Source organism: Lonchura striata, chromosome 2 (assembly GCF_050655825.1).
Source record: "Lonchura striata isolate lonStrDom1 chromosome 2, ASM5065582v1, whole genome shotgun sequence".
In the NCBI taxonomy this organism is placed as follows: domain Eukaryota; kingdom Metazoa; phylum Chordata; class Aves; order Passeriformes; family Estrildidae; genus Lonchura; species Lonchura striata.
In genome coordinates this window covers 58,406,004-58,478,092 of record NC_140704.1, presented here as the reverse complement: position 1 = coordinate 58,478,092, position 72,089 = coordinate 58,406,004, and the positions used below count along the sequence as shown (strand labels likewise).

At 35.2% G+C, this 72,089-nt stretch overlaps 1 long non-coding RNA gene across 2 annotated transcripts; it reads left to right on the top strand.

Moving 5' to 3' along the window:
• Positions 1–30,411: 30,411 nt before the first annotated feature.
• Positions 30,412–70,995, top strand: LOC146768262 (uncharacterized). Of its 2 annotated transcripts, XR_014952518.1 has the most exons (3): positions 35,665–36,248; positions 40,048–40,165; positions 49,537–70,995. It is a non-coding gene; the product is annotated as an uncharacterized LOC146768262 (long non-coding RNA). The 2 variants fall into 2 exon arrangements; XR_014952517.1 differs by having other exon boundaries at positions 30,412–36,248; positions 40,048–70,995.
• Positions 70,996–72,089: the final 1,094 nt, after the last annotated feature.

Genomic DNA, 72,089 nt, shown 5'->3' with positions numbered 1-72,089 from the left:
GTAGGATAAACTTGCTTATGTCTGACAGTTACAGCAAAAAAATACTCAAAAGAAGAGATTTAAGAAGGTTTTAGGAAAAAAGAAATAGAAGAAGGACAAAAATATTTCAAGCAAACAATATTAAAAAAATACAAGAAAAAAAGTTTGTATGAAAACAAAATAGATCACTACACCTTAGCATTGTATTCAAAGCTCTGGTTAAGTTCAATGGAGAGACAAAGGTGGTTTTAGAGATACTGTATGTTACTGATTCATTTAAACAGAGGAATCTTATTCTTAAAATATTCAGTTCTACAGAATTTCAGGTAACAGATCATTGCGGGAAGAAAAGGGAGAGCTTTTCTTGTTAGATATATCTGCTTAATACAGAGACATGGTTTTCAAGAAAATCTAACTCAAAAAAAAAAGTTAAAGAAATTTATAATTTATTTATTTCTCAGTGTATTTAAGGAGTCAATGGTTATGACAAACTACATTTACTGGAATGACATAAAATAAAGGGTCTGATGTTCTCCTTGGGTGTCAAAAAGGTCATCTTTGTACTGCTGGTCCAGAATAGAACAGGTATCGCAGCCTAGCTTACTTTTTTATGTCAAGTGCTATCAAAGTTATTCACTGTCATTTTTTGCAATAAAGATTTTTGTAATTGTTTATGAAGCTTTGCCTGAGATACTCCAACAGTTTTTCCCCAAAATTCAGTAGAAAAAAAAAAAAATTTCAAAGAAAATATTTTTAATGGTGCACATATAAATCTTTTTTTTTTTTTAAGGGAGTAGTATCTTGAATTTTCTCAACTCTAGATGCATTTCTTCAACCATTATCCTCCTGTGTAAACTTTTATTCTTTTGATGTTCTTATGGTTAGATCCCCAAGGCTCTTCACTGACAAATTTGAGATGTGAAGATTATGTAAGAATTTCAAAACAGATTATTACTTTTGATGATAAGTGAGTTTACATGAATATCCATTTGAAGACTAGAAGCTTTAAGGGTCTTGTTTAACTGATCACACCGTCAAACCTTAGCCAGTTTCCAGATGTCCACCCAGCTGATCTCACTCTTTTTTCTCAACGGGACATGCAGAGAAAATAAAGAAAAAAGCTTGTCTGTTGAAATAGAGATGGGAGATCTCTTTGCAGTTACTGTCATGGCCAAAACAAGCTTGATTTGAAGAAACTTATTTTAATTAATTGCCAATTAAAATCAGATTTGAATTGTGTGTGCAGGGGAAGACAAATACGGAACAAGACACTCTCCCTACAAGTCTCTTCTTCCCAAGCTCCACTTCATGCCAACATTCCTGACTGCCCACTCCCAATGAGCAGTGCAAGGGCTGCGGTCAGTCCATAGCAGCTCCTCTCTGCTGTTCCTTCCTCACGTTCTTCCCGAGCTCCAGCCAGGCCCTTCCTCATCCTTTGGGATAAGCTTGCTCCAGCATAGGCTCTCCATGGGCTGTAGATCAAAAGCCATGGTTTTAGAAAGCCATAGCATTTAAAATACGACATCTTTAAATGTTTCATTAGCTTGAGCTCTTAAATTTTTATTTAATGTGGTCCATTTACCTGCTATTAAAACCCACTCAGTATGCTTACACCTTTTTAAATGCCCATCATTGGGAAAATGGTCAGCACATTCTGGAAGTCAACACAAAGCAATGAAGCCAACCAGCTTTCAATGCACTTTTAAAATAATCTGGTTTTCTTATGCAGGAGAACCTTAGTGTAAGCCTAAAATGCACTAACTCATTTTTCTCTCTTGGAAAATTCAGTGTGATTAGCATTACGGAATTTGGCACAAAAGACAGAAAGTTACTTTCATGGGCATTTTATTTTATAAGCACAGCGACCAGAATGTCCTTATCTTGAACTCAGTCTATACAAATTCATTGCCTAGAATAGAGCAATGCAGTGCATTTTTTATTTCTGATGTATGCCTTTGTAGTTTAACTTTTCCTTGAACTTAATTTGGCTGGATGCTTCAAATTGTTTTCTGTCTAGTGTTCTGAGCTAATCATTCTTTTTAACAATGGAAGGATGGAGAGGCAGAATGAACACATAAAATTTGCACTAGGTGTGTAAGGTTTAGGGGTTGTTATTGAAGTGTTAGGTGTGGGACATTTTAGTAGAACTTGAGTTTACCTAGTCAGAGAAGAGGTTTACCTGGCAGAATTCCTTGTCTTCACTCTTTTCCTTTCCCTTCCTATAATATTGCTAAAGTACAACTGGGTGATATGGTTATGGTTATAAACATGCTTACTGACATCCAGAGAAAGTATGGATTTTTTTTTTTATAGTGAAGCTCTAGGTCTGAGAGAAGAGCCCTGAGCTTGCAGCTATAGCCAGAAGCATTTTACTGGAAAATCTTGTATATATTGGGTATTCTTTTCTTCTGAGGAGAACTTCTTCCCCAGCAAGAGCTAGGCAATATTTCCTATTCCAAACAATCAAGACACTACGAAAATGTGATTATTTTTTCTTCCCCTAATATCTTCTACAAAACCAGAATTAGTTTAAATGTCATTTATGTAAGCACAGCATTTGCTTATAGCAAATTGCAACTGAATAACTCAAACAGATTGTCCTCAACTGTCTGACATAAGTTTAATATCCAGTTCTACTTGGCTGCTTCCTTTACCAAATGAGAGCTAAGTGTAGATTTATGTGAATGTAACAAGTCATTATTACTTTCTTCTTAGCCATCACTAATTTTTACTTTATCGATAGTCAGCTCATGTACTATCATCATCTCATTATCTTATGTTTATTTTACTGCCCATGACAGAAACTCTTATATTCATTTTTAAAATACATAAAGGCATTTTAAATTCACCAAGTAAGATTTCCCTCACATCTTAGTTACGGAAATTTATTAGCACTTTTCTTTCAGCCATGCATAGGTTGAAATCACAAGATATCTTCATCTAGTTTTTAACTCAATCCCCTCCTTGAAGCTACATTTACTTGTCTGTAACATATGCATTTATTTGCCTTTTATTTGTAGGCTGAAACACATATTTATACATCTGTGCTTCAGGCACTGATTTTGCCTTAGTGAGAGGTTGAATTTTTAAGTGATAGATGTCATAGGTGGGGACTAAAATTGTGCCAGGCAGTGGGGAGCACACTGACGCCTTAAGTTTTAACTTTCATATTTTTCAGATTCTGTGCTGCCTAGGGGTGTAGCTCCGAGCTTCATAATAGGTGTTAATAGGTTCTCTTCACAGGGTGTGTAGACAAACCAATTCTTTTCCAGCTTGAGACCAAGGACAACCATTACAAGGTTCAGGCCCAAAAAGCATAAACAACGTGGAACTGAAGAGAGCAATCTGGGAGGATGGGACATCATAACCTGAAGCTATAATTGGACAATTAACTTCAATAGACCAGAAACTTATAAAAGTGTGAGACCTTGTGACTGGTCATCCATTTTGTGACTGTTTTGGGTCCATCTTGGGTGTAGCCCTGGCCTGGCTCTTGTACTGCCCAAGGTGTATCTTTTAAGGCCTTTTAATAAATACTTAGTTTATTCTCTTAGCTCTGTCTAGTGTCTGTTCCAGGTCAGCCTCTCCAGGCATCAACATATGCACATGGAAACTTCCCTAATCCAGTGGAAACTGATTCCTGCAAACCCTGGGACCAGTGCTGGAGATACCCTGCTGGGTGCCACAGACTCTTATCCAGGCAGAGAAGGGGGCATACATTTTCAGGGAGGAGCTGCAGCTCCTCAGGGAGTTGCAGGCCAGAGCAGGCGTGTTGAGAGAAAAGGGACAGAAGGAACTGTAATGCTGGGGACAGCAGTAGCAGGTATGTGAGCCACCCTGCCCAACCACAATGACAGTGACCTCATGGGAACAATTTCAAAAGCATTCCCTGTTGTGAAAATAAGGAACATTCAGACTGGCGAGAGGAAAGGGTAAGATTTTTCCTCAATTTCTGTGCTTTACCTGACATCGACACATTAAGCATACTTCTCAGTGCTCAAATGGAAATGTTCCTTGTGGAACTGACAATACAGCAACTGTGGGTAATGAATGTGTAATGTTCAAAGGATATGTAAATATTAGTGGAGATGCAAAGGCGAGATTCTAAGATGCAATTCTAAAACTAAAAATGTTATTTTCCAATGGCTTTGGAGCATGCAGAGAGCTCTCAAGAAAACTCCTTTTTAACCTTCCTCTGAGAATTTCTGGGCAATATTGATATACAACTGTTATTGAGGGGATTATTTCCCTTAATTTTGCTCAGCTTCAAATGACATTTGCCTAGGTTTGCCTTACATTTCTTTGATCATGCCATCCTCCAAAAGTTGTAGCAATAGATACATGCAAGATTCTCTCTCTTAGAAGCTTAGAAAGACCTTTGAGTCCATTTATTAAATGCACAGTCTTACAATAGTTGTGTTCTATAGAGACTATTTTTGTACTTGATTTTTTTTTCCCTACAAGTACAGAACATGTGTTCTTTAATTTTTTTTTTTTTTGATTGACAAGGTCTGCTTTTCTTTTTTTTTTTTTTCTTACATAAGGTCAATGAGATTACTCAATAATTAGGAAAGTTTAGTAAAGTGTTAGTAATAGTAAATCTGTTATGAACTAAATAATGCATTCCAAAATGTTTGTTCTGGTACTGGCATAGCAAATGTGAGGCTCTCATAACACTATAACAAAAAAAAACCATGGCAAAGAAGTATATTGACTTTGCTTCCAAGGTTTTAGTAACAGGGGAGATACAAAGGTGGATTCTGTAGGAAGTTGCCAGAAGCTTCTCCTGTGTCCAATGGAGACAATACCAATGGGCTCCAAGACAGACCCATTGCTGGCCAAGGCCGAGCCTGTCAGGGATGATGATAGTATTTAAGAGTCAAAACAAAAAAATGTTACATCTCAGAAGCAATTGTAGCCAGAAAAAAAAAAGGAGTGAGAATATGTGAGGTAAGCAACATTGCAGATGCCAAGATTAGTGAATAAGGAAGGGGAGGCGTTCCAGGTGCTGGAGCTGAGATTCCCCTTCAGCCTGTGGTGCAGACCATAGTGAGGCAGCTGTGTCCCTCCAGCCCATGGAGGTCCCTGGTGGAGTAGAGATTCTCCTGCAGCCCATAAAGGACCATGCCAGAGCAGGAAGATGCCTGAAGGAGGCTGTGAATCTGTAGGAAGTCCATGCTGGATTAGGTTTCTGGCAGGACCAGTGGCCTTGTGGAGAAAGAAGCCCCTGCAAGAACAGGTTTTCTTGGCAGGACTTGAGACCCCATGAGGGAACCATACTGAAGCAGGCTGTTCCTGAAGGACTCCATGGGGTTCTCACAGAGGAGAAGGACCCTATGGAAGGGACCCATCATGAAGCAGTTAATGAAGAATTGCAGCCCATGGGAAGGACCCCACATTGAGGTGGGGGGAGACTTCTCTCCCTGGAGGAGCAAAAAGTGGCAGAAAAAATGTGATGAACTGACTGCTCCATTCCTCAGCCCCTTTGCCACTGGGAGAGAGGAAATACTGAATCAGGATTAAAGTTAAGCCCAAGAAGAAAGGAGTATTCTAACATTTAGTTTTATTTCTCATTTTCCTACTCTATTTTGATTGGTAATTAATTAGCATATTTTCCTCAAGTTGAGTCTGCTCGTCCTGGGGCAGTAATCAGTGAGTGATCTTTCCCTGTCCTTGTCTCGATCCATGGACCATTCATTATATTTTCTCTCCCCTCTCCAGATGAGGAGGGAAGTGAAAGAGTGGCATTGATGGGCACTGGTGTCCAGCCAGGGTCAAACTACATCAAGAATTCAGGGAGGGAGTTCTTCCAAATAAATTTCAGCTACTTATTAGTCATTCTGTGCTTCTTTTAAGCATCTTTGCCTTGTCAATTTTTTGCCTCTTAGTACTTCCCAAGTCCATTTGATACAAGGTTTTTAAAGTCAATATTTACTTTGTAGGAACAGAGCAATACTTTGGGAAAAAAAAACCCCAAAGAATAAAACTGATTGAATATAAATTGGGGGTAAAAAAAAAACTACTCAATGTTCTGTCATCTATTTACTGAGAGACTGAAAGTTCTGTGTACCAACCAGACTGTTGGAGTAAAAGCAAGGCTATGTAGTCCAATATACTTCCAGAGGACTTCCACTGATAGGGGAGGCTTTGACATAGTGAAGGAAATTCAAAAGTTTCAAGGATGCACAAGCTCTTAAATTCCTCAGAAATTTAAGAAAGCAATATGAATGATTCTGACCAACACATATATATTTTCTGTTTATCTATATTCTGCCACACTCTATCAAAAATGAATGCCCTCCTTTTTTGGAATTTCTGCTGAAACAAATAATATTCAGATAAAAACAATTCCTATCAAAATTATCTTCTCCTAAATTTTATTTATCAGTCATAGGAAGGAAATTTCTCTGTAGTGTATATTCTATAGTTCCTTTGTATCCAACAAGCATATATGACAAATAACACTAATATTGGGTAAAGTATATTTTAAATGGTGCTTTACTGATCTTCCCTAAGTCATGGATATGGGGTAAATAGCTCACAGGGAAGTCTTTGGTAGTTTGTTTTTTTTTTTTTTTTTCCCCTGTGAAAGCGAGAAATATGCCCACAGTACAAATACAATCTTATCAAGTGAAATGTTTTTTTCCTGCATCTGGTCACACAATACAAGTTTCTGTTATAAAATAGGTTATCAGAACATTGTCTGAGAACTTAGAACTCCCTTACAAATTATTTTGTTTAAAAATAGCCCAAATGAGTGTCTTACCATGAATATGCTTTCCATTAATAACTATGGAGAATTTAATAAAGTAGGGTTTTTCGTTCAGACTTAAAATCACATTTAGGCAGGAATGGACAGTGTGCAAGAAACCCAGAGATTTATCAGATGCTGTCTTTTTGAAATTAGAAGTAAGATACTGTGGAGCCCTGAACAGATAAACAAGATATAAGTATTCATGTTTTTAATAACCCAAATGAGAAAATAAGACTTTAACTATCCACCAGGAATCAGGGCTATAAGGGGGATATGATCATTGACAAAAATATTTGTGGAGAAATATCTTGTATTTAAATTTAATTATACAGTGATATCATTAGCAAATTAAAAAAAAAAAAAAACTTACAAAATGAAGAGAATTTATAGCTCTCCACAGGAGAAACAAAGGCAATAAATGTTGATTTGAAGAAAATTTACTACTTAAAAATGTACAGTTACTAGCATGTAACAGCATAATTCTTAGTCTAGGTGTTAGAGGTCAATGATATTTTCCTAAACATTAGTTACTTAAGACATTGACATGGCATTTAAATATTCTCATTTAGAAGGAGCTAATACATATGAAAATTGCTAATACAGAAACAAGCACAAACATTTAATTTAACAGAGATTTTTATGCAGTTATAGAACATCATTTGCCTGGAATTTCAGTATTATAGTAATGGGAAACATTTCAAAGCTAACTTGTCTTAATTTCTATGACTAGCAATCTTCTCCCTCTTTTCTGCTTCTCTTCTTCTCCTCAATATACTTTGTCTTCCTTTTAAAGAAGCCATCTGCTAAAATTAGTGATTATATTACTTAATTATGCAGCATTTGACTATATTTCTATCATTACACTGTCTTCCATTACGTGTTATATTTGTGGCTAATGACATCTTTTTCTTATGTGTTGACAGACCATTTTGTCAGATTTACTGTGCAGTACCTCGCTATCTTACTAATAATGCATCTATTACTAAGATTAATAATTCTTATACAAAGCTGTTCACAGAAACATATAAAAATGCTAGTGTCCATAATAGCAAACTTCTAGTTAGAGAATCATCCTAATTATACTTAGTTTCATTAAATTAGCTGTGAATAAATTACAAATTCAGGGTGTATCTGAGTTAAAATATGGCATGAAATTGATCCTATACTCTATCATGATATGCTCAGTTTTTACACTGAAATGTTGTCCTGAAAGCAGTAGTAGAAAAATGCAAATACTTTTGTGTGAGATCGCCTGCAAATTTGGTCACCTGCAACTCAAATATGTCCTTTAATGAAAGTCCCTTTCTTTCACTAAATATGTCTCATGTGCAGATATTCCCTTCCCTTCCCTTCCCTTCCCTTCCCTTCCCTTCCCTTCCCTTCCCTTCCCTTCCCTTCCCTTCCCTTCCCTTCCCTTCCCTTCCCTTCCCTTCCCTTCCCTTCCCTTCCCTTCCCTTCCCTTCCCTTCCCTTCCCTTCCCTTCCCTTCCCTTCCCTTCCCTTCCCTTCCCTTCCCTTCCCTTCCCTTCCCTTCCCTTCCCTTCCCTTCCCTTCCCTCTTATCTTGTCTTTTCTGGAAAGAAAGCTTGTAGAAGTGAAGGAATGATCCCTGGGCTATAGAACATCTGAGTCTTAGGTACCAATATCCAGGATGGAAACCTGAATTACTTTAACATAGAGATGGATATCTCAGCATGGATTTCCCAAGAAGCGAGAGCCAGGGTGTCAGCACATTCCCTAAGTAATCATTTCTCAGCTGTCTTTAGCTGGTTAATACAAAAGTTCTGAGGATTTATCACAATGTCATCTCTCAAGCCTCACTAGACAACTAGACACCATGGGAATGTGCCTCCTGTGTGGGATACATGGCCTAGAAGTTGTCTGCTATTTTAATTTTGTTCAAAGAACACACCTTGGCTTGTCTTTCTTCAGATATGACAAAGGAAATCTTCCTTTCCTTTTTCTTTTTTTTTTTTTTTTCTTTTAACAGTGTATTGGTCAGAGACCTGGCCAGGCAGTAGGAGATCTGGATTTAATTTCCTGCTTGCACAAGGAACTTCAAACACATTCTGTTTTTTCCCAGAAAGACACTTACCTACAGACAGTTCAGCTCTTCTGAGGCTCTGTAACTAGGCAGAAGAGAATGAAAAAAATTAATTAGGCCAGAGAGAGGAAAAAAATGTTCATGGTTCTTTAGAGGATTGACTTGGGCATACAAAATGAATCTATGGGATGAATATGAAGAAAGGATTGCATGCAACTTTCTACTGTGTGAAGGAACTATAATATATTAAATTTGAAATGAAAAACTGCTGGAGACTTGAGATGGTGAAAAATTTAAGAAATTTTGTCATGCTATTTTAACTCTCATAGCCATGTGCTCTCCCAGCTGTATTGCCATAAAGCACATAGTTTTGGGAGGCAATGATGTCCACAGGAAAGAAAAGTTGTCTCTGACTTCTGCATTATCAGTTGGAAATTTACCTTTCTGGATGTATGGAAAGATATCCACTTACCATTTTGATTCTGGAGAAAATTACCCACTCCAAAGTAGTAAAAAAAACTTTCAAATGGATAATAAATAGGACAGTAGAGGATTTGAAAGAAAAGGATGCTTAATATATGGTCATCAGTTTCAAGTTATTCCCCTTCCCTTTTCTATACAGATTGCCAGCTTGTTTTCCAACATGGTCAGTCTCAGTAATGTTCTCAGTCTGTGCAGGAGAGATTCCTGCATTAGATGTTAACTTTTATGTCCATCCTTTTTCTTGGATAAAATGCCTTTAAATTCCAGTTTTCTATGTTGATTATTGATTCCTGAGGTGGCATCAATGCTCTCACTCCCACATTACTACCCTCTACTCTTTAAATATTAGTATTATTTTGTCAGACCAAATGCTCTGTTTTGCTTGGCAGTTTTTGACAAACCTACTTCGTACCTGCTCCTTCCAAGTGAGATGGAATGTAAACATCTGAATGAAGCTCTTCTATGTAAATAGAGAGCTTTTTCTTTCTTTTTCTTTTTCTTTTTTTTCTTTTTTTTTCTTTTTCTTTTTCTTTTTCTTTTTCTTTTTCTTTTTCTTTTTCTTTTTCTTTTTCTTTTTCTTTTTCTTTTTCTTTTTCTTTTTCTTTTTCTTTTTCTTTTTCTTTTTCTTTTTCTTTTTCTTTTCTTTTTCTTTTTCTTTTTCTTTTTCTTTTTCTTTTTCTTTTTCTTTTTCTTTTTCTTTTTCTTTTTCTTTTTCTTTTTCTTTTTCTTTTTCTTTTTCTTTTTCTTTTTCTTTTTCTTTTTCTTTTTCTTTTTCTTTTTCTTTTTCTTTCTTTTTTCCCAGTCCTTGATATTTTTTTCACTCTTATTTATATAAATCACTTTATGGATGGAATACATGCAGATCATTATAAGCTGTAGTTTGTGATTGAAAAGTCTATTAAGCAGTTTTACTGGTACTTGGCTCACAGTACATCTTTTAGACATACAGCAGCAGTGAATTTTTCTTCTGGAACTGGAAGGAAAAAAAGCATAGGGACACTCTTTCCTCTGTTGCTAATGATGTGAAACTCAACTGTCATGGTCACTGTGACCAAGGCAGACCCCTTTGCCTATGAGTTTCTCTCTAACAAATCTAAGAAGGCATCTTAGTTTACTCCCTTAGCAGCTCCACCAAGAGGTTATCTTCAACATCCTTCAGAGATTTCCTGCACCTGTTTGTGTTCCCTGTATGATAGTCTCAGGGAATATTGTGTATTGTCCTGGAAATTAAAATTGCCCCTAAGTATAAGGGCAGTTGATGTAGATATATCTCTTAGTTCTTTGTAAAATAATCCATCAGTGTCATAATCCTGGCTGGGTGGGCGTTAGTTGACTCCTACAGAACATTTGCTTTATTTGCTTTTTCCTTCCTCCTTACTCAAATGCTCTCAACTGTGTCATCACCAGCTGCAAGCAGCATACAATCCCTCACATACAGCACTACCCTTCAGCATTTCTCACCCTTACTATCCCTCTTGAAGGAATATCCATCCCCCATAGTACCCTAATCACAGCACTCGGCCCAAAAGGCTGTGGTTATACCTATAATGTCACAGCTCTGTGACAGGGCCAAAGCTGCGAGCTCCTCTTGTTTACCCCTCATGCTGTATGTATTAATGTAGAGATAGTTCAAACGTGCTTCAGTGCTCTCAGCAGAACACTGCAGCAGGCTCACAGACCTTGCTAGCACATCTCCCCTCAAACATTGCCATGACGCCCCATGACTTAACTCCAGTGAGCCTGGTTTTATCCCTTTCCTCATTCAAAACTATATTAAAGCTCCTTTTTGATCCCTTCTAACTTGTGTGTAAAGATACTTTTTCTCCTCTGAGAAAGGTGTCTCTGATCCGTTGCACATGGAATTATTATTATGTACACTGACACATGATCAAAAACGCCTAAATTTTGCCAATGGCTCCAGTGATGGAGCCAGGTATAGATTAGAGATTAGCTGTGTCTGCCTGTTTCTTCCCTTATCATTTCCTGCAGCTGCAATGATAGAGGAGAATACTACTTGTATTCCTGACCCCTTAATGGATTATTCCAAGGCCCTGACATCTGTCTTGATTGTCCTTGGACTTCTTATTGCAACTCCGTGAAAAATCAATAATGGATCAGCTGAAGGTTAGGAACCAGGTTAGGAACTGTTTTCATCATGCATTTAGCCCATGCCCCAGAGAGGCAGCAGACTTCCCTTAGAAGTGAGTATAATTGGCACATTGGGCCTCCTGTTCCCCTCAGAAGAGTCTCCTATGACAATGACCCATTCTTTTTAATGTATGAAAGTAGTTTTGATGTGGGCTATAAGGCTGAGTGACACTTCCAAGCCAGATGAACCCCCATTCTTGTAATTGTTTGGTTCCACTTGCAGAGCCTTGTACCTGTTATGCAAGGACACGTAGAAGGGCAGGAAAGTCACGGGGGAGATGTAACTGCTGAGCCAAGCAGGAACATCTCCATTTCCCTCCTCCATTAAGGTACCATGTTCTGTCACATAGAGAGAAGACAGAGAATCCTCCACATCATGTCAACCTGATAGGTTTGGCCCAGGGATGGTAGGGTGTGATTCCAGTAGTCTGTCACTCTTTTGGACTCCCTAATGCTCCTGAACCTACTAACTTCCAGAGCCTGGAGCTCTGTCACTAACCAGAGGAGCTCCTGTACCTGGGCCCCCACAGTGTTGCTCATGTCTGCCGGCCAGTCCTGGTGTAAGAGCAGGGCTCACCCTTCAGCTGGCATTGAGATGTCCCCAAAACTGCATCAGCTGTGGTGGGTGCCAAGCTAAGAGAGGCCATAGCATCTGCCAGGTGGTTACCATTGCTCCCTGGTCAACCCGGCACCTTCAGCACCCTTCCTGCACACCCCTCTGCCCTGTCAGCCACATCCTGCCCTGGCCACCACTATCCCCTAGGGTCTCCTTTTGTATTTGTGGGGCATGGCCCCCCATCACTGCTCCTGCTCCTGCCCATGTATTGTCTGCTGCCACAATGTGAGCTGCAGGCTGCTGGCATCTGTCTGCTCCCCAGGAAAACCCCCAGTGCGCTGTGCTAGAATGTTCTGCTCTCGACTGTGCTGGCACCCAAGGATTTCGTCTCAACGACTGAGACATGCATACTACAAAATAAAGGTTTATTCACAGCCAGATAGCATTTTTTTCTGAGGTGGGAAAACTTAACAGAATTAAACCCTTTACTTCGGTAATGACTTTGGCAAATTTATACTTTGGATAATGGCTCCACTGAAAAATTTCTATCGCTGTCAACAGCTAGACCTATACATTGTAGATCATTAATCTTTATTTCTTCTTTTTAAATTTATTTCTGTAATCTCATGTATTACATCAGTAAAGACAATTCATGTAGTCATTTTACCATCTAAATAGAGGTGGGTGAAGTACAGACCCATACAGATCATACAGGACAAAGGACAAAAAAATTCCTAACAAACATGCTTTTGGTCAGCTTCTATGTGATTAAAGAAGGTGCAGTCAGATAGCACAAGATTGCAAATGTAGTTGCTGAAGTTAAGAAAAGGCAGCCTGCTTGCTGCTCATTCTTTAAGATGGCTGAAGTCTATGGGTTGTGGCTCAGAGGGTTTAACAGTTCTTCCCTGAGGAAGGTGAAAATGCCATTTCTGCCATCTTCTTCAGCCTTAGCTTGGAACCACATGAGCTGCCTTCCCTCTCTTGGCCTGACATCTGCCAGAATCTTAAATGAACTGTTCAGTTGACTTGTCTGATTGGACAACTGGTCTGTGTTGCCATGTGGCTTTTTTGTCATTTTAGAAGATGAAACGGGTCAATGCAAGAGAGGGAAGAGCAATGTGATCTGTGATCAGGCAGAAAGCAAAGGCAATGACTACAGCACTTCTAGAATGAAAAATCAGTTTAGCCCTATTTTTAATGGGGTTCTAAAATTCTAAAGAGAATTTTTAATTTCCTGTTAGAACAACAGGAATTAAAAAAAAAAAAAATCAAGTCTCTGCAAAAAAAAAAAAAAAAACCAAAAACTAACACAGAAAAATAGAAAACAAACAAACCCTAAAAAACTACCCCAAAGCAACAAAAATTAACCAAACCAGCCAATCAAGCAACCAAAAAACAACTCAAACACACAAAAAAAATCCTCAAATAAGCAATCAAAACCCCCCTGCTTTAGTATCCAGCTATGCCCAAGCATTTCAAATGAAACAGAGTGCAATAAATTGTGATATTTTAAAACTACTAATCTTCTGTGTTGTGAAGACTTATGATTTCACAGAGTACTGAAAAATCACAATACTGTGCACAGAGAGAAGGATATTATTAATGTCTAAACTTTTGTTGCCACCTGGATCCTTGTTCTTTCCCATCTTTTCATAATCTTTGTGTAACTGAAAAATCACAGTACAGATGATATTTTCTTTTATATAGTGAGAAGGGGAAACCTGAGTAACAAGACAGAGCTACTTTTCTCCCTTTGCATCTCTGTACAGAAATTCTATGACTTCCCCATAGATATCTCTAGTTTTGTCATGCCTGCTATTTGTTTGTGAAAGACAGCTCAACTTATTTTCGTTTTATGGCAGTGACTTCAGGAAGTTTTGGTTATATCAGGGCTGACAAAGATCATTAAAAATATTTCTCTACATAGTCTCTGGTGTGCTGCAATCCATGCAAAACAAACACATGAATCTTATGGGACAGTCAGTTTCAAATCTTATAGTTTATTTTTAAATATCATCAAGGAAATAAAAATAAAACATAAAATTTTCAAGAGAATTAATACTTTTATAAATTTTGAAAGTGCTTTGTTATGAAAATCATCTTCTGAATGCTAGAGGCAATTTTCATTTGTTTTATTTCTATAGCTCTGTAATAGTATTGCTGTGCAATGAATGCCAGGATTGGAAAGCAAAAACTGGCAAATCTTCCTACTGTGAGTACCCCAGAGGTTACACAAGGTATGAAACCTTGCTACAAAAAAAACCCATAAACACTCCATCCTATTTACACACAATAGGTTTTTTTTTTTTGATTGTCAGTGTCTCTAGTTGAAACATTTTGCTTATAAGCAATGAGTATTTTGTAGATTTTATTCTGATAACATTATTTGCCCCACAGCAGTCACTGGTGATCATTATGTGGCAGTTGAAGCAAATATGCAACTGAAATATCCAGTTAGAATTGTTTTTAAGACACCAAAAGAGTGTTAAACTTTTATTTCTGTGTCAGTCAGGCAATGCAATGTCATTAAGATTTGGTTTTTATCATCTTGTGTATTTCAGTAGATTTCCTTTGGAAGTTGAAGTCCATCTACAGTTGTTCAGTTTTCATCTAAATAGTCATCTTGAAATAATTTAATGTGAAATGGGAATATGAGAATCTTTATAGCAAGCTGAAAACCAACCAGAGCTCTCTTACATTTTGATCTCAAGTCTGAAATGAGGCATTCAGATCCCAGCCTGAGAAATGCTAACTTTTGAAATGAAGGTGATCAGCAGTATTTAGTGTTTTGTGGAAATAAGCCTCAGGTTTAAATCAAGGTGTTGAAAAGAACAGGTGCTGACCTACATTACAGAAGGGAGATTGAAAAGAAATATGTTTAAGTGAAATGTGACAATTTTCATAAAGCACAGCAAGCAAAATACTAATCATTACAATGTAACAAAGTAAGATGCAGACTTCTTGAGGACACTACAATGACAACAGTGATTTTTTGCTATTTGACATTTTCAGTAATGACCTGGAAGAGCAAATAAGCAACATTTTTGGCTAGTGCTTTGTCAAGTGATAGAGATACTGGTAAGAGTAGAGGAATATTGCGAAGGTATGTTGTGAATGAGCAGGAAAATAACGAGAGCCAACTGGGAAAATTTTCCACATCAGTAAGGGTTAGGAGTAGATCACTCTAGATGACTCCAGAAATAATGCAGTTCAAGGTCGCAGTAGACACTTTGAAGAGAAGGTTTTACCTATGTGAAAAGAAATTTGAAGTTTTTATTTTTGTCTTCATGTGCATGAAAATATGATAATAAGTCTATTTATGTGACTTTGATATGAATGTACATAGAATATACTATGTGTTTGTTGATATTTTTCTTTACAAGACAGGTGTTGGCAGATAAGAATTTAAATGGAATTGCAGCAGATTATATAATAAGGAAAGGGGTGCAATTATGTGTTGCTTCACTCAGCAATGCCTAAGGACAGGAAAGAGCATAACAATAGCTGTGTAGGAAAAATGAAAAAAAAATTTAGAATACCATTTTATAAAACATGATAACCATGTGACTATAGAAAGCAAAGCACTGGCTCAATGAGAGACACATTTTTCTGAGTCTGGAAGACATTTTACAGCAACATATCTTCTTAAGAGAATTGGTGGATTCTTTTGCCACCAAAAAACCCTAAATGTATCATTGAAAAAAACAAAAAAACATTTCTGTTTTAGAATTATGGAATATACTATTTTTCCTGGAATCCATTATTTGTATAATTTACATATGTTTCTATAAGTGACTGTACCATTTTTTTCACCTACAAATTTAGTTAGTGTAATGCATGAATGAGTATTGGTAAATGAAAAGCATAGAACATCTTGAAGAGAAAAAAAATCATAATTTATTTTAAAACTTCTGTTATTCAGATCCTGATCATCATAATTCAGTGGTGGAGATGATCATAATTGTCATTACAGTGGGCTTTTAGAAATTTCAGACATTTTCAAAGGGTCAATAACAATACCTTAGTTTAGCACTAAAGGGTCTGTTGGCTCAGTTGTTTGGGATATTTGTATAAAGTATTTTAATACTATTCACCTTGAAGGTTACTGGGGAAGAAAATGAGATCCCATGACTGAAATTAAAATGTAATGATAAAACATGTTGAGGGTGATCCTAGAACCCTTTTATCTTAGGTCCCTAATTATCTATTTGTACACCAGAATTGTACAAATTGCATTTCTTGATGCTATTAATACAGCTAAAGTGATACAACCACTTCTGGAATGGAGGCAATTTATTTGGTTCACAGTTTCTCCAAGACTAGTGATTAATTTCCTTTGGCAAACAATTATAGTTCTAGGGAAAAAAAAAACCAAAAACAAAAAGCATAGGTATGATTGATGGATCTGTAAAAACATTTTGGAGCCATAGGCCAGTACTACATTTCCTGGAAGAACAAGGAAAATTGTAATGAACATGGCCAGAAGGACAGAATACTTCACTGTGAGTATATTCACAAAAAAAGGCTGTGTGCTTGAATGTACCACCAATGAGAAAAAGTTTGTATGCATGGTCAGTAAAAACAGAAAGCTGCATATATTGAGGAAGAGAAATGTGCCATGACATGAGAAGAGGTGAAAAGTCCCAAAATACAACCTTGTTATACAATGAGGAAATTAAATACCCTTATGCAGGGAAGGAGTAGTTTGGCTGATTTAGACAGAACTTCTTAGAATGCTTCTTTAACTATGTAAACTCAGTGATCCTTAGCCACAAGTCCTTGTCCCATTCTGTCCTCTTTGCTTTGCGTAGCCACAGGAAAAGAAGAAAGGAACTGATCAAGCTGAGAAGACAATCTTCTTTTTTCACTTGTTCTTCCTGATGGCAAGTAGGACAACATTTTTCCCCTAGTAAACAGTAAATTAACTGAAAAAAAGAAAGTTATGAGGAACTACAAAAATACACACTTAAAACAAGCCTCAGGTCTCAGAAAAAATAAAGTTTTTTTTTTCTTTTTGGCTTTTTGTAAGTTTCACTTTAAAATACAGGGGTATAGATGTATTTAGAGTTTATATCCTTCAAGGAAATTACTTTAAAAACTTATGTGAAATTTGAAAAGGTATTTATCAAAGTTAGCAAACAAAGCATTGCATTACAAGGCAAACAAAATATTTTGGTTAGCTAAAAATATTTATGACTTTTCTTCACTGATGAACAAAAACTGATCAAAACCAAAATCACTTCTCAATTTTCCCCTTTTGTGTTCTTTTTCCCTTAAAATCCTAAGAACAGTGGTAGGTGTCTTTCAGTTGAATCGTAACACCTGCACAGAGAACATTGTAAAAATACTGTTCCCTGTTAAAGAAGTAAAGTAATTTAATTTTCACTGATCCAAGATAATTGTCAATACATTTAATTTCTCAGGATTAGGGTGATTTGTTGATTCTTTATGTAAGACAGTGCTTATTCAGTTCACATATTTTACAATTCATATTTTACAAGTTCATATTTTACAAGTTCATATTTTACAAATAAAGGGAAGACATTGACTGGATCAAATCTGTTCAGAGTAGTCGTTACTCATATAAGGTTTGATTAATCTTTAAGTGTAGGATTTACCTAAAGAAATGCTGTTATTTGATAATAAAAACTAAACAGAAATATAAAAAATTGCTTTCTACAATGATGTGACATGGCATGTAACACCTTGAAATTTTGCCTCTTAAAGCATTATATGATTTCTGTTCTTTGCTTGTGCACTTGCTATGCTACTCAGAAAACATTCTGTGAGGAACGAAAATATCTTGAAATATGTAATAGTCTTTATATAAATTGTATGTATTTGTCACGGACATAGTAAAGTGTCATGGACACTGGTAAAATTTATTGAAAGAATTCAGTGTACGCTCTTACGTCTTGGGACATGGTATGAAGCCAGGTCTTTCTTGCAAGCCTCAAAACTGTCTGTGAATGAACTTATCAGATAGGGTTTGAAGTGTTAAGCCCCTGAAAAGTTCTTTTTACCTTTCTGGTACTTCTTTTGGGTTGTTGAGAAAATACTGAGAGTTCCACAACCTATGATGTAGTTTTGGAAAGACAAAAGGGATTCTTTGGATTTCAGAGACAAAAATAATGTGAGACTGTCAGCAGAGAACTTGAGTTAAAACAATTTTTTAAGAAGTCAGGAGTGATGAGTGCTTAGTTCCTAGACTGGTACTTCTGACTTATGAACATGCTTGGAATGTAAGGAAGTGGATGTGCTTTAGCTCTCTACTTCCCCAGGACACTCCCAAGTATCTAAAACAAACTACATGAGTAAAGTTCATGGCCTTCAGAAAAGAGCTCAGATATTCTGGGTTTTTTTTTTTCAGATTAGGCCCTGCATACTTCAGCTCAGATAAATACAGTTTCCATTTATGCATTATCTTAAAAATCACTAAATTTCCATCTAGAAAATACTTAAACTGGCACCGAACTGTTATAATTTTTTTTCAATATATAATTGCAAAATAACTATATTAGTCTATCTGTCTGAAGAGCCTCATGCTAAAGTTTATACTATGTATATATATAGTCATTTTATCTAAAGAACATTTTAATCAATAAATTTTACAAGAGTCTGATTGATAGCTAAATATAACCCATCATCAGGGAACTATTTTCCAAATTTGCCAAGATTCAAAGTTCACAGCCTGTCATGATCTTATATTAAACCAAAGTATTTCTTCTTCAATTTTCAATTCTGTTAAGTTACACATTTAAGGCAGATTGTGACTGTGACAGTGTCAGTGCTGAAAGCATTGCATTATGAATACACACCCTAAAAAGCCTTTTGATTTGTGTGAGTAGAAAAAAAGATTTATTGAGATTGTGAAGTAACAGTAAGCATTGACATTTACTGTAGTTTTCACAGGTTTCCACTTTCTCATGCCTGCCTGAAGTAAGAAAGCATGTTATTTGGAAAAGATCAGAAAGTATTTCTGTTCTAATTTATAGGCAGAAATCTGGAGACTTTCTTGTCAGTAAAGACTATGAAGCAGCAAGATGACTGCTTCACAGGTACCAGAAAAATGTCGTACTACCACTTATAATAACTCGTGGGATATTTGTTTGTCTCAGCAAAGCCGTAGGTATCTTCTTTCTTAAAGACTAATTCATAGTTCTCCACATCTCAATATTTCTTGTTGAGAAAGCAATTAAAATTCAGTTGAAATATCCAGATTTCATCCCAGAGGTTAATGATGCCTTGAGCTACAGAATAGCTATATTTCTGAAATTCATTATTACTCAGCTGAAAGGGAAATACTATATTGTTTCCTAACTATTGTCAAGTCATTAATGAAATTGTTGTTTTAAATATAGATAGTTGTTCAATTCTTGCAACAGCTAATGCTAATATTGATGTTGGGATATACCATTATGTCTAGAAAGCAGTCAAATCTAAACTATTTTATTTCAGTTTTTTGATAGATTAATTCCTAGTTCCAAATTTTTGAATGTACACTACAAAGGATTTACCATTTTGTATGGAATATTGTTTAATAATAGTTCTCAATTGTTTTCCCATATAAGAGAGGAATTTCAGAAGATATTTCATCCCCTCAAATTTAAATTTATGTAATTGCATGGACAGTTCAAATGCACACTGAAAAAAAAAATATTAAGCAAAGATGGTGTTTTCTTATCCCACTCTTTTCATAGTTTTTCATGTTTCCCCTGAAAGGATACTCACTCAATGTGTGTAATACTAGACCTAATGTCTCCAAAGACTTTTAAGAAAAACATTTAAAACTGTAGAACTTTTATCAGCTTTGGATGAAAGAGAAACTATTTTAAAGAGAATACTAACAGCACTGAGCTAAATCAGGGCTAAAAATAAGATCAGAATATTTTCTCTATTGCTTGAGGTTTTCTGAAACAAACTGAAACAATATTGGTCCAAAGTGTTTTATGTCTTTGTGCATAAGTAATTCTGGAGGGGGATGGTGGAGGTGTTTGTGTGAAATGTGTGCAATCTCAAATAAAGTATAGTCCATGTTGGTATCAGCAAGGGCAAATAGTTCCCTAAGGGAAGGGGAGCCAGGAGTCCATCATGGTGCCATCTGCAGAACCAGCACTGGTGGCACCCGCCAGGCTCCTATCCTGCCCTGCCTGAGCAAGACAGAAGGGTCCATTGGAACAAGATATAATCTAGATCGACAGAAAACTGAGTCATCAGGTTGAGATTAGATCTGCCAACAGCAACAAAGGTTAACCACTGTGCAGTGATCAGCTGACAAATCCAGAGTAATGAGGTCCTCAATATGCAGGACAGGGCCTGGATCAGCAAGGTAAATAGTCCAGCACAAGACTGATTGTGATGCAAACAGCGAGCAAGGGTGGGAGCTTTAGTTCAAAAATAGTTTCTGAAAGAAGGCAGTAAGTGCTCCAGCTGCATTAAGAGCAGCTGTATTCATGGTCACTGCCTTTGCTTCTTATAAATTGACCTTAATCCAAATCATCAAGAAGGGGAAGATGAGCTCAGATCTCTGACAGAATAAAAATGTTGACCCCATGTCTCTCAGAATTCTGAACTATTTTATAAAGAGGCCTGATCAATCATCACAGAGTTTTGCAGGTGTTTAAGGCCTAGCTTCAGAAGCAAGATGGAAGGGGAGATCTCGCTGCTCAGAAACATCTCTCACATTTAAGGAAAAAGTTTATTCTTTTCTGCTCCTGGAGTAAATAAAGATTTAAAATGCATATCTTTGCAACCTACTTTTTGCACTGTTGGTGAGCAAAGAGTATTTAGGGAGTAATTCTATAATATTGTAATTGTTATAAGTAGTGGTGTGGACATTGGGGATTTTTTATTTTCCCACTTTTTTTTTTTGGTTGGTTATTTTTTTGTTGTTTTGTTTTGTTTTGTTTGTTTTTTTTTTTAATTGGTTTTGTTTTGTTTTGTTTTGTTTGCTTGGGGTTTTTTGGTTGGTTTGTTCTGTGGTTTTTTTCTTGTCAAGGAAGTCATGGTACTAAATTTAGGTTTACTGCTTTCATTCTAGTGCCAAGGTAGTGCACATTTGAGTGCTGGAAGATTCATGCTCTTTTATCCATATAGTTCCTCTTAATTAAAGTAAATAAACAGGATTGGAGTTTATGAAGAAACCGTTTACTGTAAGATAATACTTAGTCCATATTTGTTTCTTGCCCAAACTGAAGTTAGCGCTGCAGAGAAGAGCCTTGTATAAGAAAGAGATAATTCAGAAAACAACATAATCACTTTCTACTTAGCCTGTGACTAACCCATACACTAAAAATACTTAGTTGCATGTTTGCACCTTCCTGTTAGGCTACTTTGATTTTTCATTATGTTTAAAATACTAATCTCAATGAAACTCATTTTATCCTGCCTGAGTGAAAAGCAGAGGAAGCACTGGTAGAAGGAAAGGCGGCTAGAGGGTATCAGAGGTCCCTTATTAAACTTAGTACACTAATGTGTACTCTCCCATGAGTACAATTAAAGCTAAAGTGAGGTGGTGTCACACTATATGCTTTAGCAAAGAATTGGTTGATAGGCAAGAAATCATTTCAACAAAGTAATGAGAAAACCTTTCCTCTGAGATGTGCTGTGGAACTAACATGCATAATTTTTCCTGTCTCAGAAATCCTGTAATACTAATAGACCATAGGGGAAAAGAAAATCATTAAGTGACCAGGAAAAAATCTTTGCCTATTTTGCAACAAGATGAACAGAAACTAATCCTCTTTAACTGGGTCATATTTGTTTTATTATGCTGATAATGTTATTAGTATACTGAATAATCTTAAATAATTTTATTTCATATTCGATTTATTGTGAAATTGCAAATTCTAGATTTTTAGTCTAGTTATAAAATAAAGCAAAAGGATGTTGCAAATAAAAATGGAACAGGCATTAATATTCCACTACAGGTATTACACTTATTCTGAAGAGTTTATATGTAGAACAGCCCAAACTGGGCCATGTTTTTTATGTGGACAAATTATTTTAAATATATATATATATAAACAAATATTCTATTATATCAATATCTCTCATTCCCTTTCACTTTGCTTCCTTTCTTCAAATGTTTGCTTATAGGGATTTTTTAACAGATCTGTTTATGCATACATGCATAGCTTTATACTAAAAATAAAATACATCTATTAATATAATATAAATTAATATATTTTAATTTATTATCTCAGTGAGAAAAAATCTTCCATCACATTATAAAAACTGAGTCATATAACAAAAGTGAAATAGTGTTTATTTATCATATTTATATTAGAATTAGTTAAATTTTACATATAATTACCTGATGAATGTTTCTTTCAGGCCATCCTTTTCAGTAAAGCTTAGGGACTTTAAATAGGTGAATTCATTCAGGTTATTTCATAATAACTTTATGAAACAGAAAAATTTTTTTGGTAGACCTAAACTTTTCATGACCCACTCGGTTTTAGATTTTTTAAGGAGCATTCAGGTGTCACTAGGGAAAGCATTGGAACTTATGCTGACTATCTCTGCTCCCACTCCTTACCTTTCCTAGTCCAGGGAACTACATATTTTCAGTGTAAGCAAAATATCATGCTGAAAGAAGCCTGACACCTTTCCATAGACCTGGCCAGTTTTCAGAGAAGGTGAATGACAGTGAGACAGCAAAACACTTAAACTGAAGATTCAAAAAGGTTCTGTGGCTCATATTCAGCATTAGCTATGCAATCATTTGCATACTTTAATAAATGGTAGCATTAGACACAGCAAAGTAAGGAGTTGTGCCAAGGTGAGCAGAACACTAGGTTGGTATATGATATGCAGAGAGCATCACCATGTGAAGATCTCTTTGGAATTATGCACGGAATAAACAAATTTGTTCCAGATATAAGGAAAGCAGAAAATTGGTTATGCTTAATGTTTCTGTGGCATTCAGGTGAGCTTTTCAGAGACTGTATGTGTGTATAAATATTTGTATCCTATTATTTCTGAAAGACAAGAGGATAGTTAGTCCCTTTTGTCCTTCTGTTTTGCAAACAGAGAATTAAATGTTTGCACATTTCATGAGGGAACTTGTTTTCAGAATTCAAATAATCTCAAGGGATTCTTCTCTATGTAAGAGTTGTCACAGTCTCTGAAAATAGTGGTAGAATTGGAAGGAAAATGTAGACATTTCACTTAGTGGGAGCTGAGTCTTTTTCCCAATGTTTAAATCCTATTTGTATCACAACCAAAAGCTTCCAGATTTCACAAGGCAACAATATTAGTTGTCAATACATAAAGAAAATAAATCTTTCCCTTTTAGAAATAAAGTTACTTCCATAACAAGGAATTCTTATTACTCCTTGCAATCAGTTAAAACAACCTTTGACTTTTCTGGTCACTGCTAAGCATCTTTGTGAAAATCACAAGAGTCTCCAAGAAGCAGCCAGGGCATCAGTATCTGTGGCCCTCAGGGGACCTTCAGTTATAATGACCCTGGACTCAGAAGAGGTTAGTCAAAATATTTCCAAGTAATTTTGCTTTTTCATCCAAAACTTGTAGTTTCATCAAAATACATTGCTATTAGTAGCTTGCCAATAAGTATGAACAGGGAATGATTCTCAGAGAAACAGAAGGGGAGTAACAAGCAGGAAGAAAGGCTAAAAGGTGGCAGAAAGGAGAGTTATCACTGGACAACTTGTCATCTACAACTCTCACGGGAGTTCTGTAAGAGGTTTATTATACTCCCATATTTTTTGGAATTTGAACTTCAGGTAAACCTATTTAATAATTACTGCTCCAAAGCGTAAAAAAAAGAAAGCACTTGCACAGAGGTTTGTCCTACAACCTAGCACAGTATTTGCATATATTGTCCCATTCTAACTAGATATAGGAAGGACTTGAACATCAAAATCCTTCTGCAAGGCCAGTGACAGAATGTGATAGTCAGTAGCTCTTTCCTTGCTTAAAGTGCACTTGTGCTTTGAAGGGAGGTGAGAAAGGGTAGAGACAAATCTTTTGCACACTTGTATCACTACAGAACAAACCTGACTCTTTGAATGTAAGAAATCTGTCATGAAATAGGAGTGGCTTTTCCTTAGGCTCATCTATCTTTTTTCCCCCTACGATTTTGCTCTTTGTTATCCATGGTATGGTATTATTCTTATCACTATTTTTATTATTTTCACATTGTTTCACCATTTCACATTCTGTCTACTCTTTTTTCCTGTTTCTGCTTTATTCTCAGTTTGCAGCATTTTTCATCATCAGACAGCCTTTTTTTTATTTTTTCTACTTTTTATCTTTTCTCTCCTTTTTCCTCCTTTTATGTAGGAAGGAAACAATAAAGAAAATGCAAGTAAAAATATACTCATGCATCCATGCGGGACTTTGTAGAATTAAATGCAACAAGCTTGTGATCTGCAGAAATAAAATCAATCAATTGCAATTAAAATACCAACCAGTTCAATATTGTAACTCAAATATTTATTCAAAATTAATGAGTGATTACAGTATCTATTCCCCTGCATATGTCTAGCTTCTATGTGTTACAGAATCCATTCAATTTCCCTAAATGAAAAATGGATTATATAAATATGGTATTTCATTACTGAGAGTCATTCTTTTGTGAAATAGTTTTATTTGCAAACTGCTTTTCTAACAACAGCTAGTTAAAAACATTATTAGAATAAAACATGACTGAAGCCCAGGAACAAATCGCAATACACTGCTGGCAGTAGGCTTGGAGGAAAAATCCAGTGTGACTTGCATTACACAGACGTATTTCTTTGGAATATATCAAGGTTTTTTATATGGATGGTATTGTTCCTTGCAATCATTCCAGTCAGAAAGGGACAGCATTTATCAGCTGGCCAATTGACTGATTTAAAACAAAAAGTAAAATAAGGTACAATGGGGTACAAAATTCTTCTCCAACGATATGGAGTCAATATCTCTGTTGTCTTTATTAACCCTTACATGCTAATGACCTGATTAATAGCTAACAGCCAGGCTTGGAGGAATAGGTTTTGGCTTTGCTTTGTTTTCTCCCTCCGTCTTTCTATCTTTTGCATGACTTTTTATCTAGATAGGTAACTGAACCAGCTAAATGTTGTTAATCACAGGAGCATGAATGCAAGACCTGTGGCATGTAGGCATCCATGAGATTTCATTACATTTTGTCTTAATGTAAAGATGAACCTTACACAGAACTGATTTTTAACAGAAGACATTAACTTTTATATGCAATCTTACGTCTGAAATTTTCCTAAGAGGCCAGGCATTTCTCTCTGACACTTAATTTACTTGTTCTTATTTGGGCCAGAGCATGGCCATTGTTCATTATTAAAATAAACACTATTCCACTTATATCAGTATGAAAATGAATCCTTGCTAGATAAAATATCATACGCTGTACCTTTCACTATTTTTCTTCAGTAGGACTTAAAATTCCCCTTGCACTTTTTCAACTCAAGCCATGATTCTGTGGATGGATGAAAGAATCAGCCACCAAAGAGGGGATTATCAGCTCGGGTTACACAATCACATTCTTTTTCTCAATAGGTCAAAATGAAACAAAATGTTCTATTTGACTCAAAGTGTTTTTCTTGTATTAATTTTTTTTTTCACCATGATAAGAAATAAGGCTTCTTGACATTTTGGACTGAGTTAAACTTAAATCTTATTCACCAATCTCTAAAGCAAAATTTCCCCCATCATCTTAGGTTTTGGTTTTTATTTTGTCTGTATCTTAATGTCAAGTGGCTAAAGGACAGAAGATATCTCCTAGCTGTTTTGTCCTTGCCAAAGGCCACAGAGACCTAGATTAAATACTAACTGAAAAAAAAAAAAGGTTTTCAAGTTTTCATTTGTGTTTAGAGTGCATTTAAACCTGTTTTCTGATAAGCAGTCTAGTGCTCTCCTTGGTATCCTGATTTCCTATTTAGAATAGAAGTTATTCTAAAGGATAAGAATGGATAATTCTACAGGATGAGGGGTGCAGAAAAAAACAAGTTTCTGAAATGTTATGACAGATACAAATTATTTTTTGTTTTCGTTCTTTTCCTTGCCAAATAAAACAAAAAACCCCACAACCCTTCTGGAGATGTGCAGTGATAAAGACAGGAACCTGTGCAGCTGTCTTACTAGATATCTTCAACCAAATTCAATAAAAAATGAGTGTGTGTGAACTCATATCTCTGCCTTACCCATTGAGATGCCAAAGCCTGGATGAGTGAGCGTATGATTTGAGACCCCATGTTTTAGGGATAATAATAGCTCTTTCTGAGAGCTAAGTTTGCAGATAGATATCTAGGCAGAACATGAACAAGCACATTAATGAAATAAAATCAAGCTTGACTAGAAGAAGTAAGTTTCTGTCTCAGGAAAGGCTTTGTTTGTAGTGTAGCTGGCAGTTCCTTTGAAATAATGGGGCTACATTGACTGGCACTAATAAGCATGGCCAGAGGAATTTCAGATCAAAAAATAAATGAAGCAGAGCAAAGTAGGACAAAGGTGTTGCCCAAGTGCCCTCCTTTCAAACATGCAGGGATGTGTCAATGTCAGAATAATGTGTTGAGATCTGCTCAGCAATACCAGGAACACCAACCACAGATTTGATCACAGATGGAGAAATTTGCTTACTGAGATATTTGTATCTTTATAAAATAATAACTGAGGCAGGTGACTAACATTAGCTGAAGGTTTCTCAGACTCTCTTGATTTTTACAGGCTCTTAAATATGTTACAGACTTCTTCATAATGGAGAATGTAACAGTAAATGACTCACATATGAATTTGTTATGTTGTCAAATGCTGCTTTTCAAAGATAGCCTGCTTGTTACTATAGTGGCAAATATACAAGAGTCGCTGGGGTTGTTTTTGTTTTGGGTTAAAGTTTTTTCCCTTGTGTGTGTTTTTCTGCCTCTATCCATTGCTTAACATAGATGGTATATTTACATTGGAAACAAGAATCTAAAGAGCGTGCTCAGAAAATAGATATTGATCTAAGAATGTTGGGAAAACTTAGAGTTTCCAAAGTTTCTGAACATTTATCTATGCATGTTTGCTTGCAGGAGTCCACTACACCACATGCACGCAGTGCTGTCCAGGTTTGGACTGTACAGCAAATTTCAATGTACTAACAGTTGGCACTTTATTTGTGGCTACACTCTTCATTTCCAAATGCACAGCACTTCAGCTTCAGGGTAAGAAATTCATGTTCCTTCATTTCCTGCTGGTAAAAGTTCATGGATGTCAGATAATGAAATAACTTCCCTGTAGACCTGGATCTTTCCTTGGTTAGTTTCTGCAGCTAAGGGAAGCAGAGAAAGGCACTACCAACCATTTCTGTGCTTGATCTGGAAATTCTCTCTCACAGAGGTGAAATAACAGGGTTTTTCTTGTTAGTGCAAATGAAATCAGCTGCTGGGAGAAGGCGGAATGATGGACCCTATGGACAGCAGTCTTCCTGAGACACCTCTTTCCCACTACTATTCTTCCAAATTCCTTTTCTTAGTTTGTAATGGTTAAAAAAAACCCGCAGCTGTCAACATCAGGACATAATCACAACTGTCCATTTTGCACTGAACACCAAGGCATCAAGTTTTAAAAGGCTTATCCCAGAGATACAGGATTTGTGCAGCACAGCAGATGTCACGAGGATTGCTCATGTAAGCTGTTACGTGGGTCTCTATTGCTCTGTGCATAATGGTCTTACAATCAGGAGGACTACAAAGATTTAACTATGCTGTATTTACACAGAAAAAAACAAATTTTAATAGCTTGGAAATTCTTAGAGTGTGTTGTTTGTGATTGTACACTTTTGCTCACACTTAGGCCTTGTAGAACTAGTACCTTTTATACTCACCTTGCAAAGTGTAAAGATTTATATTGGGAGCATATGCAGCCTCCAGCAAAGCAGGATGTCTTGTTGTAATCGAGCCTCTACTGAACAATACTTAATCTATAAAAATATGGAACTCATTATAGCTAAACTCTTACATATTACTGTCTTGTTTGTTTGTTTGTTTGTTTGTTTTCTTTTTTCAGAGGAGAGAAATATTGAATAGGGAAAAAAAGTGTAGATCTGAAACAGCATTTTGTTTCTGTAAAATTACTATTAATCTGAAATGATTTTCCATTTACTGTAATTTGCTCAGTGATCAGAGGAAGAATGTATTAATTTTTCATCACATTTGTTTTCCTGGAAAACCTGGTGATTACTATTATTAGGATTATGGACTGAGTAATTTTTCCTTGTAATATATGCTTTCACAGATCCAATTGGTTGTGTATTAACAAAACAAAGAAGCAGTAGAAGTGGTTTTTTTCTGAGCTCAGATAAGAGTATAGGCACATTTATGGGCTTTTCTTTTACTTGGAGGCTGTTGTGAAATCAAATTTGGTCAGTGTTACCTTCAATAGGACAACTATAAGACCTTACTTTTTCTTTCCTGTAAGAGAGAAAAGTTTTAAGACTCAGCATTGCCTTCCTTGTTGTTTTGTGTTCATCTATTGAAGAGATAAAATTGTCCCTCCCAATCCTGGCTTCTGCACATTGTAATACCTTGGTCTTTCTTTAATTTATCTGGAAGGTATGTAAACATGATATTGGTGTTCAGTTTCCTTCATAAAAATTCCGAGTAGTGTTGTTTCATCTGCATTTTGAATGCCTCTCATCTTTTTCAGCGTGAGTCACTAAAACTTGAGAATTTCAGTCTGCACATCTTCCAATTCCTTGTGAAAGAATGATTCCTCAGTTTCCTTACTGTTTTGTAATGGAGTGGGGTTTGTCTTTCATTGGATTTCTTACTTTGAAAACATTTACAAAGCAAGACTTTCTATGCTAGTAGGTCCTACTGAATAATTTGAATTTCTGAACACTAGTTTATCATAGCTCTTATGCTGTAGAAGGAAAACACAAATGCAGTTTCAAAGACCAGGGATATCAATGACGAAACAGTGCTGCAAACAAATGTCTCATGCCCTATCAAATGAATATTTCAGTGCTCAATACTACCTATTGGTTGTATATATCTAACTAAAAACCAAAAAATCTTCCTAATATTCCAAGGGTATGTTGCCATAAAAATGACTAAAGAATTACTAGAATTTAATGCTGTATGTAGAACCTACCTGCAGGAAAGCTTTACTTTATGGAGTCATTTAGACACTGACAGCCTAAGATTTAGGATAAGCCATTCCTGAGTTTGCAGTATTTTCAAAGTCATAAAATTATGCTCATCTGTTTCTTGAGTTTCACAAAAGTCAGTCTTCTTTTCTTGCTTCTGGATATCCAAGTTAAAAATGAATATGTATGGACTAGAAACAAGCATTTTTGGTTTTTATTTACAATCTTCAGGGATTTTCTGACACTTTAGGGATTAAAATGATTTGTAGCTCTCTACACATAAAGTTCACTGTGTACTTGAGGTTTTCTATATGAATTTTATTTGTACTGAAATGTAATTACAAGTATAAAAAGGCAGAATTATTTATATTAATAGTAGAACAGCAGCACTCCTTTCTTAGATTATCTTGATGTCTCAGAGATTTTTAAGATACTATATATATGCTCTACAAATTTCTTTATGCATTTCTTAACATATTTTCTTTTTGTGGACTTTTAGGGTAAAGATAAATTCACTTAATAACTCTGTGTGCCTTCATATTAAAAATATTGGCTATTTGTCTTCTGAATAATCACTGTATTGGTGATTACTTACAAAAAACATTTACAGTTCTGCACAGTGAATAGATTGGTAGTAAAAAATTATATGCTAAATAATTTATTTTTTCAATCTCCCAATCTAGGAGAAATGATCTTGCTTTAAAAACAAACCAGAAATATATATAGCAGAGCACTATAAAATCAGTATCTTTTTTTTTTTTTTCTAGAATTAGTCTTTATAAATATAGTTATAGTGACATGCTTACGGCTCAGTAAGCTGATCATTCAGGACACTTACTCTATCACAAGTGACAAGGAAAGATAGGTAGTTTCACACAATCAACCATGTGCATTGAACCAATACTTACAATGTGATAAAGAGAAATATTGTTCATGTAAGTTGAAGATATTATAAATCCTTTTGTATTCATATAAAATCTTTTCTATAGAAACATGCCTAATAGCTGTAATAAGATGTTTGCCATCTATGAGTTTTCTTTACATAAGCTAAATTTCAAAAAAGACCCTTACTGAAGTGCTATGACTACAGATACAAATGAATTTTCTCTATCTTCTCGGTTTCATGATTCGAAATCCATATTTCAGGTGGGACACTGAGTGGTTTTGAAGGCAAAGTTTTAAAGGGGGGAAGTGTGAATGGGAAAAGTTGCAAAAAAAATGTACACATATCTAGATAAAACTCTTTGGGATATTTTTATAGTTATACTACTTGGAATAATAATGACATCCATATATTAGTATCCATTATCATATTATAGCCAGAAAAAAGTGAATGACAATACAACCAGTGATGCTGAACCTGCTGGATAAATGCTTTTGAAATTGCTTCACAGGACCTGTTGATGTCTTCTGCAAGCCTTTCATTCATCATTGTGTAGCCTTTACCAGCCTAGATAAGAGAGGGCATGTTCTCATCAAACTATAGAAATTATCCTTACAGTAACAAGAGCAAACTGCACAGTAAGTCTCTGAAACAATCTTGCTCAGTGTAATACTGTTCCTGGAGTCTTGCTGAACACTTTTATCTTAGTGGCTAGTGCAGGCAAAGGTTCAGAAAGCAGGAAGTCATAGTGAGGCAGAGCACAGCTCCATCTCTTCATATCCTGCTTTCAATAATGGCCACTAGAAGGTTCATATACATATTTTAGTTTAAGTAATCTTTCATATTCTCATGAGGTCTCAGATGCTTTTGGATGTTTAACCTCTGTAGTCAGGAGTCCTATGAGATTTTTATTTCTATTCGTTTGTCCAGACCGGTTTTGAACCCATATTGTCAGCTTCTACTACATGATCTGGGACTGAGTTCCACATCCTAAAAATATCTTGACTTCCCCTTGTTTTAGACTGTGTGCCTGTTATGTGTGAGGACTCCTAATACCTGTGTTTGGAAACATGGTGAACACTCCATTTATGTTCAACCTCTCTATTTATAATTTGGTATTCCTACACAATTTCTCACTCAGTCCTGTATCTTGCAGGCTCAAGATGCCCCATGTATCCAGTTTTTCTTTATATGAACTGTTAATAGCTTTTCTCATAATTGCTGACCATTTGTCCTCTGAGAGGACTAACATCACACACAATTTTCAAGATTTGACATATGATGGATAGGCACAGTGGTAAAATGATATTTTATCTTCATTTTCTTTTTTGTTTTCTAATAGCTTGTAACATTACATATTTTCACCTATACTGAACTTAGGTTTTCTAGTCATTTGACTGTACAGCTCAAAGAACATTCTCTTGCCTGATATTCTAGAAGCTTTGATCACATCATTGCACATATCAGACTGAGATTGGCTTTTGCTTTTTTTTCCTCCAGTGTGTTGCACTGTATCAATACTGAATTTTGACTTCCTATTTTTGTCTATAAAGTACCATGAATGGCATTATTGCAATTTATTGAATCAGCATTTGCCTGCTCTATTGTGATTGGTGTTATATGCTTACAGTCTTTGCTACTTCCCTGATTGTTCCATATCAGTCAGGAACTTAATATTGACCACATCTCATGTGATTCCACCAATGTCTTCCCTGTGTCATGAAAAATTATGATTTTTTCTGTGACTTTTATCTTTCAACCTATTAATCCCTGTGAAATCTTGTTATTCCTTAGCCATTTTGCTTCTTCAAGAATTATTGATGATAAATCATGTTGAAAACTACTTGGAAGTCTGAGTAGACTGTAGCAAAAGCCTTTCCCTTATGCATGCACTAGCTTTTTCAAGAAATTCCATGCACTAGCTTTTTCAAGAAACTCCATCAGGTCTTTGATGTCTTTGATGTGTCTTACAAAAAACACGTTGAGTGATTCTCAGTGTATAGTATCCATACTCTGAATTCTGTTTCTTATTATAGTTTCTAACAATTTTACTGGCAAAGGCATCAGAGATAATGGTCAATAGTTTCAGAGAACTCCAGGAAAATAAAAGCTTAACACATGTCATCCTCCAGCCTGCTAGTGCTTGAAAAGAATTAAGCGAGAGCTTTTGAATCAAAGCAGTAGCTTATTGTTTCAAACTCAGATTTTTCTAGAAGTAGAATATGCAATAGACATTTATTAGTCCCTACTCTTCTTCTATCAAGTTTGTGTTTCTTTCTTCTTTCTTTTATTCCATCTTTTTTACTCCTTGTGATATTGTGCATCTGCCCATTTTACAAGCTCCCCAAATAAAAAAGCTCCAACTGGGTTTCTAATATGTTACATTGAAAAAAGAAAAAAACTAAACAGTTGAAAATAGATTAATCTAAGTAAAAATAACTAAAATCACAACCATAATAAACAAAACAAGCGTGAAGACGGAAATCAACAGGCCATGGTTTATGTCCCAGATATAGACTTTAATAAAGAAAAAAATTCTCTGGCACTTTGTATATCTCTAATTTGAAACTGCTACCAGTATAAAAACTTCTTAAAAACAATGGTAAATAAAGTTTCAAATCCCAGCTGTCACATCCACCTCCCTTCAGGGGATCAAATGAGGGATCATACCTCCTCTATACCATTGCTGGAAGAATCATTAGATAAATCACAAGGAAGGGTCTGGCTGATATGCTGAAATGATGCTGGCTAAATCTCAAATCCATGAGTTGAACATGGAACATCTCCTGTCTAATTCCACTCTTTTTTCAACCTTCCATACTTTCCTTCTTTCCTATGCTATTTATTTGTCTTCTGTTTAATTGCATCTAATACAGTCAGTCAAAATTACTGTGAGCTGTGACCAGTAAAACAGTTACACATTCCATCACAATCAACCTGACACGGATACATTTTACTTATGTCTGCAGAAGTGAGAAGAGGCTGGTGGCTGCCTCTCAAAAGCAGCAAGGTTACAAACAGCAGTGAGCATCACAGACACAAATGGAGATTTGCTTTTTATATTGCTTCCTGCACTTATTTGCATATTTTTCTTCACACCAACAACTTTTTTATTTTTTCCACCCCAGATACAGTTCATTTCACCTTACTTTTCCTTAAATAGGACAGTTGTTTTCATCTTTACCTTTAGTATACCACCAAACTGTTTTTCCCTTGGCAATTTCTCAGAAACAGTGAGAGAAATAAATCAAAAGATATTGTCAAAATGATTACTAAAATACTTTGTATTTCAAGCTTTATTTATTTCTCATATCTTTCACTGCATTCTAAGAAGAACCTAGCCTGCTGAGACCTGTTAAAATCTGTGAACCTTAACAGTGCATTGTTGAATAGCAACTTTATCTTTGCACTTTGCACTTTGCTGAATAGCAGCATTATCTTTGTATGACACCTTGGGTTCAGGAATTTCACCAAAGTCTACAGAGTTCCTCACACCCTTGTTTATTCTGGACAGAAATCCCACTTCATTGTCAAGAAAGAAATATTTAGGAGCTGACTGTTTCAGCAGCTGCTGCTGGTTTACATTTGACTCTGTCACCCATTTAGAACAGAAGTTATGGACACAGGAAGCAATATTCTATAAAGGAAATGTGCCCTTGAGGAAGCCTAGGTTGGATATTGTAGGAAGATTTCTCAGGGAATCCACAACCTAATTAGAGAAAGGCAAGCCAGAATCAAAAGCATAACAAACAGGTGGAGAGGAAGGATGAAAAAAACACTGCAAGAGCATATTTGTGTTACTACTAGACTTATTGGCATTCTGAAATAAATGACAGCTTATGTACTGGAGTGAGTGCAAGCAGCTGCTCTGTTAATTTTACTTCTTCCCACGTGTGCTAGTTCTAACAGTATTGCATTGGAAACACAAGAGGTAGAGGCAGGAATGTCAGAGAAAACACTTATTTTTTTCTCAGTTCTTTTGTCCCTGTTAAAGAAGTACCATAAAATGCTTTACTGTTTCCTCAAGTGACAGAAAGAAAGATGGAATCTAAATGTAGGTGTAAAATAAAGTATGTGCTATTGCTTAGGTATCTAAGTTCTTACTGTCCAAAGTTTATAAATTACAGGATTATGGAGACTTGAATACTTTACATGAGATTTTTTTTCTCTTCAGTTGGTATTTTTGGACACCTGTAAGGTTCTGTATCATGAGAGTTATCCACAATATAAATGTATTTTATATTTCAAATGTATTTAAAATTTTATTTTATATTTCAAATGTATTTAAAATTTTATTTTTATATTTTAAATGTATTTTATATTTTAAAGGCTTATGATGCAGAACAAATACTTATTTTATGGCTGGAGGACGCATGTAGACAGTGGACAACTAGGTTTCTCACTCTGAGAGGAAATCTGGATATGCAGATAAAGAATATGCGCTCAGGAGACCTTGGGTCTTAAAACTGTTGCCCTAAGCACTTGTCCAGAAGTAATTTTCTGTTCATATGACAGTACAAGATTAAAAATGGCTGAACTGGACTAAATCCCTAACCAATTGCCTTTACAGTGTGCAGCAGTAAGCATTGTGTAGAGTAGTGTTTCCTAAACACTTAGACAGTTTTGCACTGTTTTCTCTCAAGGTATTTTGTGATCCGTAGCCACAAAAATTGCCTTTGTATTTAATGCTACTCAGTGGAGTTTTCTTCCAAAAGTTAGTCAAATCAACCCTGAAACACTTGAAATATCATGTAAAGATGACTTGAAAATTTAAATGTACATTTCTTTTGTGGACAAAGTACCTTTATGAAATCGAATACTTACTAGTTATTACTCCAGAAAATAGCTGTGAAAAATAATTTGATATTCACTTCTCCCAAGTCTCTTAATAAAATAATTGTCTGCCCTTTGTCCAGTTAGAGTTTTCCTCTTTGCAATTGTACATAAACGAATAAAGTTGCTCTCCTGTTTCTGCTTCAGTGCAGCTACATCCTTCCTGTGCCAGGGGAGCCAGTCCTAAACTCAGTATCCATGGTGTGACCACATGATGGGTTCATAGTGGTAGTTTATGCTGGTTTATGCTCCACTGCATTCCTAATAATCCCTATTAGTATGTTTGCTCTTTTTTTTTTCCTTGTTTTTTTTCTTGTTTTTTTTCTAAATAATTCAAATATGGGATCTATAAGGAAGCAAACAAGCAAGAAACTCCGCAATAGGTTTTTGGACTCTTTTGTCATTTAAAAGTATTCATGATACTTAGAACATCTCTTATGTTTGTTTGTTTTTCTTGAACTACAATGTTTGATATTTGTTCCAAGTTAGAACAAAAAAAAATATACAGTAACTTCCTAAGAAAGAGAAATTTTAAAACATCAGTTTCTTTATAGGATCTCTCATGCATCCTCCTTCATTGTAAGTTAGGTGAGCTGATAAGAGGTCTGTAGCTTAGACCAGGAAAATTTTGAAAGTATGGAAAGGATAAAAAAAATCATCCTAGCATGCATTAGAAGCCTCCATCAAAATTCGCTTGTTCTGGTAAAGCAACTTCACTTTTAAAATTATTTGTTTTCTAGAAGTAAATATTTGCAGGCAAAATACTGCATTAATTATTTTTTTAACTAAGCACTGTAAAATATTTAAGCATATTTTCTATATGATATGTTTGCTAAATGAAATGTCTTGATAATGTGCAACATTAGAATAGAGTAGATTAGACTAGGCTAGGCTAGGCTAAGCTAGACTAGACTAGAAAGAACTGTTGAGTTGCAAGGAATTTACAATGATCATCTAATCCAATGGCCTAAACTCTTCAGAACTGACTAAAAGTCTCGGAAGCCTTTTCTACTGGTTGACCATCCCCTTGGCAAAGAAATATTTCTTAATGCCAAATCTGACCTTTCCCTTCTGCAATTATGAACCGTTCCCACACATCCTGTCACTGGTTACCAGGGAGAAGAGGTCAGCACCTCCCTCTCATCTTACCCTTCTCAGGAAGCTGTAGAGAACAATGAAGTTGCCACTTAGCCTCCTTCCTTACAAATAGACCGGCACAAAGTGCTCAGACAGTCCCCAGATGACATTTGTTTCAGCTTTTTCACCAGGTCTGTTTTCCTCCTCTGAATTCAAGCACATTCAAGTGCTTTAGCAGCCTTTTTAAATTCTGAGGACTCAGAGCTGCACACATACTCAGAATGAGGCCACATCCACCCTACATATACCAGCTTTAAAAATTATACTTTTTAAAAGCTAATGCAATACTGGAAATGCTTCAGCTGATGCCAGAAGCTCTGGTACAGGTAAGAAAGTGGAGTATCTCCTAATCTGTTAAGCAGATTTTTACCCTGACCTTTACCTGCTTGAAGGTGGTTAAAAGCATCTGCACACCTTCCAGCTCAGTAAAAGCCAGCTGAGGATCTCTACTCCATCATGATGTACTGTATCTTTCTGAACTTCCTAAAACAGCCTTTATTTCTGTATAGAACCTGGCGCTGTGGAAATTTTCAGGGAAGAGAGAAACATACTACAATTAATAGAACTGTTCTGCTACTTACCCACTGTGTGCCCATTAAAGACTCGGTTAATCCCTCTCAGCTGCATAATTTCCCATATAAAGTGCATAAAATTGACTGCCCCACACAGTTAGAGGTTCAGAATGTTTTTGAGATAATCTGATGAGAGGTGAAGCTGAAGAAGAAAGGATTGGTTTTATTAGCAGTAATGTTGTAATTAGTCCATTATCCTTCTTAAGAAAGAGCTTTAAATTGTTCTTGTCGTACGTGTTGCACTTCCACACAGATACAAGTGAAGTGCAACTATTCTGGTCTCTGGCAACTGTGTGCATTACAAAAAAAGAACAGGAGAAACAAAACAAGTAGGACCTGATTGTTATTTCAGGAAAACGCTCATTTTCTCAAGCATCAGTTGATTACTAAAATTTCACCTCCTATATATATTTTTTAATTTTTTTTTCTTTTTTTCGAAGGTTGTTTATAAAAGCTGTCCTCTGCTCTTTATTCTGAGCTAATTGTTTTAATGACGGCTAATCATTAACTGAATTTTCAAGTTAATGTTATGCTATACTTTTATTCTACATATATTTTGCATATAAATATTTTTTAATATAGACATAATGCACAATTAATTTTTTTCAAACATCAAGTCAGACAGAATACACCTGTCTGAAAAAATTAAATATTTTTCTTTATATTGCAGCTTGGTAAAATTTCACTATGATGCAGATTATCATCCTATCTGTAGTTAATGATGGGATTCTGTGAGAAGAGCTTCTGTCCTACCAAAGCTCTTTATAAATATTTCTGGTAGCTGTTAATCTTAGTGGCAAAGATGAAGAAAAAAAAATCCACAAACAAAACCTGTGTATCTCCTGGGGCACTTCAACCTGATCTTCTACTGCAGCCTTCTGCTCAAACAGTATCACTGCATGAAAATATGTTGCTTGCTTATATACTTTTCTGGATTCTAATATAACAGTTTAAAAATGTTCTTATTTGATTGTTGATATTTAAAGAAAATTCAGCTATCAATATCTTTTGTAATCTGGTTCAGCTGATAAGAAGCATAGAGGGAACTAGGAAGTACATGAAATTTGCTGTGAAATGTGGAGTGGATTATTCAAAATACAAATCTAAATTTTAAAAAATATATGTCTTGAATTACTGGAAAATGTCTCTAATTTTCTGTGATAGAAGGTCTTTCTTCAAGATGCCTAATGATATTTGCTTTCTCTGTTAGCCACACAGCATTAGCCTTCTATTTCCATCCTTAATGTTGATTTTAGTCCTTTACTTTTTTTGGAAATCATCACTAATCCCAGCCCAGGTAGGCATATGCAATCTTATTTCAGCAAACTGGTAAGAAATTTAAATATATAATACAGAATTCAGAGTGAACATCACACTGAACCCTTCCAACACTTCTGGGTGGTTAGTAGGTGGCTGAGGTTCAAACTTTTTCAAGGAGATTGATTTAGGGATTAAAGGTTAAAAAAATTCTTTTTCTATACAAATACTTGCAACTCTGCAAAAAAGTCTCTACTACTTTTTTTGGTTGTAGAACTGTGATGAAAAAGGGAAAGTCTATAAATTTGATGAGAATTTTTAGTTAAAGTCCAATATATAATATACACAGGCTACAGGAGAAGCTGCTAATCAGTTTATTCTAAGTATCTCGTCCACTTCCTCCTTCCCAGTAGTCTTGGGCTATGGCTCATTGATTGTATCTCCTCTGAGTCCTTGCCAGCCTTGCTCTCCAACCTGTGATAAAGTGTGAGTGAGTCTTTGCTAGCTGACTTCATGACTGTGTCCAGATGATGTCTTAAAAAACTATTATAGTACACTGGGTTTGAAAAATCAGCCATCTCAATAGTGACTAATGAGAGCCCATCACTCTTCCTGGCTGAAGTGTCCTCTGTCAAACCTCCTACTTCATTTAATGGTCAAAGCACATTTACATGTACGTGGAACAATCTGTCCCTGCAATAGATTTGATCAGCTGTCCAATGAACTCCATGAAGAAAATAAATTTCATCATACTTAAGTCACAAAATAGGAATTTGCTTGCATTCTGTGATTTTGCTAAACCAGCATGATGAATACAGTCACACTATCACTTTCAGTCCATTAAACTTATTGACATATTATACTATAAACAGCACAAAACCAGAAATATTTTTCCCCTTCTGACATGGTAGATATTCATGAAGGTCATTCTGGAGGTAATGTCTGAATGTGACAAGGAGTATCCAGAAAGGCTTTCTTTTATTGATTATACAAACCATAAATAGCATATATCCTCTGGCTAGCAACTTATATAACACTGTATCTAAAGGCAGTATGTTTAACTGTTTCTTAAATACTTTTGTTTTTTGCCCTGACTTTAAAATACCAATTTAGCCAGAGTTGCAGATGTGATTTTGAATGAATTATAGTAAGATTTTGCTTAAGCTTGTCAAGTATGTTTTGTCATGACACCAACATAAATAGTCAGAGCAGATCAAGGGTTCATCAAAGGATTTTACTGAAAATTTTAAAAAATTAAATAAAATCTTCATTGGAATTAAAAAATAAATAAAACAGTTAATTTTCCTGCAAACTGTTTTCAGGATTGGAGAAACCATGTGTAGCTACAAACATGCTATGTGAAGGATATCAAAAGCATCATGTCACGCACATACTTGTTGCAGACATCAATACTAAAGGAGACCCACAGCATTTTCTGGTTGCATCTGAAGCTGACGTCATATTTCAGTACCTAGACCTTAGAACAGCATCACTGTGAAATTGTTAAAAATCCAAAAGACTTTTTTTTTTTTTTAATTTTAGGTGCTAACACATCAATGAAGCAGTCATGGCTGAAATAATTTCAGACAACAGAATCATTAAATATTGTATTTAGGGTATGATTAATATGCAAAATTTTAAAATAACCCAAAGATTTTTTTTTTCTGTATTTAATTAAACTTAGTTGTAAAAATGTGAAATACTGAAAATATGGAAATCTAAAAGGGATTGTCTGGAATAAGATCAGCTGCATTAGTATTAGAGAGAGATATATTTCCATTTTGAAATAAATTACTTACACAGGAAACCTCAAATACTCCTCTGATTTGGTGTAGTAAGCCTCAGCATTAGTTTTATGCTTTCCAGTGGAAATGTAAATGCACATACTGTAACTCTGAGTAACTGATACATTTTCTTATTAGTTTAGCTAGCATGATCAAGAAAGTTTTATTTTAATTAACTTGAGATGCAGAAGGATTTAAGGATTTTCAGCATTAGACTACCTCTGTGTTCCTGTAGAAACAGCATCTTTTATCATGCTCATTCTGTAAAAACAAATATGATTTAATCCCTCTAGAATTTTCTTCTTTTACTATCATGAGTATGAGCATGTTCTTTAGAATTATGTGACATCATTTCACATTCAGAAACATGTTGAAAGTAGGTGAGAAAATGAAGACACTTCACTGCTTATATGGATGATTATTCTGCAAGAAATACATATTAACAACGCTAATCTCTTTTACAGTAGCACCTGGAAGCCCTTTCTGAAATTAGTGCCTTGCTGTGTTCACAGACAAAAGATGATTCTACCCATTAGCACCCTGCAGTCTCAACACCTAAGACTGAAAAATGCTGGGAGAAATCAAGGATTAATTCACCAGATCGCACAGAGGGAAAGCTATAGCATGGAGGTTAGTTTGGATATTTTTTCCTGAGAAAGTTTTGCCAATATGATTTAAGATATAAATTTAAAATGAGATGGGTTAACCAATAAACAGTAGGTAATATTTGTGAACAGTCACAATAAAATGACTTTTTTTTCAGCTTATCAGTGGGCCACAAAAAGTAAAATAAACCAGTATTTGAAAAGTAATTAATGTAGAATGGATTTTATGTCAAGCCAAGGCAAAAATGACCAATTTTCTCAACTGGAAATTGATAAACATCGTTAAAATCAAGATCTGCATCAAAAGGTTTTAATTTTACATCATCTGTGTGTGTTAGCAGAGACAAATATTAAAGGGAGAGTTCAAATGCTGTTGAAAGAACATTAATTATCTTGGAAATATTATAAAATTGAATGTATATCAGATATTAATTAGATTTGTAATGCTTGATTTGGGGGTTAGTTTGTGTGATATATGACCAAGATTTTGTAAATGACTATTGCTTTTATATGCCCTCAAAAGAAGAAGGGCCTCTTTTCTGTTTCTTTCTTCAGATCTTCTGATACTCTAAAGATCCTTTTGATAAGCACCAAATATTATCATTATGTAGGTTCATATGGGCAATAAAAAAATTGAATGTTTTAAAAGTACACATAGTTTTCATTCCCCCATTTAAAGGGATTTCAAATTTTAGGTCCAGACCTGTGGGTTTCAGAGTTTGAACATGATTTCAATAGAATTTAGTTCCATTAATACTTTCAAATTTCTTTTGTTGCTGTTTTAGGAAGAACATCTTGAATTTTCCTATAAAGTGTATATATGTCATCAATAACTGCACACTGACAAAAATGTAGCGGTAATAACTTAATTTAGCAAAAATACAAGACAGTTATTTAATGTAGACCTTGCCATACTATAAAAACTTGATATTTACATTTTCATAAGGAGATTGAATAGGAGAGAAGTTCCTATTCAGTTCAAAGTACAGTTCAAAGAGACTTTTTAAAATCACCACACCAGAAGCTGCTCAGACTTTAGTAAGCTAACCCTAGAATGGTTTGAGGTTTTTCCATTACATGCAGTTGCAAATTCAATCTTTTTCCTGTAATTTTTTACTTTTCTCATCTCTATCTGTGACTGAAGGATCTTTCCTGATCTTTCCAGTTTCTTCTCCTTTATTTTTTTTTTTTCTCTCTGGATATTTGTTCCTAACTATGTAAAAAGAAGACAAAAGGAAAAAAAAAAAAAGTAAGGTTTTATTCAGATATCAGTCTTTTAACCTCCATATTGTCTCCTTGTTACTTTTTCTTCTATCTCAATTTGCTCCTTTTCCAGTATTTTCTATGTCTTCCCCTTGTTATTTCTGCATTTTGCATTCTAGTCTTCATGATTTTTCTCTTACATGCTCTATATCTCTATGAGTTTCCTCTGTATTTAGGGAACACATTAACTTCTGTTTCAGAAAGAATTCTAATTATAAAATATACCTACAATCTGTTTCAGAGTGTTTGAGTGGCTGTGTTGTGGTGAACTTAGAAAAGGTACTAAGAAGGGAAGGTTCTGCATTGTCTGATATTTAATAACAGTTGTAAAGCAGCAAGAGCTGTTCAAATGTCTGATCATACAAAATGCACATAGAGTTTAGTAAGGATGGTATGGTGAAAAATATGTATAATATATAATAAATATAATAGATGTAATAATATATAATAAATATAATAAAATATAATAATATATAACAATATATAATAAAATATAATAATATAATATGGTGTATAATCATATATTAATAATAATATATTATTAATTATATTAATAGCAATACTTACTAGAAGATAAGGAAGTTCTGCATGTCTTCTCCCTGGTACTTATAGGGATAGAGGTTTAGAAGGATATGAGACAATTAATAGTCAGTACAATTTATCAACACAAGCCAAATCTTTCTTAAATGGCTTATTTAAAGCTGCTAATGGCTCAGAATCATGCTTTCTTTCCAGCAAAAGCTCTAAAAATTTAGCAGTCACTTCTAAGAATTTTTGGGGAAAAATTGCCTTATGTTCCAAAGGGATTTTTTAGGCTGTGTAATAGTGCATGTATGTGGAGGGGAGTGGCATACTTTCATGTCTATTTGAGCAAGGAAAGAGAGGTAGAGGATAAAGCAACAAATATGTATCCCTCCAGCCAATAATACTTTCTTGAATTTAAGACCACTGTGTGTACAATGCAGCCACCTGACAGAGCCAGAAGAGTGTGCCAATGCCTTATCTCTCTGCTGAGCTCCTCCAGAGTGTTTGATGAAGTGCAGTCAGCAAGAAAGATAACTATGAAGTGCTTCCATCCTTTCATTGCTGCAAATCCCTTGCCATGGGACTCTGTCAATCTGCACAGAGAAATCCCCTCCCTCCCCTTTTTTTTTTTTTTTTTTTTTTCTTTAAGTGCAAGACATTTTAATTTCCCTGTGGAAAAAAAAAAAGGAAAAAAAAGTTGTTTTATATGTGGACCCGGTGTGAATTTTACTGATTTTATAATTTAAGGTTTCTGTGTTGGTCAGTCCAGAAAATTATACATGTATACACTCCCATTAAAATATAGAGTGAAGACAATTAATTAAAGATGCTGACTATTTCTAAAACGCCCTGCAAATATTTTTTTACAAACACATAAAACAGTTCCAGGTGTAGGATGAAAGGCAACATTGCTGCTTGATCTTGGCAGTGAACAGTAGGATAATATACAGCTCAGTAGCACATTAACATTTTCAAAGACTATGATTTTCACTTCTTATCATACAAAAGAGAAACCTAAAAACCTGAAAACATAAAGCAAAGGAAGGGAAAGTGTAGAAATAATGTTAGTTAATTTATCAGCTGCCTGAAATGCTAAGTGGAGCCAAGTTAAACTTTGATAAACATAAATCATATTTGTCATAGTTGAGTAAATCTTTGCAAATATTTTAATTCCTTTAAGCTTCATTTTTTAAATTTAAAAATGTTTCTAATGGTGATTATCTTTTGACAAATGATGTAGGGCAAGATTTATAAGTAGATTCTGCAGCGGTCTGAATATTTGTACATGACATATTGCAGCACAGGTGATAGAAAACTGAGGTAGAGCAGAGAGCAACAGTATTACCTGTATTCTCTGTCAAGCTTTTTTTGGCACTGGTGCTTGCTCTGCACTTTCATGGTGGACCTCTGGCAACTGCTGTTCATAACATGACTTTAGCTGCAAAGATTGATACCAGCCTTCATTTAAATAAAATAACTTTCCTTCTGAATAATGGTTGGAACATACTTAGGCGCGAAAGGGGAAAATTATACACTGTTTCCTGCTCACAATATTGAAAAATGGGCCATGTTGTGCAAAATCTATATGAATGGTCTTTATGTTGTTCATTTTTTCTGGCTGGATCTAATATAGAATTTAGGGTTGTGCATCAAGACTAACAAATACACATTTAAGCCTTAATTTACTCTATGATTTAAAAGACTTTGAGGGCTTTATTAAATAGTCTGTGTGAAAAAAAGTTGCCTAGAAACAACAATTTAAGTAGAAAATAAAGTAAGTGAGGCAGTAACTCAGATGTTCCATACAATTTTTTTTCTGTTGAGTAAATAATATGATTGGCAAATTATTTACTTTTAATAATGTAAAATAAAGAGATTTGCATTGGAGAGAGACCATTAATTAAGATGGAAGAAATAAGATTATTCAAAAAAGGAAAAGTTAGAATCTACATCTAAATATCCAGTAGATGGAGCTTCTTACCTCTAAAATGCTTCATTTTTTCAGAGTAAATTTGACTTTAAAGCAGTTGTTGAGATGCAGTCCAAAACTAAATATAAAAGTTACAGCAAAGATTGTATCAAAGCCAGATAAGACTGTAACATGATCAAAAACCTTAAGCTGCTTTTAGAAGCACACTTTACCTGCTATCTTTTCCTCAGTGGCACATTTGATTTTGCAAAAATAAGAGTATTTGATAAGGAAATACTGGACAAATAGATATTATTATAGTTTTTTGTCTGTTTTTGTTTGATCATAAAGCTTTTTTATTTTCATACTTATTTATGTGTAATGCATAGATTTGCACATTCAAGGGTTAAGCAGCAATTCCTATTAATTTCTGCAGATTTCAGCACCAGAGAGCACCAAGTAATATTTTTGAGATTTCAGAAATACATAATAAATACTGAGTTTAATATAAATCAGAGAAATGTTTTCAGATGCTCTGTATGGAATTAATTAGCCTTAATTTCTGTTGAGGAGATATTTGAGACTAATATAATTAGACAAAATAATTTTTTTATGAAATAATATTTTAAATTGAAGTTAATATTTTGAGGAAAACTTGAGATAACTTCAGATTAGACTAATGTGTTCATATTTTTACTGCAGAATGCTATTTGAACTAGCCTTCAGTTTTGATGAAGGATAACATTTACCCTGTTATATATAGCGTGTTTGTCCAGAAAGCTTGAACAGTGGCAGAGAGCTGACTTCAAAGATAAATAAATGTTTCGGAAAGGATGGACTTTAAAACCAAGGAAAGGCAGTTGCTGCACCTTCATATTTATATTCTAGGGGCATATTCAATCATTTCCTCTGAAGCAGTTTGGATTCAGCTTCTGATGCTTCAAAAGATACCTAAAGCTCAGACTGTGTTAACAGAATTCCACCTGAGGTAGACAAAAGACTGAAGACCTTAGTGTCAAGTGTCTGTAGCAGTCAGACCTAGACACTGGTAGGTATTTGAATTTGGTGATGGTTGATAAAAAAATCAGTAAAAAATTCTTAGGGTTTATGTTGCTGCTGTGAGTGATTTTGCATTAATATTGCACAAATATATGTGAAATGATATGTGATACTTTGGAACATCATGATATATAATTCAAGGTCTAATTGAAATAAATCTTGAATACTTTAAGATTTCTGCATATATCAGGCAAGGTTTCATTCTGTTTTACTGAAGAAGATAGAAGTCACAGGACAGAACATGAGACCTTTATTAATAACCCAGATTTGCATTGGACAACTGGAGAGAGGCAGTATCTGTTAGCTTGGATGATGTGCGTCTTTGAATCTTGTGAGACAGTGCAGTTGAGATTAGCAAAGTGACTTTCAGATTGTCTTTGCCTATCAGCATAGGCATGTCCTAACCTCTTCTCGAGTTTAAACTGGATGATTTCAGTAAATAATGACAAATTATCTCTGACTTTGTGCCCCTCCCTGAGTTTCTTGTACACGTTTGTAACTTTTGAAAACACTGTGTTTTCACACAGGACCACAAAACAGGTAGATTTAAAAATGCATGAAAAATTCAGGTTTTCTTTAAGACTTCAGTTCACAAACATGCTTCTCTTTGCATTAATTCACATCTGATTCTTACTGCCTTTAGTGTTCCTTTTTTGAACTGCTAAATCCCACCTCCTGTCCCTTCCCAAAAACCTATTTTCCCTCTCTCTAGAGAAAATGGTAATTCTTCTTTCTGTATTTTCTTTTCTTCTTTTTATTCTTTGACATCTCTAGAGACAACTGTTTCTGTACTGGTGTAAAATCTGTTTCAGTAGATTCCCATGGGGCAGACTGGCACCTTGAGAAAAAACCCCTATGGGTTTCTGTTCTTCATGTAAGGCCAGAGAATCGCAGATGGAGGCTGTGCTTGCTGAGCTCCCTGCCAACAGGGAAAGATGCTGTGAGGAGTCTCCCTTGTTCTGGTGCTGTTGGATGCAGCATAGGAAATAGGTTCAGCAAAGAAAGTCAGGGAGGCTGAAGGGAAGACACTTTTGGAGTCTCTTGAGGTCAGCAACAGGAGTATGGAGTTTCATGCCAAGCAGACATGAGACCTCTCATCTCTAATTCCTGATCCTTCATGGCCCTTTATAACAGCATTGGCAGAAATCGACAGACTACCTTTGAAGTCTGTAGAGAAAGATGCAAGAAAGAAAGAAAAGATAGCTGGACTTGTCAGGTGGAACTGGAAATACAGCACAAGCTTTCAGGGGTCCCTGAGGCCTCTACTTTCAAATCAGTGAAAGAACAGATCTACATGAAAGAACAGGGGCTCGTTGTACTCCAGAGTGGGAGAATGAGCTCCTGGGGTTCCCCTGAATGAAAGGGAAAATGAAAAGCAGGGAATGCTGCACAGAAACACTATTTTGTGTGGCATGGATTTCAGCTGTCTCCTACCAGTTCAGAGTAGGGGACTGTAGCATGACATGATGAGGGTTAAGGTGAGACCAGAGGGCAAACTGCATATCCATAGGCATAAAAGTGTCTGTGAAAAAGCTTTGCTCAGGGCCCTCCACATTCTCAGTGGTGGTAATGGTGGAAGAGTGGCTCTTCTGAATCTTCTGAGAGTGCAGTGCTGCTGAATGGGGTAGGATGCTCTCAACAATTTTTGTTAACAAACATTGATAGAGGGAGAGCAGATGATGTTAATAAATGTCCTGTTTGCAAAAATCACTGCAAGATGCAGGATCGACAGGAAGGAAAATCTGGATGTTAAAGGAACTGTTTATTCACAATGCACATCCATAAAACAGCAGAAATATAATTTCTTAGAAAGCATATGAGATTTATTGTTCACATTCTCATTTTGAAAAAATCTTCTTTGTTACTTGGTTCAATACAGAATACATAAAATCTTGTAGATGCTTTGAAAACAGTATTGCAACAAAAATATTCTACCCCTATCCAGACAATATAATTTTATTACCAACATCTAAAAAAACATGCAGAAATGGGTCAGCAACCCATTTGAATGATTTTACAGTATAATCAATGGCACACTTAGACAAAAGAAATTCAACTCACCTGACTGCTAAAGTTAAGTGAACAAGACAATTTTTACATGGCAAAGATCTGCTCACTATAGATAGCTGTATTGTAGTGATGTAGTAATATTGGAGTGGACCTGAACCTACATTTTATTCGCTTTGGATTGGTTTGGCTTTTGTAAAGCTACAATTAAAAAGATGTAATTATTTCTTAGTATGGCTGAGGGTGATATTTAACTAAAAAACAACCCAGAGGAAAACAAGCTTGTGAATCTATAAAGGGATCAGAATAATGTGGTTATGGTAGTTAAGGTTTAGTGCAAAAACAGTTCAAAGAAAGTGGGCTTGTAATTTAAAATAACATCTCATTAGTTGGTTTAATTACTCACTGCCAGCTTTAATTGGTTTTTAAGGCTGGAAAGTAAAAAAAAAAAAAAAAAAAAAACATAGCACTTAGGAAAAAGAAATTATTTTTACCCCCAGTAAGTTGGACAAAAGATGAAGGTTCCTTTGGAAAATCATAAGATTCTGACTAGGTTTCTTAGCTACTTTGAATTATACTGATTGTTCTGTATTTGGAAATTAAGTCAAAGAACTGCAATATTAATTGCATCTTTCTCTAGCATTTTGTTAACTCTTCCTTATCAGTGACAAAAGTATTTTAAAACTATTTTTAAGACCCCTATGTGGATAAGCAGTTTACTAGGTGTTAATTTAATGTAAAATGTTTCTTTATATCCTCACAAGCCTTCTAATAGAAGGTTATCATCAACCCTGTTGTGTGTGTGCTAGCTTGTACAAGTAGCTCTCAGAGACCATGGCACACAGAGTTGTGCTTAGTACCACAGAACAGAAAGACCATCCCAAAATAAGATGAGCAACCCACCCAGAAAATGAGTAATAATGAGAAAACTACTTTCTTTTGATGTTTATTTTCTTAGTATGAAATCTATGTTAAGTCTTGAGTCAGGCCTAGAGACTACAAGTTCCTGTCAATCAGAGTAGGGAATTATGTGATTAATCTGTTTCTCATTAGACTTTACTGAGTAATTTATTTTGCCTTGTCCCAGAAATCCAGAAACAGTAGTTCTCCTTTAAAATTAAATCTTACACATTCTTTTCATTTCAGGTGCACATTCTTTTCATTTCAGGTTCTTCCAATTTCATAAGAATGAATATTCTAAGACACTGTGTAAATCCACGAGAATTTACATGAGTCTATTACCCTCTCATAAGAAAATCTCCCAGGTTGAGTCAAACCGTGAAACAGTGCCTTACCAGCTCCAGTTTGATTAAATATCTTAGCAAAAACTAGAAAATCAATCTTTTAATTGGATTCTGGAAAATCAAGGATAAATTTTATAATAACTGCTTGCCTTGTCCTGAAGTGGTAGGTACTTTTTCTCCCCAGCTATCTTAGGTGCAGCAAGTGTCTCACTTTTGACATTGACCCTAGTCAACATTCTTACACTTCCCTTGAAACAGATCACTTTTGAAGGCTTTCTTCATAAATTCTCCAAGTAAGATGAAATATTTTGGTATTTTACAGTGTTTTCTTAGTCTTTCCTGCACTGGAATGGGTACATGAGGCTGTGGGAATGTGTGAGTCTGACTATGCTGGTGACCTCTACTTTTGTGGTTAATTCCTGTGTTAGGCATTGATATCCTTAATTGGTGGCTGGAAGAGATTAAGGTATTCATATAATCTAAATGACTGAGTCAAACAAGGATTCCTGAGCAAATCTTATTACTTTCATTTCCAACGTAGGGTTAAATAAAAATACAAAATATTGTAAAGGGAAGGCAAAATTTTCTGGTCAAATATCTTCAAGTCCAACCAACCTTAAAAAAATTGATATAAAGTAGATGTGTTTCACTTGAGCCAACATTTCACCCACGCACTTTGTAAAACAAAATCAAAATCATAATTCTGTCCAAAATTTAATTTTTCCACACATTTTTCAAAATAAAAAATAACAAGATTTAAGATTTTAGAATCTGCATTTTCTAAAATTTATGTGTTCATAATCTTTAAATCTCTAGCTTATTTGGAACTATTCCTTTCAAAAATCTACTTTTTTTGAACATTCTATGTCATCATAATTACAGCAACAGTTAGTGAAAATACTACATCTGGACACCTCATTTTAATGGATGAAATATTTTTTAGGAGTAACCTTGATCATGAAATTAGTTCTTCCGAGGCCTTCTAATTCTTTTAAAATTTCAAGGCCATGGTATATTTTTATTTCTGTGTTGTGAAGATGGGATTGTTGTCTATTTTGAATAATTCTTTTTTGAGTCAATCTTGACTGGCAACAGTAGTGATCAGTTAAATATTGATTATTTATATCATTATCAGACCTGCCTGTTTGTGACAGTAGGTGCTTTAAAATATAGTGTATATGATGAAGACAATAAGATAGTAGAGCACATCATTAAAATTACATCTATGTTTCAAATAATTGACGGAAATTACAAATATTTTTAAGATGTGCTTGTAATTTAGATGCTTTTACAGTTTTGAATATAATCTTTGTAGCATATTTCCCTGAAGCAAAAAAGAAACTAAAAGAAAGAAGCAAAAAGGAAACTAATTATAATTTTTCCTTGCAGTTTTCCCATTCTCTGAGGCACCTTTATGACCAATCATGATACCTCCTCATTTCACAGCTAATGAGCCAAGATGAAAGTTGTTTCAATTCTTGTTCTTCTACTTCTACTGCTGCAATTGTTCCTGTGCTTCAAGTCTTCTAAAGGGCTGAACTAAACAAAATAAAGGTTTTGGTACTGCATTCTCAAAACAATGTTCATGTTATAGCTGATTGCATTCTCAGGAATGACAGCCTTTTATTTAGTTGCTTATATTTGTTCACTATGTGGAAAAGAAAAGCAAATCAAAATTTGATTACAGGTTCAGGTGCCCTATATATTCAGTTTTAGGTCATAGAGCATAAAATTATATATATAATATTTTGAAAGAAAATATAAAGGCAGATATGTTCACTTTAACTAGACAGTTATTAGGTGACACTCCTGCTTAAAGAAAATGTTACAAATTGAGATGGTTAGAAGCTGCATTATTTCTTTAATCTCAGCTAGCAGTTAATGCCATAATAAGTAATAGACAAAATACCAGGGCATTAGTTGAGCATTAGTCAAAATTCTCCAAATATGTTAGTTTTGTTACTAGTTTAAGTACTTTACTACAAAGTAGTTTGGTACTGGTTTAAGTCACGCGCTGACATAGTGTCATGGTTTGACACAGAAAAAGAATTTTTCCAGAAGGAAGAGGTCAATTTGGATATTGACCAATTGAAGGTGGACACGCCTCTGAGAACACAGAGGGGTTAAAAGCAGAATTCCCGGGAGAACTCGCTCTCTTTGGTTCCGGTCAGGGTGCAGTGCTGTGCTCTCCCCTGCCCGGCCGTGGCTGGGTGGGGAGGGGAAGGCCCATGGCCTGACTGAGGTGGGCCCAAGGGTGGAGGGACTGGAAACCCCTGCAGATGGAAGGGTGGAGAAATCTGGGATGTCTCCATTCCCCCCCCAGAGTCTCTCTCTCTCTCTCTCGAAAGAGACAGCAGCAGTTTTTGTCAGCAGTTCACCACGGGGAAGGAGAAGAGCGGGGGGGCTGCAAGGTGCCCAGCTGCTGTGGGAACCGGAGTCTGGGCATCGAGCCATCCTGGGAGTCAGGACTTTTAACCCTTCCTGAGAAATGAAAGCTTTGTGAATTTTTACTCTTTCTCGGTTTGAAAGCTTGGACCAGCTTGGACCCTGGGATGTTAGAAGGAGAAATTCTAGGTGGGAGGAGATGATGGAGTGGTTTTTTTGACTGGACTTTTTCTTGGTAGCTACAGACTGAACTGATTTTTCTCCTCCAAGAGAGACTGTATTTTAGGAGGATGCCAATGAGCCAAGAGACCTGCTTCAGCTGGGAAAAGACAGAAGTGGAGCAAACAGAGAAAGTTAGGGGTTTTGTGGTGGTGCCCACTGTCTCAGAGAAGAAGAAGAGAAGAAGACCTCTATTCTTGGACCCTAAGCCCCAGGGGGAAAATGGGGGGGGAGACTGTGATCCCAAACAATGAAAACTGAACTGTTGTTTTCTCCCCTCTTGGCAGGGCATCCTTGAAAGGAAAAATCCTAAAGGCAGTCTGACCATCCATGCATTGTGGTGAGAGCACTGTGCATGGAAAGGAGAAGGGTCACCATGGCAAACTTTTCTCCGGGCGGTGCCATGTGTGACATGGAAACACAGAATGTTCCAGCTGTGTTTCTTGGGGGGTCTGTGGCACAGGAGAGACTCTGTTCCCTCGAAGGCCTGAGTATCAATTGTCTGGAGGGTGGAAACCTGATTGGGGTCCAGACTGTGTCTCGGGTTGGGTGGTGGGAGGAGGAATGCTTTGCAAGGTTTTAATTTTGATCTTTGTGTGTGGTTTTTTTTCCTTTCTTTTTTTTCTTTTATAGTAGTTGCTTAATAAAATTTTTTTTCTGTTATTAAGCTTGGGCCTGCTTTGCTCTGTTCTCGATTGTATTTCACAGCATTCAATTGAGAAATTGCATTTTCATGGGGGCACTGGCATTGTGCCAGTGTCAAACCATGACACATAGATATGGTCTTTGGAATATTAGAAGCTAGAAATGGGGGGAAAATACAACAACAACAACAACAACAAACCAACAAAGAACCCCAAACCAAAAAAAAAACAAAAAACACCCACCACATTTGAAGTCTCTGAGAGAAATAAAGTCAGGTGAAGTGGAAAGAGATAATTTCTTACTTATCCTTTATTACTCATTTCTGTTAAAGGCAATACATTGTGATCTATAGCCGCATTGGATGTCTTTGCCTTTCTACCTCAAAAAATTTTTGCACTCTGCCAGTCCAAATAGCACATTTATGAATCACCAAAGGAATTAAAGTAGCAGCATTTAGCCAGAAACTTAACCTCAAAAATTGTTTTGGAATTGTAATAGAAGCAGAAGTACTGATGTTTGGCATTTGCACAATAACGCATTTTTATACAAACTCTTCTGCATTTTTTTCAGCCAAGGCACATGACTGTTCTGCTGGGTATGCATGATCTTCTAAACATAGGATTTAATTTGGGACTTTGCTTACAGTTCAAATTAAGCAATATTTAGGAGATTTAAGCCAATAGTAGCAGAAAAGATTATTATTTTTTATTTAAAGAGTCACAACATTTTTTTACTAAGGAGTTTTAGACCGTGGCCTAAGTGTGAACACATACTAAATGAAACCCCAATACTGATTTCTTCAAATCAGTTTTTAACATCCAGCTTCACATTCCTGTCTTGCCTCATAAGCAGTAATGACCCAAAATAAGTGCTAAGGGGACAAATAATTCCAAGCTGCATCCTACAGAAGAATTTTAGGCAAGCAATTGATCATACTTCACTGTAAAACCAGAATAATCAGAAATAAACAAGATTAGATATCAACAAGAAATAAAAAGACCTGACAGATATTTCAGTACATTTTGGACTACTCATTTAAATAATTGCTTTTCACCTTCTATTAAATAATAATTGTACCAGTTCTTCAGGATATCAACTGATCTTTTCTTTTCCACAGAAAGCAATTACATTATCACAGGTTTTTAAATTACCTGGGCAGCATTCTTGGCAAATATATCCTGTCCTTAAATGGAATTTTTGATTTGGGGTTAAAAATCAAACTTAAATTCCTGTGAACCACTTGTGTCCCATATATTGTTTGCAATAAAAAAATTGTACAGTTTTTCTGGAGTAAATTTATCCTCCAGGGATAGTCAAACAATTGTTTTCTAACTCCCATTAAATTTTCTTGAGGTATTCTTGGTTTTTTTGTGATTTTCAAGATGACAGTAAAATAAGAATTATGAAGCATAATGCATAAATATGTTATGCCTTTTGTAGGATTAAGAGACATTTGCTTGTATGAATGACTGTATGCTTTGCCCACAGTTGAATATAAAAATAAGCATCTCATGAGAGAGCAATTGTATTGTGATTCTTTTTTTTTTGTCTGCCTTAAAAGAAACATAATAAGTCTATTTGCATTTTGAAATGTACTGAGAGTCACAATGGATCGTTAAGTTCTTCTCAATTCCACCTGATGGAGCGTGTAGAAGAGTCCCCTGCAATATTGAATTAGTGACACTTTCATTATCTGACACTATTTCTGAACCCAGGCAAAACTATTCCTGTAATATTCCTGTCTCACTGTGTTTTCTATACACGGAAGACTGATTTGCATTGCCATTCTTAGGCCTTTATGGTTAAGTAAGGGTTGATGAAGTTGTGTGTTTGAGCTGTGGACCTTCTTGAGCTATATTATTGCTTTGGTACTACTTTGTGTGTGAACATGCAAGGATAATAGGAGAGCAGTTTCTCTATTCCATAAATTTCTGTATATTTGTGGGAGAATTGTAGTACAGTACAACAAGTAAAAATTCTTTTATGCTCATATTTTGAAACAAGTGACTGAAATAAAATTTAAATTAACTCAAATAGAATCTGTATGCTAACTACCAGTAAAATATACAGGTAGCAAGATAACATAACATGCCTTTCAGTATAGTTTTTTATGCAAAACTGTATTTGCAAGTTGTTTTCAATATATAATTTAAAACTTATTCAATACATTAAAAATATATATTCCTATTTGTTGTTGATATTACTAATAAAACAACCTTTGCTATATTGCACATTTTCACTATATTTTCATTGTAGATTAAGAATTACTTTTCTATTAGTAAGCTGTTCATACTAGTACTATCTGTGATGCAGGACTTTAAATCATACCTACCAGATATCAGCATGGGAATTTAACAAAGAAAATCTTGAAAATCTATCTTCCTGGTTAAACAAGAAAGCCTTGACCCAAAAGGATGGTTAAATCAAAAAACATGTATTTGATCTTTTATTCTTTTCCTCTTCTCCAAAAAGAAACATGATCACCAATATGTCTTAAATATAATTCTACCTCTTTTTTTTCCCCCAAAGTTTATTTTAAAGGGTAATTACATATGCATAACTCTTTGTTTACTTTTTTGTAGTTCTTATTTATCATTGTGGCTGTATCTGTGTATTGAACCACTGTATTTGGGTGTATTTTGCTGTTGCCTTCAATGGGACTAATTTAATCAGTAAAGCTGTTCAGACATGTTTATGGGGTTCACTCTTTTCCTCAAGGAAAGTTTCAAAATGTATCAATATTCAAAATAACAGAAATATTTTCTTCTAAGGGGAAAAAGCAAGAACAATAGAGATTAAATCAAAGCCTCAGAACTAAGCCTCAAGCATGAGTGGCAAAACCAAGACAAAATAACTCATGTTTTTTTTATCTGTGGTCATATAATTTGTTTTTGTTTTCTCTATGATTCAGCACTAATTCACAAATTATTACCAAAAGCAATATTAAAATTTTGAATGGGTTATCTGGGATGCCTTGCAAAATTGGTATGCATTTTGTTGCAAAGGAATATGAATTCCTAAAGATCAATAACTAGAAATAATTATTCTTTGTTCTCATATCCTTCCTGAATGGTGTATTGAAATTATTTCCTTTTAGTGGACTTTCAAAAACTTCAGTCTATCTTATATTCTGTCCTCTTTTGATCTTTCAAGTCTTTGTCTAGCTTTTATTTTAGCATACTGATGACCAAGTTAATGACTTTATTTCTTTTTTGTCAAATGTACTTGAGTTTTGCCTTTGTTGCTAATTAGAAATCAAATTAATCTCATTAAAGGGGTCTTGTAACCTTTTTCTACAATGAGCAAGGACCAAGATTTCTCATCTGAAAATCTGTAGAACTGTCAGCACCTAATGGGTTTGTCAATGCTATTAGAAGTAAATAATAAACATAGAAAATGACTTGACACAAACTATTGCTAAAGATCAACAATAAGCTTTACAACAAAAATCAATATTTTTCCAAGAAAGTGACTATCGAAAGCAATAAAAGCTCTGGTGAGAGAACAGGTTAGCCCAGATCTCTTCTGAAAATGTAAAATGGAAAAATGATGGCAGATCCACACTAAACAAGCATGATGTATTTTGCTAAAGTGTGTTTCCATAGATAATGAAGACTGTATACTTGGATTAGATTTGCATGGCAAGGTTTTGGTAGTAGGGGAGGGGGCTACAGGGGTGACTTCTGTGAGAAGCTGTCAGAAGTTTTCTCTGTGCCTAACAGAGTAAATGCCAGATGGATCCAAGACAGATCCAGCATTGGCCGAGGCTGAGCCCATCAGTGACAGTGGTAGCACGTCTGGGATAAAATATTTTAAAAGCAGGAAAACATCCTGTACAACAACTGGGAGAGAGGAGTTCAAATATGTGAATGATTCTGCAGACACCCAGGTGAGTGCAGAAGGAGCAGGTGCTCCAGGAGCAGGAGCTGAGATTCTCCTGCAGCTTCTGGTGATTGCAGTGGTGAGGCAGGCTGGCTGACCACAGCCCATGGAGGATCCCACGCTGGAGCAGGTGAATTTGCCTGAATGAGGCTTGTCTTGATGAGAAACCTGCTCTGGAGCAGGTTCCTGTATCTCCACAGAGAAGGAACCCCAAGCTGGAGCAGATTTTCTGGCAGCATTTGTGGGCTCATGATCCACACTGGATCAATCTATTCCTGAAGGACTGCACCTTGTGGAAGGGACCCACACTAAAGCAGCTCACGAAGAACCCCATAGGAAGGACTCCATTGGAGAAGTTTATGGAGGACAAAGTCACTTAGAAATGAGGCCATGCTGAAGCAGGGGAGGAATGTGAGAAATCATCTCCATGAGAAGGAAGGTGAGGTAGAGACAACATGTGATGAACTGACCCATGAACTCCCATTTCTCATTCCACTGCATCACTGCAGCAGGGAAAATAAAGACTTTGGGAATAAAGTTGAGTCAGGGAAGAAGAGAGGGATGGAGGAAGATTTTTAAGGATTTGACTTTATTTCTCATTACCCTACTCCACTTTGATTAGTAATAAAATAACCTAATTTCCTCAAGATGAGTCTCTTTTACCAGTGAATGTAATTGGCAAGTGATATCTCTTGTCCTTACCTCAACCAAGGACCCTTCTCTTTTATTTTTCCTTCCCCAACCCATCGAGGAAGGGAATGATGGATCAGTTTTACTGGGCACATGGCCTCCAGCCAGGGTCAACACACCACAAATGTAAATCTTTTATATTATAAAAAGATATTTCATATTATTTACCTGTGTCATTTTAGTGTGTGGTCTTTGCATTTAACCTTATTTTTCTATTTCTCAAGAAATTGCCTTCTCTTTGATATGATGATATAATCTTTATTTTATCCATATATTTTCACAAATTAGAATATGGTAAAGAACATTAATGCACATTCATTCATGTAGCAATAGGATTTGCAAGTAGTAAAATAGTGGAATTTTCTTCCCCCCATCCCTTACAGTCAGTAATATATACCTTGATATTTTCAAGCAGTGTACCCTTCTAAAGGATCTAGAAAGCTAGAAACAGGTGTTTTGTTTTCAGAGCTGGTTAACGTACCCAGAACCTTTGTAAAATCTTCTTCACAGCTTCAGTGCTTGTACTATAGGTAACTTTTTACATTCTTCTCTTCCTAATGTCCTTATCAAAGAATATATGATTGCAGACTTGGTTCTTAGTACATATCTTAAAAAAGTGCACCAATTTTCTTTATGATGTTTTGAATATTTAAAGCATTATATAAATGGCAAGACTAAAATTATTAAAATGATGCAGTATTTAAAGGAAATCAACTACAAAGAAAGATCAAAGAAAAACACTGGTGTTCTTTATATATTAGAGGATCACTTAGCTGGGTTTGAAAAACACACACATACAGCACATATGATATATAAATCATACATATATCTAATTAAAATTGTAATGATGACCTATAACCAAGACAAACCAAGGCTGATTTATTAGAAAAGTATTGCAGTTGTTTATAACCTTTTTACAAGACTGCCAAAATTTAATTGTTTGGGTGGAATTTGAAGGCTAATTTTCTTCCTCAGGGTTGCTTTCTGGAGAGTTTTAGCAAAATGATCAAAAGGTTTCTTCTAATTAGTTTAAGGAAATCACATTGTTTTTCATCTGAAAGAAGATCAAGAATGTTCTGTTTAGTTTTAAAGAAATGAATAAAACTTTGTGGCATGAACATGAAAATCAGAAAGTTGTCTTATTTAGATATTAGGAGTGAATTTTGCTATTCTACAAAATTTGTACTAAAGTTGCTACCTCAGAAAACTTCACTTTGCATATGCACAGCCATGGCTTGTGTAGAGCCATGAGTACAACCTGAACTTAAAAATTGGTGTAGCAGATGCTCGCTTTAATAAATTGTTCCATTGGAATGGGAATTGGCCACAATGGTGCTGAAGTCAGAAATAGAAGGATTTTCATTTTTCTTGATGTTTCCTTCAGTAGTATTTGACTAAGAGATGAGAGGATCCTAAATGTGATGGATGAAGTGACTGAAGAGGAGCTACCTCAGATTGGTAGAGATAAGGAGGTACACAGGCAGTCTGTGGTGGATGGACACAGGAGATAAAGGCTGATAAATCTGATGTGGATGAGCCAAATCTGGATTTATTTTATAGACAAATACTTCATAAATACACTGAACTGAGACTCCGGAAAAAGGATGGACAAAGATGCACTAATAATGGTGAAAAATATTAATTTTGACATTGTCACACAATTCCATGCTTCATTTTTAACATGGCTAAATTTCTTTTCCATGTTTATTATTGTATCCTTTTGAATTTTAGTGGATGAAAAAAATACAATTTCAAAGAAAGGTTTCTAGCTAAATTTAAAATTGTACTTTTATATATATGAGTAGGCTTTGGCTCAGAAACGTTTTCACTAGAAGCAAAAGATTACAAGAAATATTTACACAATAGCCATCTGTAAGGACAACTTGTTTCATTGCATTTGTGGCTAAATCTTGAACAACAAGGAAAATTAGTCATATTGGTCTTCATCTTTTCAGAATGTAGCTATGCAATGACATACACAACAACTCCATGAACAGGAAACTGTGAACATGGGAACAATAGGACACATTAAGATAATCCTGTGTGTAGGTCAATGCCATCCTGATAAAGTGAGGAAACAGAGGAATGAAGACACCTCACTGAACTCCTAATAAAGGAACAAATAACAGAATCACAGGATCATTTAATTTGGAGTTCACTGAGCACAACCTTTGACTGATAACACGTTGCCAACTAGACCATTGCACTGAATGCTGTGTCCAGTTGTTTCTTGAAGACTTCCAGGGATGGTGACTCCAACACATCCCTGGGCAGTGAATAGCTCTTTTCATAAAAAAAACCTACAGCTGATGTCAAACTTGAACTTCCCCTAGCACAGCTTGAGTCCATTTCCTCTTTTCTTGTGTGTAGCTGCCTGTGAGAAAAGGCCAAACCCTTCCTTGCTACAATCTCCTTTCAGGAGGTTGTAGAGGGTGATAAAAATCACCTCTGAGCTTCTTTTTCCCCAGGCTAAACAACTCAGCTCCCTCCTCCACTCCTCTTAGGACTTACTCTCTAAACCTTTTACTGGTTCTGTTGCCCTTGTCTGAACATGCTCCAGTACCTTAATGTCTTTCTGGGAGTGAGGAGTGAAAAACTGGACATGGTATTTGAAGTGTGGCCTCATCAGTGGTGAGTACAGAGGGACAGTCCCTGCCCTGGTCCTGCTGGACACACTCTTGCTTTCACAGGTCAGGTGCCATTGGCTTTCTTGGCCACCTGGGCAGAGCTTGCTCATCTTGGGCCAGCTGTTGACCAGCATTTCCAGCTCCTTTGCTGCTGGGCAGCTTCCCAACCTGTCCCCAGCCTGTAGCTCCTCATGGGGTTGTTTTGACCCAAGTGCAAAACCCAGCACTTGGTCTTGTTGCACCTCATATCACTGGTCTCAGCCTCTCCAGATCCCTCTGTAGAGCTTTTCCAACCTCCAGCAGTTCAACACTCACCCAGCTTGGTGGTGTCTGTGAATTTAGTGATGATGCACCCAATGCCTTCATCCAGATCATTGATAAAGACGTTGAACAGGACTGGACTCAAAACTGAACCCTGGGAATGCCATTTGTGACCAGCCACCAACTAGAACAATAACAATAATAATGTTATACAAAGCATGAAACTATCTTGTTTTCATTAAAACACAGTTAAATTAGTCAGTTACAAAATCTAGTGTGTCCTTATTTTCTTTAAAATTCTGTATAGACAAAGACAATATGGAGAAAATTCCCAACTGAATTTTTTGAAACATAAACCAATTTTTAATTATACATAATCTTTCTGAATTTGCATTCTTATGTCACATTAACCTGATTAGGGGAAAGTTTTCCTTCCTCATGACTGAAGTAATGACAGCTAAAAGTAATTATATGCTAATATTGAAAAAAAAGACAAGGAAAAATGTCCATCTCTATAACTTACAATTATTTTTTTTCTTTATAATCATTTATAGAAAGTGAGCTTTTGGGGGTTTAAATTATTGCTTGAGGTTTAAGCGATATCATGTGATGTTAAACCAGTGCCCTTATTAAATAAGAGGAGTCTAGATTTTCTTAAAACATATATAGTAATAGTAGTGAACGTCATAGTCATTCAGTATTGTTTCTTCCATGTATTTTCAAACAGCAAAGGTTCCTTCATGCCTTATTCTAAATGAAACAGGACCAATAAAACAGGGTGAATAATACCTAGTGTGGGTGGCTGTCACAACTGACCAGAAACTTCAAATTTTGAGAATCTAACAATTTTTGTGAACTCCCAATTCAATTAAAAACAAACAGCAACAAAACAACAATAAAATTGTAAAAAACTTTAAAAAATACAAGAGTTCAGTTCTTAAAACTAAGATATGACAAAAAAATTGCTAGTGTGATGGAGAGAAAAAAGGATTGGTTTGAAAATGGGAGAATTCTTTAAAATTAATTTGAGAGAATTATCTTTTAAGTATTTATATTACGCTTTAAGAATTATCATTATGCTAGAATTTATTAAGCTGTGGGTTTTTTTATTTTAAAATGGGCAAGTTTCCCAGGATTAAGAGGTTTACTGGCATTGTTTAGTGCAGGCTTAACTGATGGCTTACAAGGGGATTAATGAAATGGAGAAGGGTTTTATGAAGGTATTTCCCTACCTACTCTCACAAGGCTGTGAATGCTTTAATTTATAGAGCTCCATTTAACATTTGTACAGTAGGAAATTAATTTATGTTAGAATGCCACAGTTAACTGTGATTTTCTGTAGCTACTGAATTTCCAGGAAGAGGGGAACATCTCTGTTTCCTAAGGATGCAAAGAAGTTAGTATTTTATAAATCTCTTGCATGGTGCTATAAATGCTATAAGTTTTTTCTCTTCTATCACGGCTTTTATGTGGATTGTTGCTTGGCATTGTTTACTCATGCCTCCAGTAAAATATTATAATTTTGACAAAAACTCAGCTAAGCAAGCTGTCACCTTTATAATGAATCCTTTATCTTTGCTTACCTGGTTTAGGTTATACTGTGACAGACTGCATCAGGCTTTGGCTTAACAAAAGAGAGACCAGTGCAAGGAAGCAGCTCTGCAGCCAGTTTGGTAGCAAGGAGCTGCACTGCCATGGTATCTTACGATTTTAGTAGCACTTATCTGTCACACCTGCACTGCAGAAGTTGGCTGGAAGAGAGTAACTCCTTTTGCTCCGTTCAAACCTTTATATCTGTAACAAGGAAGCTTATCAGGGACTAAATGATAGTTCTAAGCAAGCTTTTAAAATAAGAAGAGAACTGTGGGTGATCAGTTATATGCAGATGTGAAAGAAGAAGAGGGAAAAGTCCTTTCTTAGGCTTCAAACTCACTTGAGATTGACTTTAGAGCTTTCTACTTGAGGTTTAAAAAGCTTCATGAGGAGAACATATTTCTTTTTACTTTTGCTCTGATTAAACTTTCTAAAATGCTTTGTAAAAGCTATTTAGTTATTCCTGCTGGACGCAGGAATTATTAAAAGTCACAAGTAGCAAAAATCCTCTAAACTTGGGAAAAAAACCAATCCCTTTAAGCAACAGTCCATATTAACAGGGACTCATACTGAAGGGTCTATGAACATCAAAACTGTATCAGCCATGTTACACAAGATTTTCTAATTAAACCCCTGTGAAACAATTGGCTGGTTTTAGTAACCTGGTGATTATGAAACATAATTCCAAGAAATGCCATAACTTTGAATTCTGTTAAAGATTGCACAATCATTTGGATGGAATACATATCAAGGCTGCAAGGCATTTATAGGGAGCTATTTAACAGTCCACTGTTGGAGTATTACTTTGTTGCAAATAAATTGCTGAGTATAAAAATGAAACCATAGAGACATGGTTGATCTATAAGCACAAAGAAGCATAATGGGCTGTTAACTTTATTTTTCTTGTTAATACTCAAGACATTAATAATAAGACCTGTTGTCTTCAGAGAAAAGTAATGAATGCTTTTATAATCGCCTCACAGGCTAATAAGACAAAAAGTGTCGTCACTATAATAAATGTTATGTTAGTCTGGAGATTAAAAAAAAAAAAAACAGGCTGACTGGATTGCACAGCAAAATATGTTGTACTTGGAAAGAGCAGAAAAATCAAGAGGAGAGCAGCAATGGCTTTTCTATCTAAAGGAACAGATAAGCAGAATGCAAACTTCGTCTGACCACAGGCACCATGGTAGTCAATGCTGGTGAATAAAGTGCCACAAGACTCCCAGATTCATGTGGTAAATCCACGTCAGGCTTGGGAAAGAAATTCTGAAAGATAAATGAGAAGATTATAAGGACATAAAAAAGAATCAACAAATTGGAATGGACAAATATAAAAATATACTGTGACATTTCTTGTCTCCTTATTTTCTTTAATCTAGGGCAGGGTTGTAACTCTCTGGGAACAGAAAATTTAACAAAATGACACCCTGCTAACAGGTGAGAGTTCAGGTTTTAAATAAAAGCTGTTGAGATGAAGTACTCGGAAACATGCCCTAGAAAGACTGAACAGCTCCTAGAATTCTGCCTGAAAAGATGAATAATAATTGCAAGCATTTTGGAAAGCATCCAGTTTTAAAGGAGAATTCTGAATTTTCATAATACCATTTCAAAATAAGGAGGACAAAAGCTTCAGGGGTAGCCCAATCCTGTTTGTTTTCACTCCATTTTGATAAGTATTATGAAATATCTGATTACTAATAAGAGTCATAAAATCCCAAAGTCCTGTACCAGAGTCAATGTGGAATATTCTGTATGACTGTATAAAATGTAAAGCCTCCTGTCTTTAGAAGAAAATAATAGCTGTATCGTTCCTGGAAATTAAGCTACCAATAAGAAACCCTCCTGGAAAATATAATCAAATTTGACTCTTAGTATAAGCTGAACTTTTTACCTTCCCTAATACATACCAAGGCACACACTCTTGGAAAAATCATACGATAAGCAAGAACTCATCTCCATGACTTTTCCTGTAAAAACAAATGAGAGGAAAAAAAAACCCAAGGCATCACGTAATTTAGACACAGTTTCAGGTTCCAAAAAGCAAGTATGTCAATCCAGGCAAAACTGGACAAAAACTCAGGAAGGAGTAGAAACATTGCTAAAAAAAATTCCTAGAAAATATATTAGTATTTTCTCTTACTTTAAAAGTAGCTTCACAAGCAGCTGACCTTTCTTATATTGAATAAGTAAATTCTCGTTCATTTAGAAGTATCTGAGAAGTCCTGGAGCTCTACATTTAGGTCAGAGATGGAAAATTTTTCTGAGGATTATTGCTTTAGTACTTCATGAATAGTGTACAAATGAATCTTTGACTCATTAGCAACTTGAAAATGATGTTGTTTTTTTGTTTTGTTTTGGTTTGGTTTTTATTTTTTGACTTTTTTGGGTTTTTTGTTTTGTTTTGTTAAGTTTGCTTTTTGGGGGGTTTTTTGTTTGTTTTCATTTGTGATTTTTTGGGTTTTTTTTTTTTATTCTTCAGTTTTGTTTAATTACAACAGTGGGATACTGAACTACAAAAAATTTGAGAGTTTAAAAATGTAGTGTAGCTTTTTATTAGATTTCACTGAAATTTTCCACCAGGGTCAAATTTCAAGACCCTAACAGTAATGCTGGATTTGAATTTGTGATAAAATGAACTCGTACAATCATACTAGCAGTTCCTTAAAATCATGCCTTGGTAAAACTAACATTTTAAAGAAGCTAATGAGCTGAGTATTAAGCTGTACAGATGTGTGAAAGGAATAGTCAGTTCATTAAAATCAGTTGTAAGGACTGAGTTAAGATATGGTGACATTTTAATTCACAGCACTTTTTTTGACTTACCTTTGCTATATTTACTCAGATAAATGAATGTCCATTACATACTCCCTTCTATCAATGCTGATAAATTCTATGAACTACAATAAAAACCATTGTGGTAAGCAATTAGTAAAGGCAAAAATCAAAAAATCCTATTCAATCACCAAATAAAAAAGAGACATACACATCAAATTAATTTCTTTTTTACTGTCTTCAATAGTTTTTTTTTTCTGATACAGTATATTTCTGTAGGATAAACTGTTGACTTTTGGCATAATTCTGTGTAAAATTTTGATCTTGTGTGTTTAACCTGTATGACATTCTAGAAAGTTGATTCTGAAGATGTTTTACTTTAATAAAGGGCTGGATGATGTGGAGGTTCATGTAAAAGTAATGTATGATATATAGCTGCATTATTTGAGAACTTCCAAAGCTTATGAGAGCATATTTTAAATATGCATGCTACTTTGCATGTAAATTGTTTTTGCAGTATACCATCATCAGAGCTATCTCATTAAACTGTTTTGCCAAAATGCAGATTATAAATTTGAGACCTATGGATCCCCCCAGATTCCAGTTCAATAAGGACATGCCAATGATTTTGTTGGACTGTGCATGATGATATTTAGGTAAGTTCTGTGAAACAGCTCATGCTTACCTTTAGATGTATGCCTAAGGACATGTCCAAGTAAGAAACACAAAGGACATATAATGCATTTTTAACTGAGAATGATCTGTGAATAAGACAGTGGAAGGACTCACACTGACTTTGTTATTTTTGGGATTAGGCTTCATCAACTTTTATGGACAAGAGGGATCATAGTGTGAAAACACATTGTTGTAAAGCCTTTTTCTTGACTAATTAAGTTTAGACCAACCATCTGTTATCTTGGCTTAAATACAAGCCCTATGTTCTCATATATTAATGATAGAGGAAATCTGAGGCAATTAAATATTCCTTTACTTTAAGAGTGAGTCACAATATTGCTCTTTTGTCAGGGATTATAATTTTACATGCTTACTTTAACATAAGTTCCTCATAAGAAATATAATTCAGTCATTTCAATCACTGTAATATGGGCAACTCAGGGAAGTTTTACATTGCATAAACATTTAAAGATTTGCATCATTGGTGATCTTCTCAGACATTTTTCATTCAAATGTTTTATTCTTTGTATTTGATTTTTATAATGTTGTAAATGGAGTTGTCAGTGAGATTCCTGGTGCAGTCCTGTAGTAGCTCTACATCTTTTATCATGAACATAATAACAACAAAAAACAGTGTGGTGTTTAATGGGGAAGTGAGAAACTGCATCCATTTTTAGATGAGAAAATATCAAAAAAAGAATTGTAACATTAACAGTTCACCATTTTACCATGATCATGGATGAAACATAAAGTACAGAAAAATATTATCTGTTTTTTGCAGGAGTCATAAACATAAACATAAACAAGTGTCATGATACTTTACAGTATAAAAAATTAGTGGATACCTTTAAAAATTATGTGTTTTATTTGCAATGTAAAACCCAGTAATTTGCATCTAAACAAATACACATTTGTTGATTAAGTAAGGCTATTGTGCCTGAATAATAGTACTTAAGGCTTCTTCTCAGTCATGGATGAATGTTTCTTTCTTGTCTGCAATACATGTGGAAGAAAATTTAATAGGCAAAGCTGGAAAACTCAAACTTGAAATGGCAGCATTTGTGAAATCACGGGGCATGAGAATGCAAATACTAAGGATTATTTTAATTCTGATATTTTGCATGACCATGACAAGGACAGTTTACACAAGTGATAGAATTGATCTAAAAAACAGTGTAGGTTATATTATTGCTGGTACATTTCTTCGCAGCTGTTCAAATTGGTGAAAGCTACTCTCTTTCCTCACAAGAAATCATAACAAATTCATGATACTATTGTTATCCTACAGTGCACTCTCCATCATTAAAATATATTTAGCTTTTTTTCTCATGTTTTTGTTCCAGCCATAAGTTTAAATTTTGTGTTAGATTCTGTCCACTTTCTTTGCAGCTGTAGCAATGCATGGAGTAGATGAAGAGAAAATAGGGTATATTTTTTGACATCTTCATAATTGATGATACTTTAATTAGAGTCTTATAAAACAGATATAAATGTAGTATAGTTTTCCCATATAGTAGTGGAAATCTGATGGATCATTACTATTGTAATCTCTTTTCTAACAGCAATCAAAGTTTTCACTGACTTTCTGCCCAGCGTTTGCCTCTTATTGTGCTATTCCAAGTAGTTTGATGTATAATCTACCTTATCCTTGATTAAATATTAAAAAGGATCTGAAAAATGCATTGGTGGTATAGTCTTACATAAATCAGAAACATAAGTCAATAATCATCATAAGCCGCTGACATCAGAGAAGAACAGCTTCCAGGCTCTTGGTTTGAGACATCCTATCAATATTATTGAGTGTTTCTTTATTCATTAATTTCTATCAGTCTGAAAGATAAACCCGGTGGTACTATTTCCTCAATGTACTTTGCATTGTTCTGACATCTGAGACCTGAAAGAAAGGTCTAGTGGGTAGTTCCAACTTTCCAAAAGGAGTTCCTGACATCATGTAGTAATGATAACATTTATTTAGAAGTATCTACTATGCATACAAAGCAGTATCACAATATTCCTACCTCAGTTCCAATGTTATTACCAAACAAAGCATGGTAAAGGTGCTTTCTGTAAGAAATATGTCTTTTGCAGCACTGCTATTACTGTCCTGCTGTCTTACTTCCCTGATGAAATGCATTTTTAAGAAAATCTACAAAGTTGAAAAATGATGTGTCAATATCATCCATGCTCTGAATTTAAGGGAATTATCTTTGAAAAGTGCAAATCAAAGCAAAAAGCATAGCAATTTAGAATCCAGAAATTCATGTGGTCTGATCAGAGAAAGTAAAGTGTTAGACATACTGGCAGAAAGCTTTTGGAGCTATTTCTTAGATTACAGTTGTTAGTCATACAGTAATTTCTAAATGGTAAGCAAACATGGTATCTTGCCAGACTGATCATTTAAACCATTCGTGCATGGAATTACTATTAGAGTCAAAGGTAATCTTCCTGAATTGATTTACTAATGACTTCTGGGGTTGAGTCATTACTGGGTATGAATCAATAAATCTTTTTCTGTAGTGTATCTGATGAAGTAATATCTTGAAGGTCTTGGTATTTGCCATTTCTTTCACAAAGAACTCTATGAAAACTTAGCAGGTGTGAGAGTATTTCAAACAGAAAAAGAGAAGTCAGTCTGGCATTCTTTTTAATAGTAACTTGGGTAATGCTTATGTAAATCTTTCAAAGCAAGTTGTTACAGTTACTTTAGAGTACACTCTTCAATACAATTTCTCACATACTTATGCAATGAAATATATTCCAGAAAAAAAAAAAAAAAAAAAAAAAGTAGGCTTTAGCTATATTTCTTACCCACGAAATGTCCAAGCCCTGAGTGAATTCTGCCTTCAACTGTAGACTGGCAGTGAGGGCTCAAGGTCAGCTGTAACAGAGCAGCTGTAAGAGAAGGGCTGTGAGGGAATCCCTATGGAATGTGCTGGTCCCCTTTCATTCAGGACATGCATTTATCCTGAGCCACCCTGTGGTCCTTGCCTGAGCTAAGTTGCATCTGTGTCTCTGCTTCCCATTTATGCATCTTGTTGATCTGTGCCAGACCTGCAGCACCCTGGATGGACTTCAGAGGTGCATCATCACGGTGAATTTGCCAGATAGCTGACCTTGAATACTGCTCTGCTCCTCTCTTGTCTGGGTGCTTCACTGCTGTTCCTGTGTCACCTGTGTCAGTGAGATCATTGCCCTGCCTGCCTTGGTGCCACCCTGGGCTTCTTTACAGGGTGCCTTCCTTTACAATCAGAAAGATGTCAGTGTTCCTCGATGCTACCTCCTGTATTATGACCTAATGAGTTAAGATCCTGAACAGAAAACAGTCATGAAAGTGCATTTTGTATTTATATGCACAGTAATGAAACTATTCATTTTTTTTTCTAAATAACTATCTTTTGCCTCTTCCCAGATTACAGAAATCTAAGATACATGGCATATTACTTACTATTGTAAGTACTACATGTATGAATACATGTAAAATTCATTATGAATAAAGAAGGCTTCAGCATAGAGATCTTACAGATAGAAGAATGCAAAACACAGAAGGATAGATTTTCACTGTCTACAGCAGAGGTATAAATAAAATTCAGATTTGATGAGGATCAGTCAGTCTGTGTTCTTTAGGCAATGCAGCCTCCATTCTTGCCCAGGATCTACATATTGCTCAATTATACAGGCAGAATAATACCTTTCCAGGGTTGGCAGAAATAGCTGAAATTCTGAAGAACAAAAGATGAGCAAAGAGAAACAGTGAATTTCAGCTAACATGACTCCACTGCTGAAGTACAGCCAGATGGAGGTAAGAAAAACCATGCTGAAGACAGGGATGAGACTATGATTGATAGCCTTGTTTGAGAGACAGATGAGATCAATCTGACAGTTTCTGGCATAAATTGTTTTTCCTGCTGTTCAGGAAACTTAATTTCATTTATGTTCATTTTTGCCAGCTGGGTGTATCTTAGTCTTCTCTTTCCTTTTCCATGTGCTGTAGTTTCACTTTTTTTGTTTCTTTTCCTAAATAGCATCTCTACCTTTATTTTAAAAAATCCATAATTGAAAGACAGTTATTCTCTTCATCTATCTAGCAGATATTTCATTTGTTTTCCCTTTTGTGTGCTCAGTAAAAAAAAGGAAAGTTTTATGTGCTCTTTATTATAGTTCTACCTGGAGATATGCAATTCAGACCACAAGGCAGTGTCAGTTTATTGACACTCACCTGAAATATTTCCTGTCCTGTTAGCTGTCTGTTCTCCAGCTTTCTAGTTCTGCATCCTGTGTGACTCTGAGGTTGTACATCAGCCAGCAGTGGGGCTGCTGCCCCCTGTGTGCTGTACAGCAATGTATCAAGTGTGCCATCATTAAGATAAATTAGGTTATTTTGTGAACATTTGAGTCTGTATTTTTCAGTACAAAAAAGCAGCTGTGCTTAAACTAAAATTTAAGATGGCTCTTAAACGTTAGAAACAAATTGATTAGTTAGCACACTTTTGGCAAGAGAATTAAGAGGATTCAGATTCATGTTCTGTATAGCATGACATTTCTGTTGTTAATACTGATACAGAAATAAAATGACAGAAAAAAAAAAGGAAAAATATTAGAGATAAGCAACTTTTTTAAAATATATAATACAGATTTGAACTACAAAGTTATAACATGCTGGTAAATCTGCAGACTTTTAGCGAATCTGCTATGCTTTGATAAATGTCACTGGCCTTAAATCTGAGATGTAGAATATAAGTTCTGAAACACATGATCAGGGGTTGAATGTGGCTTTTGTCTCCATTGCTGTTGTAGTTGCAATGGGGTTTCATCGCCTTCACCTAGAGTCAGATCAGACTCTAGAAGCAAGACAAGCTTCTGCTAAAGTTTTGGTAAAAATGTAAAATTAGAAAAACTTCCAAGTTGAGATTTCTCACTACAGAACATTATAGAGTTATTGGTAAAACATGTTATGGAAGTAGTACAAAAAATCCCTGATCCATTCTCGGGGAACAATAAATAACACATGATTCAATAGTCTAGTCTTTTATTATATTATGATTCTGTGAGACATATTAGTTTTCCAGAACACATTAAACTCAATGTGTGATGTTTGTATTATGAAAGTCTGTCTGAAAAACATCTGCTGCAAAGTCTCAGTGCCAGCTTTGATGGTTGTCTCTAGATGTTCTAAAACATGCTTTTTCCCACTTCAGCCTCCCTTTCACAGATTTCCTTTACATTTCCTAGTATTTTACTTGCTTCTTTGTTAAAGAGTGCTTTCCCCTGTCCTTGCTAACTGTGACTTTTTAACTTATGAATAATTAGAAATTTTTGCTACAGTGGAAGCACTCATTAAAGATTCAACAGGTGTTTATTTTAATACCTCTAGAATAAAATTAGTGTGTGTGCACTTCCTAATCTAAGACTTCTGATTTATCCTATCAGGTACATAAAAGCCATTGTAATACTTTAAAAACTTTCCTTATCTACTTGAATGTTGAAGAAAATTACCTGAGAGGGCAAAAACTGATGTTTGTTGAACTCCTTAGAGAAGATATCTTCCCTACATTTGTGCACATTAAAATTCAGTGTTCCAAATTAAATTAAATGAGAGGGGAATTTTAGAATTTTTTTTCAGAAATGCCTGTGAAATTTAAAAAACTCATCATCTTCTCAAGAAAGAATAGTGGAGAAAGAAAGGGACAACAGACTAGTTTAAAAAAGAAATTATAAAGTTCCTAAAAGTAATCTCAAGACAGGGTGAAGCACATTGTAGTGTGAATATGAAAAGGTGGCAACATTAATTTTTAAATATTTACCTAGCTTTCTTTATATTAGTTTTTTTGGTGGCAGGAATATGCATATATTTCTTAGAAGCTGTTGGATTTGTCTCCTATATTTCTGAGTATGAAAACATCCCAAGGCTGAAAGTGAAGTAAGTATTCACTGATAGAGAATGTACTTGAATATTGACAGGCCAAAGTCTAAAAAAGAAGACGTACATGGTTATGGTGCATTGTTTTGCCCTGCAGGCTAGTCTTGACAAATTCCTCATAGCTTCATATGACCAGAAAAAAATATCTTCAGGTACCTTGCAGATAACTTAAAAAGAAGCAATAAAATAACACCTGATCATAGTCTTATAAATATCATCACAACATTATACAGGATCATAGAAAACATTCTGATGAAATGAATAAAGATTAGAAAGAAAAAGGAAAATAGGATAAAATACCACATGGGTATTTGACATTTGAAGCCTTCTGGATTACTCTGATTTCACTAAAAGCAAATTTTCAAAGGAAAGTAAAGTAGGTTTAATCCATTTCAATAACCTACATGTTATGGTGCCATACACAGATTATTTAAGGCGGGAAAGGTATCACCTACTATAAGATTTCTAAATAATGATTTGGCAAAACCCAGTGCATAGAAAGAGAAATATTCTCTAGAGGAAATTATTAGTAAAACTTGCCAAGGGTCATCCTAGAGGCTGATTTAATATTTTCATTAATAACCTTATTGCCAAATGTTGTGTTGCAGCAGTTGAAAGGGTTTCTACTTGAAGCCTGGTGGCTGCAAATAGAATAAATTCTAGAGAAAAGGGAGAGAAAACTTTTACCAAGCAACACCTTAGCTGAGGGTAAATAATGCCAAAAATGTGTGATGCAATTGTCCCATGCAACTTTAGGATTCTTTTATTCCTGTTTTATTTCTTGGTTCTCCTAGGGGGAAAAAGAAACCAAGAAACCAAAGTCCTGACCTGTAATAAATAGATGAGTTAAAAAAAAAAAAAAAAGGACCCTTATTTTTGTTACAAATTTCTGATTTTAGCTTGAATATTCTAAATTATATCCCTGAAAGCCCTAAAGAAATGAAAAAAAATCCTAAGATGACGACAGTATTCTATTTTGAACCAGGGGCTTGAATCACTTTTAAAATAATTTTTGAACACCTATGAATTACATAGATTGCTATAGAATTATGTTGGGCCCAATGTTTTGGTGCCTTTGTTCACACAGGAATATATCTCTATGAATGTGTGACAGCTGAATTTTTTATTTTCTGTGCTGTTTGTCTGAGGATGGAACCTGTGGATCATTACAAACACCACTGATTGTGCTTCTGATGAATGAAGAAATCAGGAAAGATTTCTGATGGCCCCACATACTTTGAAAACCTTGAATTTGGACTGGCAAGTGGGGTGAATTGTGAGCTGCTTCATCTACTGCACTTCAGCTGAGAATCTGATGTGTGATTTGCTTTGCTAGCCTCATATTAAGCCCTTAAAACTTACTAGATCTATTGAATTCGGGAAGCATTTTTATAAATAAAAAGATGCTCAATTGCATTAATAGTTTTTTGGTTCAGAATTTAAAGTAAGAACAATGAGAAGCTAATGGATTGCTTATGTCTTTTAATCTTTATTTTCATAAAACATGTGAATATATTGAAATAATTACATCTCCCTGTCAGTACATTTCCATAATTTTTTTTCTGCTGACATGTGATACAGATATATAAGTGGACTTGTTGAAGGAATCCTGTTCCATTTCAAGAAATTTTGAGATGGAGCATAAAGATCTATTTGATCATTCATCTATGAATGATGATTTTGGAAATAAAACAAAAATATATTTCTAGGAAAATTGAATTTTTGTACTAACCATTGTTTTATATTTTATATTCATAATTTTGTTTTCCAAAGCATTGATCATATTTTCACAAATGTCACTGTCCAAAAACAATTTGGCAGGTTTTTTTGTAGAAAATATTGTGTACTAAGAAAAATGTGTAAAAGCAGAACTAAGGAAATTCTTTTTCCTACGTATAAAATTTGCTAGAGTGATGAAACAAAAGTCTACATTATTTTTTCCATGTTCTCTCAGCTGCCACATTAAGAGATATTAACCAGAGATTCCATGAAATACTGTCATAAAGTAAAACTTAATTGGGTATTAAAAAATAAAACAAATATTTTACATCTGGCAAGCTGAACAATGCACATTGTCAAAGAATGGTGAGTACTACTTATACAACCAAAGGAAAATGGGTTAGAAGATCTGAAAAAATGATTGTTTTCTCATATGATAACTTGCTATTGATGAAATTAAAGGGCATTACAAATTTATTACAGTGTTCAAAGTGGAAAGGGTACAAAGATGGAAAGATACTGGCTATTTTGAACAAAAAGGAAAGGAAAAAACC